Source organism: Strongylocentrotus purpuratus, unplaced genomic scaffold (assembly GCF_000002235.5).
Source record: "Strongylocentrotus purpuratus isolate Spur 01 unplaced genomic scaffold, Spur_5.0 spur5_scaffold_9, whole genome shotgun sequence".
Lineage (NCBI taxonomy): Eukaryota > Metazoa > Echinodermata > Echinoidea > Camarodonta > Strongylocentrotidae > Strongylocentrotus > Strongylocentrotus purpuratus.
This window is the reverse complement of record NW_022145615.1, coordinates 3,791,889-3,863,977: the sequence shown is the minus strand read 5'-3', so window position 1 is coordinate 3,863,977 and position 72,089 is coordinate 3,791,889. Positions and strand designations below refer to the sequence as shown.

The 72,089-nt window shown below is 38.5% G+C and overlaps 3 protein-coding genes across 3 annotated transcripts; 2 read left to right on the top strand and 1 right to left on the bottom strand.

The window, feature by feature from the left end:
• Positions 1–32,544: 32,544 nt before the first annotated feature.
• On the bottom strand, positions 32,545–42,347 carry LOC115920784. The gene is made up of 4 exons (XM_030977428.1): positions 41,846–42,347; positions 35,064–36,002; positions 33,937–34,005; positions 32,545–33,303 (listed from the first exon to the last, which is right to left on the bottom strand). Exons 1-4 carry the CDS (start codon positions 42,114–42,116, stop codon positions 33,083–33,085), a joined length of 1,500 nt encoding a protein of 499 aa, XP_030833288.1. The 5' UTR covers positions 42,117–42,347; the 3' UTR covers positions 32,545–33,082.
• Positions 42,348–42,669: 322 nt separating this feature from the next.
• On the top strand, positions 42,670–48,201 carry LOC100890572. The gene is made up of 4 exons (XM_030977398.1): positions 42,670–43,303; positions 43,754–43,874; positions 45,030–45,100; positions 45,652–48,201. The coding sequence occupies exons 1-4, from the start codon at positions 42,937–42,939 to the stop codon at positions 46,329–46,331; spliced, it is 1,239 nt and encodes a 412-aa protein (XP_030833258.1). The 5' UTR covers positions 42,670–42,936; the 3' UTR covers positions 46,332–48,201.
• Positions 48,202–56,744: 8,543 nt separating this feature from the next.
• LOC100888474 (stress response protein NST1) lies at positions 56,745–63,812 on the top strand. Its single transcript, XM_030976768.1, has 5 exons — positions 56,745–57,029; positions 58,810–59,046; positions 59,502–59,649; positions 60,836–60,906; positions 61,628–63,812. Exons 1-5 carry the CDS (start codon positions 56,891–56,893, stop codon positions 62,188–62,190), a joined length of 1,158 nt encoding a protein of 385 aa, XP_030832628.1. The 5' UTR covers positions 56,745–56,890; the 3' UTR covers positions 62,191–63,812.
• Positions 63,813–72,089: the final 8,277 nt, after the last annotated feature.

Genomic DNA, 72,089 nt, shown 5'->3' with positions numbered 1-72,089 from the left:
GGGGCAAAAAAAAATATTCCACCATTATGACCAACAGTATAAGTTTGTCGGTGTCGGACATATTTACATCATCATCTTTTCATTTTCATTTTCATCATCATCATTACCATCACAAGTTGTTGTTTCTGTTTATCATCATCCCCTCCCCACCCCGGGCAATCACACTACCAAGCAATTGTTTATTGTAGTAGCTCTCTTCTTCTGCATATTTCTTCATGAATAATTCTTGGTATTGTGTTATCAGTTACATTTTGTTTTAATGTCATAATTTATTATTATTATTTATTGTATACATGTCCACAAGACCTGTTATGTTTTGTATATATATGTTGTATGTATTGCTGAAATGTAATATGATTTGTATGTCGCAGAAGAAAAAAGAAAAAGAAAAAAAAGAAGAATATAGACTGGTATGGTGTGTAATATAAAATCATTGGACCTACGCGCTTCGTGAAAATATAATCCCTAGGGACAATATAACTCCCTTGTGGACCAAAAACTGTATACTACACCACAACCGGTTAATATCTGTTATATTACATAATGGTATATATCGACTGCTATGAGAGGCCTGGCTGTTTTATAGGCTCAAGGGCACCCAGGCGCGCCTCGGGGTCATGGGAGGATGCAACGTCCCCGACAGCCAGGCCTCGAATATTAATGCAGTCGATGTGTCTTTTAAATACCGAATTCAAAAACAAAAGAATTATTACCTTGTCCTTTTCTTGGGTAAGAGATTGGTTGAAACATCCCGGAAAATCTGAGACACTGTTAATTTTCCCTGGAAAGATGACTGAATGTTACAATAATTCCTGTTTCTCTCCTTTTCTTTGAGTGGAATATAATTTGTATTTGATTCACTTCATGTTTTTATTATTTTTCATTTTCATTTTGGTTAAAAATACAAACCATTTTACTCCTTTACTGCTGATTTTTTTTTAAATTATTATTATTATTATTATTATTATTTATTTATTAATTTTTTTTATTTTTTTTTTGGGGGGGGGGAGCGACAGCCCCCCTGCTTCCGGCACCTATGGAGGAGAACATAGATGATTGATGATTGAAGAATACAAAATATATAAAAAACGAACAGAATCAGGACTAACCTTACTCACGCTGTGAAACCGACTCTAGACCGATTCCAAACCGATTTTAAACCGACGGATCGGCTCTAAACGTAATTTCTTCTTAGGTCTTGTTTGGTCCCGTCGTTTGTGGTTGGGCTACAACATTTTCACATTCGTCCGTAAATTTGTTTTTCTTCAATATTAGGCCTCTTTGGCCGGACAGGAAGCGGAATTACGTCATTGATCAATTCACTCAAGTCTGCTGCCCATGGCAAACTGCGACGATCACAATGTGAGCAGGCAGCAACCCAGGAGAAGGCTGGAGGGCACACCATGTTCAGAAAGCTAGCTGATATTACCAAGAAGATTTTGGCGGTTGACAACCGAGGTCTTGATGATCCAAATACTGAAAAGGCGCTTACTGAACTAGCCGCACAATTGGGTAAGGACGATTAAGAGATGGAGAGAGAGAGAGAGAGAGAGAGAGAGAGCTGAAGGTATCAAACTGATTCCGATATGTCTTTTATTTTTTGTTCGGTCTTTGGGGTACAACTTCTTAAATCGAATCATTTCATCATCAAACCAAATATTGATTATTATAATGTCTTTATTTTATGTTCGAATCTTCCCAATTTCACTATTCAAAGAGAATCACACACACTGGTTGATGCGGGAGGTGAATGAGGGGGCCGGCCTTATTTTCATAACTTCTGATCTGTTTGATCATATTAATGCTTCCCGTAGCTTTCCCTCTCCTCTCCTCCCCTCCCCTTCCCCTTATTTATGCGATGACAATCTTGTGCTTCCTATACAGATGGAAAACGAGGTTACTCTGATAGTGTCAAGTGGCAGGGAGCTAGCGATGATCTAGAGAATGAAGACCTGGATCTAAACGGACTTGATCTCAACAAGGGATATCCAATTGGCTGTGCTGTCTTTGTTTTTAAGTGAGCAAATACGTGCCAAAAGGGTTAAATATTATGTCCGTTGCGCACGAGGCGTCATTTGCATAGAGACAATACCTGTCAATCTTTTAAAGGGAATTAACCCATAATGTTTGTCATTCCCCAATGTTTACACTATTCGTCCTTCTTACAATAAACAGCTGCATTTACACTGCAACCGAATATCGTCGATTTTCTCAATTTCCCTCGTTGGTAGTTACATCGCATAGCAAGTACATGTACTGGCAAACAACACGAAAAATCGAAATCAAAAAATCAATCTCTGGAGAGTCTTTTCTTTTCATGCCTGCCGAAATTGTACACTTTATTGCAATGTAAATACCCGCTATTGGACAATTCATGCGCACTACTCGCCCTAAAATCGGAATATGCAAACAGCAACGGTTATTTATGTGTTTTTCCAGTAGTTTTTGAATAGTTCAAAGACAAAACAACTAGACACCACATTAGCAAACTAGTACCTCCAGTGGCGTACGCAGGGGGGAGGGGGGGGGGTGGAGGTTGAACCTCCCCCTTCAACTTTTTTATGTGTGTGTTCTGAAGGAAAAAAAAACCTTCAAATTAAAAAAAAAAAAAAAATTGTGGTAATGGGTGGCCCAAAAATGTGCTCTTACCCACCCCCGCTTATTCAGCGGCTGGCTGAGCCGTTGCGAAATTTTCTGCCCGATTTAAAAATGTTAACCCCCCCCCCCCCCCCCTTGAAAAAATCCTGTGTACGCCACTGAGCACCTCAATCAGTCACACCACCAAGCCTACCATATTCACAGAAATCATGATAAAAACGTCTCGTTATAATCGTCTTCAAGGGGCTGCATTGTTTACCGCTAGCAAGGACAAATACAATTGACGTCGTAATTGGCGACGCAACGAGCCAGGCGTGAATCTAGTCGTGAATTTTATCGCCAATTATTCTCGACGAAACTGACGACGTTGTGAATTTTATCGCCAAGTATTCACGACGAAATTGACGGTATCGTGAATTTCGTCGTGAATAATTCGTGATTTCGTATATTGACGACATGCTGTCGTGTCTTTCACGTACAACTCCTTAATGCAACATTAATTTCGACCGGTGTGTTTAGTGGCTCAGTCAGTAGAGCGTCCGCCTCACAACCGGAGGTCGTGGGTTCGAACCCCGGCCGCGTCATACCAAAAGACGTTAAAAGACGGGAGTTGCTGCTACCTTTTTTTGGCGTTCAACAATAAGGGGATAGAGCAACGTCGATCTGGCGCTGCTCAGAGGCTGCCGGGCTCACGATCAATCGAGCAAAAAGAATTTCCATTTTCGGTTAAATAAAATTTGGAGTGGACTAAAAGATTATTATTATTATTATTATCGTGAATTTTATCGCCAATTCGCGATCTGGTCTGTTCGCGATGTCCCTTCAGGGCCACCATATTTAAATTGTACACTTTATTGCAATGTAAATACCCGCTATTGGACAATTCATGCGCACTACTCGCCCTAAAATCGGAATATGCAAACAGCAACGGTTATTTATGTGTTTTTCCAGTAGTTTTTGAATAGTTCAAAGACAAAACAACTAGACACCACATTAGCAAACTAGTACCTCCAGTGGCGTACGCAGGGGGGGGGGGGGGGGGTGGAGGTTGAACCTCCCCCTTCAACTTTTTTATGTGTGTGTTCTGAAGGAAAAAAAAACCTTCAAATTAAAAAAAAAAAAAAAATTGTGGTAATGGGTGGCCCAAAAATGTGCTCTTACCCACCCCCGCTTATTCAGCGGCTGGCTGAGCCGTTGCGAAATTTTCTGCCCGATTTAAAAATGTTAACCCCCCCCCCCCCCCCCCCCTTGAAAAAATCCTGTGTACGCCACTGAGCACCTCAATCAGTCACACCACCAAGCCTACCATATTCACAGAAATCATGATAAAAACGTCTCGTTATAATCGTCTTCAAGGGGCTGCATTGTTTACCGCTAGCAAGGACAAATACAATTGACGTCGTAATTGGCGACGCAACGAGCCAGGCGTGAATCTAGTCGTGAATTTTATCGCCAATTATTCTCGACGAAACTGACGACGTTGTGAATTTTATCGCCAAGTATTCACGACGAAATTGACGGTATCGTGAATTTCGTCGTGAATAATTCGTGATTTCGTATATTGACGACATGCTGTCGTGTCTTTCACGTACAACTCCTTAATGCAACATTAATTTCGACCGGTGTGTTTAGTGGCTCAGTCAGTAGAGCGTCCGCCTCACAACCGGAGGTCGTGGGTTCGAACCCCGGCCGCGTCATACCAAAAGACGTTAAAAGACGGGAGTTGCTGCTACCTTTTTTTGGCGTTCAACAATAAGGGGATAGAGCAACGTCGATCTGGCGCTGCTCAGAGGCTGCCGGGCTCACGATCAATCGAGCAAAAAGAATTTCCATTTTCGGTTAAATAAAATTTGGAGTGGACTAAAAGATTATTATTATTATTATTATCGTGAATTTTATCGCCAATTCGCGATCTGGTCTGTTCGCGATGTCCCTTCAGGGCCACCATATTTAGCACCTCATTGCGCCTAAGCTATACAGTTGGGGATCAAGCAACTTCTTCAGCTTCTTCATTAAAAAGACTTTATTGTTTGTCTTATTTCAGTATGATGTCGGGAATGGCGGTGTAACTGGTGTATAATAAAAGAGACAATGCTAAGATTAGGATTTGATACATAATAGAATGATATAGTATTAGTGCCATATTATATTATGTCGTCGTGTCTTTCTCGTACAACTCCTTAATGCAACATTAATTTCGAAAAAATCATCCGCCCTTCTCCCTATAGCCAGGGTTAAAGTGTGATATTTTTGTATTAAGCGCAATACTTATAGCTGCGCTATATAAATGGATTGTTTTGGAGGTAATGTAACTTTATTGGTCAGTCTATTGTTTGTCTTATTTCAGTATGATGTCGGCAATGGCGGTGTAACTAGGGTAATAAGAGAGACAATGCAAAAATTAGGATTAAATAACAAATAGAATGATATAGTATCAGTGCGCTATTGAATTATGTTGGCGTGTTAAGTCTATCTCTAACAACTCCTTAAAGCAAAATTAATTTCAAAAACACATTATTCGTCCTTCTCCTTTATCCTATTCCTTTACAAATGTCCCTTTTCTCAAAAATACGATGCCGTAATCTTTCTCTCTTGATACCTTCCACAGTGCCGGGCATGACATAGATACTAATACTAATGGACTAGCTGAGGTCATTGACTTCGTACATGGCTATCAGGGTAAGATTTTATCCTCCATATTTGTACTTATTCTTCATTCCATTATCCATTCATTTGCCCAAGGTTTGTTCGAGGCCCTGTCCAAACTGTCATTTTGTGTGGGTGCGTGTGTGTGTGTGTGTGTTTGTCTGAATCTTACCAAATACGGATCGAGAGATAAAAAAGTACATTGCGTCTGCCGTCTGGAGCGGATATACAACCGGTCGAGACGTTCTTCTTAGATAATGTGCTAATTATTAACATGTGCAAATATGAAATCGACATGGCATAATCCTACTATGATCCCTGTCTGTAATGGAATAGGTTATTGAAATCGCCCTTGATTTGATTTCTTGAAAGTCTTTAAGATTTTGTTGACCACTTCATGCAGAGAAGAATTTATATACAAAATTAGGTTTACACCCTACAAGCGTATTTCGTGAAGCCGATGCACGCTCCCTCCCTTAATATTATTGCATGCCCATGAGAATATTGATACAACGTTCAGGACGTTCCCCTCCCTCCGTTCTGGGAAGAATCTGGATAAGACGCTGGTTCCCCTCCACAACCACCTTAATAATGATGATATAGGCTTTGGTTGCAAAGCATTTAATTAACAACAAAATATTGACTGAGTTTTTCTTTTGCCTACCGAGCAAGTTCCAATCGGCCTAGTAGCGGAGTATATGCAGGGGATCAGTGGTTGGAAAACAAAACCGATAGCGGACTGAAGTATCATTTTATATATTACAATATTCATTGATTTTATTCATTTTGTCAAGACATGTGATATTATGTAGGACGTGTTCACATTTTTAGTATTTGTTCTCTGGTGTATTGATCCACTCTCTTTGACAATCTAGGACGCAATCCGTTGGCTATCATAACTCATGTTGATGTCGCAGAGAAGGAGTACGTGGAGGTTCTCAAGACCGTCCTGCGGATCTATGGGGTAAGTGACATTTTCGAAGTGGCAAACCTAACCACTGAGAACGAATTGCTGGAGGAGCCCTACCAGTACAATCTGCTCTCTCTTCTGGAAAGGTGCATGACGGATGGAGATGAGACTCTCATCTTTAAGCATTGCCAGCGCAAGGAGCAACAGCGCAAAAAGGAGATCGAGAATAAACGTAAGCAAGAGGAGGCGCGAATAGCAGAAGAATGTCTAAAAATGGCTGAGAAGGAGCGCATTCAGAAAGATAATCAGATGAGAAGGGAATTGGAGGAGCAAAGACGTGCGATTCAGCGGCAATGGGAACGGGATGAGATGCAGGCGAGAGAAAAGCGGGAGCAAGAGAGGGATCGACGCTATCAAGAAGCCATTGCAAAGGTAGAGAGAGAAAAGCAGGAGGAGATCCGTCGAATCATGGAAGCTAATAAGAAAGAAGAAAGTGGTTGTGAAATAATGTAATGTAAGCTGCTATCATGTAAAGAATAATACATGAATCTAATACCCGTTGTGAGAGAGATGTTATTAGCCTGACGTAGAACTGTGTCAACGACTGGCGCAGTCCATGATACGTCATGACTGTGAGGGAAACATCTTCAAAGTTGATTGCAAATTCGATAAACAGTGCACCCATTGTCGCAATTAATAACAATCGACACGTTACGTTTCAACGTACACACAACCATTGTACAATAATTATCTGACTTGTCCATACTAGTAGGTACTTAATTCTATTTTAAAACAAATATTTAAAAAAAGTTATACAATTATTCTGGTTTTCAAACAGATCAGTCATTTGAATCAATAAAACATATTTTTGATGATAAGGCAATTTGTTGCACACAACTCGAAATGCCTAAAGCATGATGCAGGAATAACCGGTCTTATCTCAATGCAAAAGAGACATGGCCCTAAATCAAGATGGGAACCACCGACATGTTTTCTCCACAGATATGGCACCCAACTAAAACAAGTAAAGGACATTAAGTAGCTTGTTTCCTTTATATCTGACAGCATGATAGTTTTCTAACACACAAGGCATATGATTATGTGCAAAAAATCATCCACCTTTGGTAATCTAACATGCAGCAAGTACTAAGTTATCCTACTTTAGAGCCCGTGTCGAAAACATACTTTTATATATGACGCCGAATACACCAAATGAAACACAATTTTTATCATTGTTTGTACTCGGGGATCAGAACCAGTCTTTACATAGGTTTATGTCAGTTTCATTTACAAGATTTTATTTGATGGAATAGAAATGTAAGATTGCAATATAGAACACATTTTTTCTATCCAGTTTGGTATGAAAGGGGTATTCATTCCATTTTTCAATTACGTAATGGTTTTGGTAACCCCAAAACATTTGAAGACCTCGTAATTGAGTTTGACATTCATATTAGAGACCGAAGAAAATATGACTCCCTCATGAATCATATTTTTTGAATGGTTTGATAATTCTCTTAATGTGGATGAGAATATATTTAATCAAATTTTTAAAGATCTATTAAGTCAAAATAAAATGTCTAAGTATACATACAATATTCTGCTAAAGAAATACAGATGTACTAATGCCAAAAGGGAGAGTAAATGGTAGGAACTCTTTCGCCATCAACCCAAAGAATAATGCTATTGGTTTTAATGCATTTTTGTTCAAGATTGGGAGAAAGGAGTCTGCTCATTGTTATTTTTGTTCAGATTTCCCAGAAACTTTAGATCACTTGTTTTGTGACTGTAGAAAAGTTGTACCACTATGGGAAAAATTGGTGGATAAGATGAACACTGGCACTGATCACAGTTATAATCTGACTCTGTCAAAATTTAATTATTTGTTTGGGATACAGTCAAGGGACAAATACGCCTCTTGTATAAATTTTCTCTGTTTATGTTTAAAATATTACATTTACTCCTGTAGGTTTCAGGGAAAAGAAGTTATTTTTGAAGCATTTGTATCAATGGTAAAGTTCAAACAAAAAAATAGAATATAAATTGCCCAAAAGAAAAATAAGTTACAAGTCCATTTTAAGAAATGGTCTATCAAGTTTAACTGAAATTTAGTAGTAGTCCTGCAAAGCTCTGTTGTCATTAACATCTTCGTTGACTTTTTGTAATGTTAACTTGCCCCCTGGGAAAGTATGTGAGTGTGAGTGTGTGTGTGTGTGTGCGTGTTTATGGGTGCATGAGCGGGCGCCTGTTTTGTAGTTTTAAGATGATATTATATATTATATTGTCGCTTTTACTCTGTTAATCTTTCAGAAATAACAATAAAAACAGAAAGAAAAAAAAAAAAAAAGAAAAAAAAAAGAACCAGTCTTTACATATAGTCTCCAGGCACAGACGCTAGTTGACACTTTACTCCAAATACTAAAGCCTTGGGTAGAGTTCTAGCTAAAAGATAGAGCCTATTGTAGTCTCATAATGCAGACAACGTTATACACAACGACTGACAAGGGTATGTGCCTGCAAACTAGTCTTCACGGGGGAGGTGGGGGGGGGGGGGGGGGGGGGGGGTTGGCGTGTTAATTGCTCCCAGTGTCCAGTCAAAATAAGCTGCGGATAAACGCATTGTTTATAAATAGTTCTTACATAATCATATCTTGATCATACTCCTTACACATGTATTTGATATCAATATTTAACACGATGATTATTCTCCATGGATTTCTCTGTTTTTAGTGTTAATCAATGTTGGTGTTTATATTTTGATTGTCTAGTAGACTCGTTTCATCAAATACTATCTTATAGTGAATGTATCCTTACATGTTTTCAAATGTATTTTGTAAATCACAAATTATCATAATAAGATAAATAATTAAATAAATAGATAAATGAATAAGTATTATATTATCTTTATGTACCGTCAAAGTAAAATATCGAGCTTATTCGCGAGCTTTTTGTGAATTTGTTTTGTATTTATATTTCGCATTACTCATTGGCTATGATAAGAGCCATTAAAAAAAAAAAAGTTTGTACACATATAAACATATATACATAATATTTGTATCACAATGAAATGATAAAATGGTGTATAACTAATGAATATAAATGTTTACTCAGATCTATAAAGAACACTTATTGTTGTTTGTGTATAAAGTTGTAATACCCTGTCTCAGTGCATTATTTAGAAGAAAAAGGAAATGGAACAGTATTGAGAATTAGGTGCTTAGAAGTTTCCATAATGAGCAGGATGAAGATGATGATGATGAAGATGATTAATGATTATGATGATGAGGATTATGATGATGATGATTCTGATGATGATAATAGTGATGATGATTAGGATGATGATAATAATGATAATGATGATGATGATGATGAAATGTTAATGATGATGATGATAATGATGATAATGGTGGCGATGATGATGATGATGGTGATGATAGTAATGATAATAATAATATTAAGAATAATAACAATTATAATGACAATAATTCTAATAACAATATAATGATGATGATGATGATGATGATGATGATGATGATGATAATGATGATGAACATGAAGTTGACAATGATAATAATATAGACTTGCAACGGACACATTACCAGCAGTGCATCTAAACACAGGATTATCAAATAAACTAATGAACTAATAATTGTGGAATACAAAAATATACACATGCACTGATAATATGCCCATTATACAAATATACTTTTCTCTATGTAGATGCTATCTCTGTCTTTCTATTTTCTGTCTGTCTGTATCTCTCTGTCTCGACCTTTCTCTCCATCAACCTATCTCTCTCTCTCTCTCTCTCTCTCTCCCTGTCTCTTTCTCTATCGCTCTCCTTATCTCTCTGTCTCTCTTTCCTAATGATGTCCACTTCTCTATTCTCGCTCATTTTTGCCTAAGTCCAATCTCCAAATACTTTCTTATCTTAAAAACTAAATGATCATTCCCTTGCACGAAAACACAGTGGGTGCATTTTTGAAAGTTATCTTCTAAAATATATTCAGTATGAACTTATCGTAACACATGGTTAATACAGTACTCTTTACACATCTGTAAAAAGGTGCACGCAATATATATATTAAAAAAATATTTACTTGAGGTAAGTTCAGGTATGTTTGTATTACAAACACACCGAATATGCCTTTAACTTGAGGTATTTTGAATGAAGTCATAGTATACAGTATCCATAATATCCATTCAAATCCTGCCAGCCAAAAACCCTTCATACGAATAGTAATTTCATATTTTTGCAGAGTTATCACAACTTCGTAGACTAACATAAAACAAATCTCTCCTTTATGTAAAAAGGTATTTCCAATAACCCTCTCCACCCATAACATCATAGATTTGATCTGGAACTATAATAAGTACGTGAAAAGGTAATCTACATAACTGCGATAAAACCATATTCTACTCTGCTCATAAACACAGAAAAAAACCTTGTTACATTTAAAGCAACGGTCCTCTTCTCTTTTTATCATTCGTAGCCAACACGAAGTTTATAAGTTATCAAAAGATAATTCATTGAAAACAAGGACGTAAACTGTGACAGTCTTGCTGCATGCTGATGAGAAGTTGTAGTTTCCCCTTGGAATATTCCTCGAAAATTTCTCAAAATATATTGTTGACATGTTGTCAGATATGTGTCTGGAGGGGGTACCATGGTGAACGGGGATGGGGGAGGAGTCCACTGGCCGTGAGAATCGGTGCATAGGGCTGTTGTTTGGTGGTCTGGGGTTGGTTCTGTAAGGCATGGGTTCGAACAGAAGAAGATAATCGTTACAGTTGTTATCACAGTGAGATCTGTGAGGGATGCTACATGTGGCATGTAAATAGGAAAGCCAGGAAATTCCATTATCACATCTTCAAACCAAGATTAACTGATAATGCAAGACTTAATATTTCTACAAAGGCCAATATAACGAAAATATTTTAGTTCATAATGAAAACTGAGGGACATTGAACAATGAATCGTTATGTTTTGGTTACTGTACTACAAATAAATCATATTTCGAAAGAGTGACATGAGTGACCTATTCCTCACCTTTTCAACATTTTGGTTGCTCCAATGTTAAGCCTTTCACCAACTTGAAGGTTTGCAAACAGTGTGATAGGTAAATCAAACCCACCCGTCATCAAAATTTCATCTCAATTTCTTCTACAGTGCTCTGTAACTTGTGGCGATGGTATCCAACAACGAATACTGGAGTGTGTTGATAGAATCACCGGCCATAGGCTAGTCCAGAATATGCACGGTCCTTTATAATTCCCCTACACACTTGATTCAAGCCGTCGAAGATGGCGTTATCAAACTCATAATTATGCTCACCAGCCGGGCGTCCTAAGTAGTGTCCCTTTATAAAGGAACACTAGTCCTAATTTAATGATCACGCCATCATCGGCTAGTAGCAAGTAAGTAAGGAGAGGTAGCGTTGGTTTGGTGGAGATCAAAATTAAATAGACCAGATTCTGGACTAGCCATAGGCCATCAGGATGCTCCCAAGAAAATCAACCCGTTTCATTGCAGTATTGTAACTTAGGCATCTTTCCTAGAGGTATGAATGATAATAATTATGACTGATATAATCATATAATTACTCTAATCATTGATAACCAAATTGTAAGCAAAATGTTTGTTTTTCTGTTGACAGTTTGCAGGAAGACTCTCAGCACCACCATGTGTTTGATGATTGTCCAATCAGGAAGCTGCTCTCAAACACACTTTCGTGAAAGATGCTGTAGAACCTGCGCCGAAGTCAGATAGCGTTTCCTTTTGCTCATGTAATCTGTAGAAATTTGGACAGTAGTGAATGTTATATGTCTCCATCCGCTCATAGTTAGATAAAAGCGTAAATATAAAAATGGCGGCTCAAGAATTTGATGGAGTGTGTTTATGAGTAACAGATCCAAGACCTTTTGCGAAACATTATTTTCAGATTTGTAATTTTTTTGTATGTTTAATCGTTATCCGTTCAAAATTTTGATTTGTTTATATATACTGTTCTTGAGAATTGTTGTTATATATTATCCTGTTACAATGCCGGTGTACTGATTTCTTGTGTGTAATTACAAGGTTACCGCGAGATACCCCCGCCCCCACACAAATCACATACACGCACAGACATACACTTTTTTTTTTTTAACAATTTTGTTTTATTTCTCCAGATGTGTAACACAAACCATGACATACAATTGAATAAAATAAACGTGTTCAATATTGATGCTTTTACATAAACATAATTAAACACAAACTTATTTGCAGTATAATATAACTTAACAACAAAGTAAACGTATAAGTACCTAAACATAATATGTCAATTGTAAATGTTATTTACTTATATATTACAAAAAAAAACAAATCTGGAGATAATTTTACTGAAACAATCCTGCCCCCTCCCTGCCCCCTACATCACACAGACATACTCACCCTCTATCACACAAACATACTCACCCACTCACACACATACTCACCCACCCACCCACCCCCCCCCCCCACACACACACACACAGTACTCACTCAGTGGATGTCTGCTAACATTCTCAACTTAAGAAAAATATACTAAATAAGTTATCCAGGCCGCAAAATCGAGTTACGCTTTTAACAAGCTCACGGTGGAGAAGAAAGCAAATCTTAATTAATCTTAAGCTGCTCCCACTTTAAAAAATGTGATCCTAGCTTTCCCATTTTAATTGCTATTTTCTTTTCCTCATCCCTATACTTAAAAATGCTTTTTTTCATCTTTTCTAAAGTTAGTACTCGCCCCCCCCGATCTTGACATAAATGTAACATACTTCACCATGAAAATGATAGTATTACACATTTTTATTCTATATGAACTACCTACCAACCCAACAAATATATCTCGCCATTCTAAATCTTTAATTTCATCTAACTCAAAAAGTTGTATTAAAGCCTGCCATAACCTTTGAACGCTCCCACAAGATAAAAATAAATGTTTGTATGTTTCTATTTCCTGCTTACAAAACGAACATAAATTATCACCAACAAAACCAAATCTATGAAGATGCTCATTAGTGTATATGGCTCCATGCAATAATTTAAATTGAAATTCACGTTGTTTTCTAATGAGTATAGTAATTCTTGGTCTCACAAATATTTCTTTTAATTCTTTATCTATAAAATCATAGTCATTTTGCCCATCCCTTACCTGCAAATCATACGTTCGCTGCAGTGCTTTGATGAAATAATCATAGATTGTTCTTGAACCCACATCCACAAACTGTATTTTTTTACTAGAAATATGGAAATAAGTATTAAAGCTTATCAAATCAACCTCGAGGAATTCTATTAACCCTGAATCATCCTTCCATAACCTGGGTATCGCATCATAAATATCAATAATCATAAGCAAATTATTACCTTTCATACCGAGGTTCATAAAATATTTAACAGGCTTAACATGACCTTTCTCAACCAAATGATTCAGTTGAACAATCCCTCTTTCAAACAAGTATCTATCAAATATACTTTTTCCATTTATACATATATTCTGATTATTAAAAATAATTGGATTAATATAACCCTCCAAATATCTTAAATTACTTGTCTCTTGCCATGCTTGCAACATTTCCATATAGTATGGTGGAATATCTAAAACGAGTTTAATCTTGTTTAAATCATAATCACATAAAAAAATAAATCTACCACCCACAAACTGTAAGCAATGATCAAAAAACAATTTCCATCCCAAACTTTTCTCTCCATATAAAAGACGTTTTATCCACATTATGCGCTGTATTTTAACGGACATTTCAAAATTAATCATTCTTAATCCTCCAAAGTCATAATCCTGATACATTATTGCCCGTTTAATTCTATCTTTCCCCCTCCATATGAATTCAAATGAAATTTTTGCAACTTCTTTATATACCCAATGAGGGACAATAACGAGAGATGAAATATAATTTAATTTTGAAAGCGCATAAGTTTTTAGCAAATGTATTTTACCCATAATAGTTAAATCTCTTTGTTTCCACCATACAAGCAATTTTTTTATTTTACTTAGAATTTCTTTATAATTCAAATCATCTTTTAAACTTCGATCTAATGAATAACTAACCCCTAAAATATGTATTTCCTTAACCAAATTTCCAAATAAAGGCCCATCAGGTTTGTTCTCATCCTCACCCATCCACATAAAATGTGTCTTTGTTTTATTCACTTTAAGACCACTAATTTTTTCAAATGATTCAAAAATATATTGCAACCTTCTAACCGAATCAATATCCTTCAAAAATATTGTCATATCATCTGCATATAACACTTGCCTAATTTCAGATTTTCCAAATGTAATCCCTTTAATACCGTTGTCCCTCCTTACTGCATGCGCCAAAATTTCGATGGCAACCAAAAACAAATATGGCGATAATGGATCCCCTTGCCTTACTCCCCTTTCTATTTCAAAATACCCCGTGGAGTGACCACCGTTCATAACACAACTACTTATCCCTTTATACAATAATTTTACCCAAGAGCAAAATGAATCTCCAAAACCGAACAATTTCAATATTTGAAATAAATATCTATGAGATACAGAGTCGAAAGCTTTCTCAAAATCCACTGCACACAAAAACCCTTTCCCTTGTTCCCCATAATGCATAGAATAAAATAACATGTCATCTATCAATCGTACAGCTTCCCCAATATTTCTATCTTTTATATATCCAACTTGATCATGATGAATTATTTCATTTAAAACCTCTTTCATTCTTTTTGCTAGAACTTTAGATACAATTTTATAATCTACATTCAAAAGCGTGATGGGTCGATAATTTTTTATATGGAGAGTATCTTTCGCTTCCTTCTCAATTAAGGTAATTACCCCTTGTTTTTGAGATGCCGTTAATTCCCCCCTTTCGTATGTTTCATTCAATACTTCTACTAACAAATCACCCAAAGCTGGCCAAAAAGTATAATAAAATTCAACTGTTAACCCATCATTTCCCGGGGTTTTATTCAATTTCATTTCTTTTAAAACTTTCAAGCATTCATCTTTAGTTAATTTACCTTCACAGATTTCCTTATTGTCTTCATTTAACTTTGAAATATCATTGAAAAAGAAAGGGTCGTTTTGATTTATATCAGCCCTTAAAGAATATAAATCTTTATAAAATAGTTTAATTTCCTTTAAAATTTCCTCCTTATCTCTAGTAGTTTCCCCATTTTCTTTGTACACCTCCCTAATTACACTTTTCCTTTTATTCGATTTTAACAACTGTTCAAAATATTGCGTATTGTTTTCTCCATCTTCAAACCAAGGTGCTCTTGATCTTATTTTAATGCCCTGTCGAGAAAAATCATACAATTTATTTAGTTTATCCCTTTTCTCCTCAATACAATCAACAATATATTTAGTGGGTCCCACTACCAGTTCGCCTTCTAAATCCTTGATTTGTTTCTCTAACAGTTCTATTTCAACCCTCCTTGCTTTTGCCTTTTTCCGCGAGTATGTTATAATAAATTCTCTCATTTTCATCTTTAAAAAATCCCAAAATACTAATTTATTCAAAATCTGTAATGACCATTCAGCTTTTAATTCCTGTATTTCCTTATTCATCTCTTCAACAAAATCTTTATCCATACATAAACTACTGTTAAATTTCCAATATGATTTCCCAAAAACAAACTTATCAACAAGATCATTAAATTCTAGCCTAACGCCAGAATGATCTGGCGTAATAGATGTCAAAATCTCACACGTACCCACCAATTTTTCAACACTACAAGGTATAAACCAATAATCTAAACGGCTTTGCACCACCGGCCAATTTTGTCGAAAAGTAAATTGCTTTACATTCGGATTTTTTTTCCTCCATATATCTTCTAAATCGTATTTATTTAAAAATTCCTTAATCAAATCAATAACCCGAGATTTCACCGGTGTTTTTGACCCCACATAATCTAATTTTCCATCCAATATACTATTGAAATCACCTCCTAATAAAACTAAATAGTCCCGATCACACTGATCAAAAATACTTTCATCTAACTTCTTCAAAAATTCAATTTGTAAAGTTTCTTTATCTCTCGTTGGAAAATAAACATTAACCAATAGCATTTTAACCCTTTGTATTTCACCTTTAAAAATAATGTATCTCCCCTCTTCATCTACTTTAATTTTTTTTTCTTCAAAATCTAAATGATTAGAAAATAAAATAAGAACCCCTCTACTATGGTTTGACCCATGACTAAAAAACATTGGCCCTCCCCAATCTTGTTTCCACCGCTCTTCTATCTCTACTGTACTATATGTTTCTTGTAAGAAAATTATACTATTCTTTTTAGTTTTGCACCATTCAAAAATATTCACTCTTTTTAACCTATCTCTTATTCCTCTAACATTTAATGTCATGAAAGATAATTTCACTGCCATGTTATTTTATGTGTAATTGTATCCAAAACCTTACATCGATAAACTCCAAAGAAACTTCCACACAATCTATTTCCACCGTGAGCAAATGTATAGAAAAAACTATCTGCAGCCAAACATATATGCATACTTATCGTCGAATAATATAAAAAATGCAAGCAGAATCCACCCCGTACCACACAACCCAACGCATTCATACACACAAGCATATTCACTACACACACAACACCCCCACACAAAACAACCAAAATCTGCTCTTCGGTGTACGTAAACATCCGAGAGCAAGAGCCTCCCCCTTTCCCTGTCAATTTAACTAGACCAATGACAGAATAAACCAATGAACATTTCTTCTTGCACAAGTCGATGAGAAATACGTTGTATTGTTATATAACCGTAATCTAATTAAACAAAACAAAAAAAAATACAAAGAGCTTTTATCCCTTAACAAATGCCTTGAATTGTATTACGGAACCCGCTCGTCATAACTAAGTTAAATGATTTTCCTAAAATGCATTACAGTGAATTGACCGGCCCGCGTACCTAATTACAATACGCACCTTCTAATTAAAAATAAAAACACGATCCCAATAAACCAAATTCCCCCAAACGACACCAGTTCGGCAACCTAATAAACTGTTCGTGCAAACCGAACCCATCATGCTATCATTTACCAAGTTCTATAATTTGCATAATAAGCCTCACCCATGAATGAATAGGCTCACACACCTGATCGTTTTGTATGCACTCCGTAAAAAAAACTCCTAAAGGGCGTTCCCGACAACTCGAAAGAACACCAAACGTCAGCCCGACATAATGATAGGCAAGCATGCATACCAGATCCCAACACGTTCCTCCCTCTCAAAACATCACACCACCACCTGGCTTTAAAACAAAATAGTTTTGGCTGGGTGAACAGATCGGACCATTATCCAGATACTCGAATTGTTTTCACTTTACAGAAAAAGTTTTAAATATGTATCAGTCATTTACTAAGATATGTGAATTTACATAGAATGCGTTATCGAAATAAAGCTCATTGTAATATTAAAAAAAGCCGTCGTTACCCAGATACTATGGCATTGTATAAAGGCGTTGCAATATACATCATGAAAGAAAGCGGACGTTCAAAAGAGTTTATGGAAAGTACCTTGCAATAAAGCTCATTGTAATACCAAGAGCCGTGTTACCCAGATATTATGTTTTGCATAAATAGGCGTTACCACAAAGTACTTGAATATCGTGAAAGAGAACAAATCCCCAACAGACCAGCAAGGTTTATGGAAAGTACCTTGCAATAAAGCTCATTATAATACCAAGAGCCGTGTTACCCAAATATTACGTTTTGCATATATAGGCGTTACAACAAAGTACTTAAATATTGTGAAAGAGAACAGATCCCCAACAGACCAGCAAGGTTTATGGAAAGTACCTTGCAATAAAGCTCATTGTAATACCAAGAGCCGTGTTACCCAGATATTATGTTTTGCATAAATAGGCGTTACAACAAAGTACTTAAAAATCGTGAAAGAGAACAGATCCCCAACAGACCATCAATACATTTACCCCTCTATCTGAATTTACATAGATTTGCGTTATAAAATAATGAAATAGTCAATATACTGTTTAAGCATGTTTTGAGGGAAATGTTTCTTCTCACTTCACGCATGCATGCTTAGGGTTGTAATACAAATCCTGCTACAATTCTTTTTGTTTTCTTTTTTTTAAATACCAAGTTATATAATTTGCATATCATGCGTCACAAAATGATAAACAAATGATGAAACACTACTGCCAATTCGAAATAGCACCAGGGAATGTATCCGGACCGGTCCCCAAGCATTTTAGCCCCCTTAATAAACAACACCACCTGGCACCATTGAAATATTTTGGAAACCTCACTCCTACACATACTTAACCCCTTTATTCCACAAGTGGCAAAGCTTAGAAAAGGGAACTGAAACCAACAGCCCTTGGCGCGACAATCTTATTAAAATATTGTTATTGCTTTGGTTAGAACAATTAATGAACAACCTCTAGCAAAAAAAAAAAAAAAAATTGCCTGAAAAATCCCCCTTTTTTCTCAATGTTGTCACTTCATCTCCGATATTCAACATTTAAGGCATTATGGAGACGAAGTTGCACACAAATCAAACCTCGCCTTCCACATACCCAACAACGATGAGAAACCCGAGGCTTCGCTTTATATTTCATATACACTGAAGAAAGAAAGAAAAAAAAAAAAAAAAATGTGTGTGATATTAACTCTTGGTAAACGTACGATAATCTTCTCAAGTTTTGTATCATTTTTTTAAAACTAAAGAAACGAACAGAATATGTATATATGTATATACATCCTTTTCTTCCTCTTTTTGAACAATAATTAAAAAAAAAAAAAAAAAAAAAAAAAAAAAAAAAAAAAAAAAACACCATTGTCATATACGTGACAGGCTAGTTTAGCCCAAAAATTTCACATTGGCTAATGTGTAGTAAACATAAACAATACTTTATAACTTATAACTGGTACTTTCCTTAATTATTTCCTCGCTTATTCCTTCTCTTTCCCTCCCTTCTCCTCTCCTTTCCCCCTCTTCCTTCTTTTCCCCTTTCTCCCTCTTATCATTTCTCTTCTATTTTTCCTTTCCAAACTTCCACATTAAACCTGTCGTTTTCAATAGTATCCCCAAGTTGAAAGCACGTGAAATCTCCTCCATGCAGCCTTCATTAATGGGGAGGTAGATGGGGATGAACATAAATTCATCTCTTCCATACCAATAGATCGCTGACAGAGCAATAATAAACAAGCCCTGCCAAACAAACCATCAGCCTGAAGAATCTTTTATTTTAAAAAAGAAACTCAAAGTTGTCACTTCATCTCCGATATTCAACATGTAAGGCATTATGGAGACGAAGTTGAACACACACACGCGCACACACACACACACACACACACACCCCGCAGCCGCCCACACACACGCAAACACACGCTCCCCCACACACAGACAAATCTGTTTGGATGATAATAATCATAATCATAATCCATACATATTTACTGTATGATTTTTTTATGGTCGCATGTTGTTCGTATTGTTTTAGGAGGCAATTGATTGGAATTTATAGACCTTTAGATTTTGCCTTTTCTGTGATTCTTGAGTATAATGTACACGTAAAGATAAGTTATATATGATTGAATTAAAAAGTATGTACTGTTTCAAAAACCTTAAACTTTGTATTTGTTATATTGTGTAAACAAAATAAATTGTCTACGCCATTCTTATTGAATAAAAAAAGTAGATTAACATGTTAACCAAACCATTAGGAACGTCATGATCATAACACAGAATTCATTTTGACACCCACACTCACACTCACATCCACAATCTTACATGTACATAAACAAATTAAAGGTAATGATGTATCTTGCATAAGTTCATTCTTTAGCCTTAATTTCCAACTTTTTAACCGCTGGTGTAAATAACGCATGTTTAGAATACATCATGTTAGACTTAAAGGACAACCCAACATTTATATGAAATAAGAAAAATAAGAGAAACAAAAGAGCGAAAGTTTGAAGTAATTCGGACCAATAATAAGAAAGTTATTAATGTTTTAAATATGAGATTACTAAATTTTAGCGAAATTGGTCAGTGGGTCTGTCATCGCCATGAATAACTCCCCAGTTTGTAATGTACAAAAATATTATTCATTTTGTTTTCTCATTGTGCCCTCTCTTGGGGCACTACTCAAAATATATTCACGTGAATTTCTCGCAGATATTTTGACTAAAACTATCACTAACGCCTCACGTGTTTCTGTGTCGCGATTCTAAAACGTCTAAAGAATGTGATAATTTCGTTTATGAAGATGTAATTTCATAACCAAACAAAAACGGGAGTATTAGGTTTACAAACCATGGTCTCCAAGGTAGGGATAATCACGTTATTATAATGGTGATATTCCAGTGACAATTGCGTGATTTAGTGTACGTGTTTTATAAGTGTCCTAGTGCAAGAAACGTGTTAACACAATCACGTAAATGTCAAGTGTTTGAAGAACGTAAATCTGTTCAAGTCGATACCTTGATATTGACGTGATTTTTACCTGAATTTGTTTATTGGGAAGCAACTGAAATGTTTTCCACAAAAAAGTCTTCTTTCAGCGAGTGGGAATTCCTGGCAGCAATGAGACCCAATTCAAAATGCTTCTGATTTAGTGAGATATATATTGCATCCTGAATGTAAGCTACATTTTGGCAACTATTTCTAAAAGTTTTCCGTCTAATCAAAAGAGCCATTGTCTCATTGACAAATAAAAACAGGTATTGGGAAATGGGACAACCTTGCAATATTCTTCTTTGCGCAAAATATTGTGTTTGTGGATTACAGCCTGATACTTTAAACAAACTTCCAATGAACTACAGTCAAACGTTTAAAACTGTTTAAACACTACCTTCTAATTAGACTAATCTGTTTCAGATATCAAAAACTATTATAGAGATTTCATGAATTCCAGATTACATGTTGACTATTTGATTCCATCTTTGATCAATTCATACTAATACACTTTATCACTTTCATATTATTTTCTTCTTGATTGCAGAAGCGTATAAATGGCAGGCGCGGATCCAGGGTTTCTTAGGGGGGGGGGGCAAAATTTGAATTTATGCGAGCCAAATATTGGTACGTATAGGTGACAACGGCAGTAGCGAAATGAGCATAAACGTTTGGGGATCAGGGAAAGGGGGGGGGGGTGGGTGTAGACAAAAAAATAAATCCGCACAACCCACTCTTACATGCAGGCCCCGCTGAACGTTTATCCAAGTACGTGGGGGGGGGGGGTAGAGCGTTGCGTAAATTGGCGTGGGGTCTAGGGGCGAAGCCCCTGCGGGGGCCAAGGGTTGGATCCCCAGAAGCTCAGGGTATAGGCATTTAATTAGGTCAGATGAGCATAATTATTTTGATACCTTATTTGTGAAATTGGCAGGACACAAATTGGAGTGGGGTCTAGGGGGCGGAGCCCCCAGAAACTCAGGGGTTTTGGGCAATAAATTACGGTCAGATGAGCATATTTTAATACCTTATTTATGACACTGGCAGGTCACTAATTGGCGTGGGGTCCAGGGGGCAGAGCCCCCGGAAGCTCAGGGGTTTTGGGCAATAAGTACGGTACGTTTAGCATATTTTTATACCTTGTTTGTGACACTGGCAGGACAAAAATTGGTGTTGGGTCCAGGGGTTGGAGCCCCCCAGAAGCTCAGGGGTTTCATACATTAAATTACCGTCAGATGAGCATATTTTTTATAACTTATTTGTGACACTCACAGGTCATGAACTGGCGTGGGGTCCAGGGGCGGAGCCCCCTGAGGCTCAAGGGTTTAAGGCGATAGATTGTGGTCAGATGAGCATCCAGGGGCCCGCCTTAGGGCAATTGGTTGGGTTCAGGGGGCAGAGCCCCTGAAGCTCAGGGGTTTAGGCATTTAATTACGGTCAGATGAGCATAATTATATCTTATTTGTGACACTGGCAGGTCACTAATTAGCGTTGGGACCACGGGGCGGAGCTCCCAGAAGCTCAGGGGTTTTAGGCATTTAATAACGGTCAGATAAGCATGCAGGGGCCGCCTTAGGGCCCCTGGTTGGGTCGAGGGTTTTAGGCGATAGATTATGGACAGATGAGCATCCAGGGGCCCGCCTTAGGGCCATTGGTTGGGTTCAGGGGGCAGAGCCCCTGAAGCTCAGGGGTTTAGGCATTTAATTACGGTCAGATGAGCATAATTATACCTTATTTGTGACACTGGCAGGTCACTAATTAGCGTTGGGACCGCGGGGCGGAGCTCCCAGAAGCTCAGGGGTTCTAGGCATTTTATTACGGTCAGATGAACATATTGTAACGATCAATTCCGCGGTCGTAACGTAACAAAGAGGCCTAACTTAAATGAGGCATCGATTGTAGTTCAAGCGCGTCATTTACCGACGCACAATGCAGTGTCGATCTTCACGTTACTAATTTGCATACGAGCGCTTGGCATTGGATCTTTTATTGCCGATGCTTTAAGATGTTAAATTTTAATTGTTTATAAGTATATCACATGATTACGGATGGAACGATGTTTAAGCAATGTATCTTGTTAATATTCATTGCAACTGATATTTCATTCCGAGTGTCGTATATAATTCATGGTAAAATAAGAGATTTACTCAGATATTTTGCTCTTAACTGGTAAACCTCCGTCATATATTTGGACGAAACGAACATAAATAAGTAACTGTAGCTTCCCCCATCTCTTTAAAAAAAAAAGATAAGACCTAATTCCTTTGACCGCTCGGACATAATAAGATGTCGGCTGACGAATATCCTGACAGATATAGTGAAGAATCAAATTCCCCAGCTGGGAATGGGAACAATCCTGACGCAGAGGTTGAGATCGAAAGCGGGGGCGGCCGCTACAATATTTTTATACCTTATTTGCGACACTGGCAGGACACTAATTGGCGTGAGGTCCGGGGGGCGGACACCCCAGAAGCTCAGGGGTTTTAAGCATTAAATTACCCTCAGATTAGCATCCAGTGGTCCGCCTTAGGACCCTAGGTGGGTCCAGGGGAAAAAGCCACCTGAAGTCAAGGGGTTTTAGGCATTTTATTACGGGCAGATGAGCATATTTTGATATCTTATTTGTGACACTGGCAGGTCACTAATTGGCGTGGGGACCACGGGAAGGAGCCCCCAGAAGCTCACGGGTTTTAGGCATTAAATTACCGTCAGATGAGTATCCAGGTGCCCGCCTTAGGGCCCTAGGTGGAATCCAAGGGGCAGAGCCCCCGGAAGCTCAGGGGTTTTTAGGCATTTAATCACGGTCAGATGAGCAAATTTTGACACCTTATTATTGTGTGACAAAGGCAGGTCACTATTCGTTCTTTCATTTTCATGAATTTACTTTAAAAAACGCTTAAAAAAGTAGAATTTACCAAACATTGAGGAAAAATCTGGGAAAATATGTCATTTCAGCAACATTTGTAAATCACCGTTATCGTATTAAAAATAAACCACGTTTGAATCATATTTGAGGGGCATCTGTCACCCCAAGCCCCCCCCCCCCCCCCCCTCTATCAGTAAGCCAGTGGGCCCCCTTCCATCTACACCTTGTTGGCGGGAAAAATCATAACTGATCTCCCATACCTTGCTTCTTTCTCTTTTTTTCCCCCTTTCCCTCCTCTTTTCCTTTCCTTACCCTTCATTTCTCTCTGTTTTAGGTTTGCTGGGGCAGGCAAGGGCCTTTCGCCCCCCCCCCCCCCAAATCAACAAGTTGTTGGCGGGATTAATCGCAACTTTTCACTCCTTCTTTCCATCCTTTTCTTTTCTTCTTCCTCTTTTTTGTTCCCTTTTAGCTCTTCTCTTTCCCTTTCCCTCCCCCCTTTTTTTTGGGGGGGGGGGGGGAGGGGGGGGGGGAGGGGGGGGGGGGGAGGCAAGGGTATTTTGCCCCCCCCCCCAACTTCAACTTGTAGGCGGAAAAATTGCAACTGATATCCCCCTTCTTTTCTTTTCTTCTTCCCTTTTTCCTTCCCTTTATCTCCTCTTTTCCTTTTTTCTTTCCCTCCCTTCCTTATCTCTTATTTTTTGATTGAGAGGGGGCGGGGGGGGGGTGGGGAGGAGGTAACAGCTGGGAGGAAAGGCCCTTTCGGCCCCCGATCTACTTCTTTATTTCCCTTTTCTTTTCTTCTTCCTCTTCTTTCTTTCCCTTTCTCTCCTCTTTCCCTTCTTTTCCTTCTCTCTCTCTCTCTTTTTTTTGCGGGGGGGGGGCAGAGGGGAAGGATGCACCCTCAATAATTCAAAATCAATTTTGCCATCAAAGGGCCCTCTCACAAGAAAAAAAAGGAGAGTATTGCATGTAATGATTTTGCATTACAACAATGTATAATGAGCATTCTAGTGCACTAAAATGCAAACTTTCAGCACTTCAAAATAACTTTAAAAAAATTCGCTCGGTCGCTACGCTCCCTCACAACCTAATGAATACAGTGTTTCTTTTAAAAAGAGAGGGCAATTAGTGTTTCCATCCTCCTAGCAAAACAAAGAATGATTTGCCATCATTCATTTTGCAGTACAATCATTGAAGAGATTTATAGTACTCTAAAATACATTACTGGGTTTCAACATTCATATCTCTAAATATGCTCACTCGGTAATTAAGCATGGTTTGCATGATGCTCAGCTTGAGAACTACTTTTGAAAGTTTATATAAGCGTCATATAAAAAAGATATGGCATAATCATTCTGTGATGCAAAACTAGATTATTTTCGTAATGTTAGCCTATGTAGAAAAGTTAAGTCGTACGCTATTAATAGTTAATCTTGGTTTTAGGATGTGATAACGGCAATTACCTGGCTTTCAGGTTTACATGCCACAGGTAGAATCCTTCACGGATCTCACTGTGATAACAACTTCAGCGGTTCTCTTCTTCTGATCAAACCCATGCCCTACAGAACCAACCACAGACTACCAACCAACAGCCCTATGCACCGATTCACACCACGGTCTGTGGACTCCTCCTCCACCCCCTTTTACCACGGTATCCACTCCAGACACATATCTGACAACATGTCAACAATATATTTTGAAATTTTTTAGAGGGATATTCCAAGGGAGAACTACAACTCCTCGTCAGCAACAAGATTGTGATAGTTACACGACCTTGTTTTCAATTAATTATCTTTTGATAACTTAAACTTCGTGACGTGTTTAGGTTAATAAAAGAGAAGAGAAACATTGCTTTAAATGTAACTGCGTTTTCCTGTGTTTATGAGCAGAGTAGAATACGATTTTATCGCACTTATGTAGAACACTTTTACACATACTTATAGTTTAATATAGGATTTCTCGGTCACTTTCGTAAGCTTTTCATTCGTTTTGATACAAGCTTCATTCAAATTCGCGAAATAAAGCTGCCGGCGTGTAACTTTCATTCAAAATAACTCTTCTTTCATTTGATTTACTTATTCGGTCAATGGATTTAGCACTTGTTTCATTCAATTTAACGACCGCTTACAAATGCGCAATTTGCATTCATTTTCGTCAACAATGGCAAATCGGACGTCCGTACCATTCAATTTCACTTTGGGTCATTCTAAATAACAAAGTTTTCATTCAAATTCGCCTATCTTTACAAACCTATGGTATACATGGTATATGCACATGTTTCTCATCTAAATTAAACAAATGAGTTATATAACATGCCTAGATGTCTTGCCCATCAACATGTAGAGGGTTAAACAACTCTAGATAAAAGATTGGACATCATCTTACTGATGTTCTCATCACTGGCTTTATCGTACCCGGTCGTCTTTTGGAAGTGATATGATGTAGACGAACATGATGATGTCATGCATGATGTAATTATGTTCATTGAAATATATATAACCAAAACAAGATTTCAGATTGTATGTAAGTATTCTTTAGTTTATGTCCACATGGCATTAGCTATTGAGATGTGCGCGCAGTGAGAAAACAATGTATCAAACTCATTGATGATTGTGTAGCGTGATCGTGATTGTAATTGAGATGGTGATTACGATTGTGATTGTGATTCAGTGTGACGGTGATTCAGATTTTAATGTGATTATGATTGTGATTGAACTGATACTCATAGATTGTTCTTAACATGTTCAATACAGACGAAATATAATTTACACAAATATAAATGGCTTCAAAGAGGTTACGAACATCGAATAAATTATCAAAAACATAACCAAACTAAACATTAAAAATAAACCAATGTATAGAGTATTGAAACCACCCCCCCCCCCCACCATTATGGTACGCCACTCCAATAAATACAACCGTAGTCTGTAAACACACACTTTGCATGTACTTATATCATTGCATATTCATAAAAAAGACACTCTTGCTTAGTTCCATGCTAATTCTATATTGATATGGCTAGGTTTTATCTACTTAAAGGTAATACAAAGTTTTGGTATGGGGTCATGAATTTGGTTCAAATGAACATATTGGAAGCATATGCGATCCTACAATATTCAGTGATCGTTGTCGCGGTTGAAATCGAGTCTAAAGTAGTGAAATTGTAAATAATAAACTCTTTATGATGTATAGCTCCCTCTCAAGGTCAAAAAATTAAGTAAGCTACAAAACAATGTTTTTGACTAAAATCTACTGATTAGCTGTTCCTGTTTGGGAATTATATATCACAACTACATATTCTGAGAGTTTCATGGTCGCAGCTACTATTGTACAGCCGTAGGCGCTATTTGAAATTTATCAACATTTACCGGGAGCACCGGTAAATTTTTATATTCAATGTTTCTCAAAAGCAGAAGTGTTTTAGGGGCTAAATTTTCTAGTGCTTATAATACATCCACAGGGGCATCCAAATATATCAAAATTGTAAGAATCACGATCCACCCAATTTTCAAAATTTCCCAAAACTTTGTATTACCTTTAACACATGATCGTTCAGTTGCTAAGTAGTGATGATTTAGTGGGTATACATTTACACCCATAGTGAGGACAAATAACATGTTTGTTGCTTACCAACCCATACAATTTGAAATGGATTTAACATGGAACTAAGCTTGCGGGGGTTCTATATATGATCATACTGGGTAAGATGTACATGTTTAATTTGTCTGCAAAACGTGTGAAACTGTATGCAAAGAAACGAATTTGAATTCACGGAAGACGCTATTACGTAATCGCGAATCGTCTCGCTTTAAATTGAATGACAATTTTACGAAAAAGAAACACGTTTTAATTTGAATGAAAATGAAATGTTTTTGAATGATCGTTTTAGGAATTTGAATGCTAAAAAACGAATTTGAACGAAAAAATAACAGCTGCGGTGACAGAATCGGCGAAATTGAATGAACATAAAATGAATTTGTGTGGCCAGCTTACGAAAGTGACCGAGAAATCCTATAGATCAAATCTATCATGTTATGGTCGAAGAGGGTTATTGGAAATGCCCTTTTAAGGAGACATTTGTTTTATATTAGTCTTATTTAAGAAGTTTTTTTAACTCTGCAAAAATGTGAAGTTACTTTCGTATGAAGGGTTTTGGGCTAGCAGGATTTGTATGGATATTTGCTTGATTTTCATTTTACCACAATACCGTCTACTACGAGTTCATTCAAAATACCTCAAGTTAAAGGCATATTAGTTGTGTTTGTAATACAAAGATACCTGCACTTAATTAAAATAAATATGTTTTTATGTATACGACGTGCATCTTTTTACAGATGTGTATAGAGTACTGTATTAACCATGTGTTACGATACGTTTACATTAAATACATTTTAGATAACTTTCAAGATACACCCAGTATGTTTTTCTTGCAAGAGAATGATCAGTTTTTGAAGATAAGAAAGTATTCGGAGAAGGGACGTAGGCAGTGAACATTTGGGCTCTTGATTTGTATACGTGGATGGAGCGAAAATTTGGAAAGCTAAGTGAAAGAGACTGTATAGAGAAGTGGACAGCGTTAGGAAAGAGAGAAAGGAGAGAGATAGAGAGAGAGACAGGGAGACAGAGAAAGAGAGAGATAGAGAGAGAGAGAGAAGGAGAGTGAGGTCGAGACAGAGCCTGGAAACAGATATATGTATATACAGACAGACAGACAGAGACTAGAGAGACACAGAGATAACATATAGAAAAGTCTACTTGTATATGATGCGCATTGTATATATTTTTTGTATTCCTCTATTTTATTTTATTTTTTACTGTTTTTTAGGAAAAAATGTATTAAAGCATTAAAAACTGAGAAATATCAGCCCAAAGAGGGAATACAAAATATTTTTTAAAAAATATTTTAAAAAAAAGAAGATTTCCGACCGACCCATGTTTTGGCACCTAAAGGGCAATACAACATCTTTTTTTTTAAGGCCTTAGTTTATTAATTCATTTGACAATCCTCTATATAGATGCACTGCTGGTAATGTGCCCGTTACAAGTCTACATTATTATCATTGTCAACTTCATGATCATCATTATATTATTGATAAAATTATTGTCATTATAATTTTTATTATTGTTAGTATCATTATTATTATTATCGTCATCACCATCGTCGTCATCATCATCATCAGCAGGATCATATTCACCCTGCTCATTATGGAAACACCCAACTCTCAACACTCTCCATCGCCCTTTTCTTCCAAATAATGTACACAGGGTATTAGAACTTATTACACAAACAACAAATAATGTTGTTTATAGATCTGAGTAAACATTTATATTTATTTTATATGGCCGGATAGAACTCGTCTTCACTAAAGGGATGGGAACTGGAAGGATCCAAGTTTAGATGATGCTGAGAAAATCTGTCTGACTGCCCTCAACCGATGGCGAATTGAAAGCGGGCTCAGCATAATTTGCGACATCCCATAATAAAGGAAAGCGTGAAGTGTTCTAAACTAACTGTAGCCCAAAGGCGGGGTTGATCTTCATAGTCCAACCCCCTAGTCACGTGACTGAAGTGGGATTCACAGGTTCATCTGAAACCATATTTTTTCTACGTAGTATCATCAGGGAGAGTGTCATTAAGTCATTAATTGACACTCTCCCTGATAACATCATCCTCCCCTGATCAGGGCACGTGCCCCCCCCCCCCCCCCGTGGCTACGTGCCTGCCCCTGATCATTCAAATTAATGTTGGATAATTGTTAAGGCATAGTCAGTCATGTGACTGAAGTGGGAATTCCCAGGTTCATCTGCAGTCATATTTTGTTTAACGAGGTATCATCATTCTCCCCTCAAAATTCATACGTTGGAGAACTTTTAAGGCATATAGTCAGGGCTCCTTTGAGTATGAAGGTGAAGGTGGTCATTATCCCATTCTGCTGCACATGTGCTATTTTTGACCACTGACCATGGATATGTAACTGAGAGTTTCTTCAATTGTTGTTAGTAGACAATTGGCCAAGATGTGCATCAAACATAAGAATGTATTAAGCCATGAAAATGTTTAAATTAATTTCCCGTCCTTTATCTTCAATCTCACATGTTTCTCTCTTTCTTTCTCGCTCACACACACGCACTCTCTCTCTCTCTCTCTCTCTCTCTCTCTCTCTCTGTCTGGCTCTCTCTTTCTCTCTCTCTCTCTCTCTCTCTCTTTCTCTCTCTTTCTTTCCTTTTCCCTTCTCCCCCTCTCTTTTACTCGTTCTTCCTCTCTATCCTTTTCCAATACTCAATACTATTTTTTACGTGTAAAGGGAGGGGATTAATGAAAGTATTGTATACCTTTCCATCATTTTACTACTCTAATTTTCAATATTGATAATTCAGATTTTAAGTTTGCTTGACCATAACTTTTTTTATCATGTAACCGGGTGCATACATCTGATGGGTTTTGTATGCATGCTCCCCCCCGTTCTCAGTTTAAAAATTTCCTTCCTGACTAAAATCATAATACAGTAAAGGGCACTGTTATTATTACCGTGAAACCCAGACAACTTATTTTGATTTCTAAACCTAAAGATAAACTTGAGTTCTGGTAAAAAATTAAAAAAATGAATTCTCACAGAATCAAACTTGACAAAACTTACACTAAATGTTCAAGATTACAAATAAATGTCATTTGCCAAACAATTTTGGTAGAAAGTGTATACTGGCTGAGTAATGAGAAAGATAAGGAAATCAAGGTGGGTATTGCCCCCGACACCATTTGTGTAGTCCCATATGCGTCTTTCTGTGTACAGTGCTTGTTACTTTACCAAGACTGGGCCAAATTTATTATGATTTTGATGACTCCAGAATCTTGCATTTCACACCAATACTTACATGCTACATCATCATCTTTTTCTGATCCATTCCAAATCTTTTCTTTCACAATGCTATCGCATGACCGGGGCAAAACTTACCATTAATGGTAACTTTGCCATCAATGGTAACTACCATGGAAACCTTGATTTTGATTGGCTGTTGAGCCCTGTTACCATGGTAGTTGCCATTGATGGCAAAGTTACCATCAATGGTAAGGTTTATGCAACGGGACCCAGAACTCAAATTTATCTTTAATAAGTAATAATGATACTGAATAATGCCTGAGGCTACTTTTGTACATGTGTGATATTTTCTAATATTTCTTTCCTTCTCCTGACCAAATTACAATATAACAAGGTAAATATATGTAGCCTGAAATTATGATAAGAAATATGCAAAGATAAGTATGTAACTAAGTATAAAAATAAGTGGCTCTTGATCAAATTTAAAAGTATCACATCCATGTTTTTTTTTCTTTCTTTCTTTTAATGAAATTCATGTATTATGTTTGTTCTTACTGTTCAAAACAAACGCAAATGCTCCTTCAAAAAAAATTGTGTTATGAAATATGTTGTTTAGAAATAAAATGTGATGTTATTTTTAAATTGATTGTAAATTGTCATTTAATTCAGCTGAGGCTGCGAAATGATAATAATAAAACAAAACTGAACATATACATAATAAATTATTACGGGACAACCAATACTCAAGTTTAGAACATATTTCGTTTGTATGAATACAGTAACAAAATATATGTATAATCGTTTATACACTGTTATTACAGAATGTACATAAGTTATCTGTAACTAATTTAAATCTTAACAAAGCATCTTTCATATAAAGAATTCTATTCCGTAACTTGAACTGAAACCACCTCATTTTAACATCGACAACTGAATTAAAGGGAAGAAGATAATACGAACTCCATACAATATTTTCAAGGTCAAACTCCTGTTTCCACTTAGTAAGACTTTTCCGTTATTTTATGCTTCAATAAAGAACGGTATATATGTGCACAACCTTTTTTCACTTTTATTATTAATAACAATGCTTCCGGGATGATACATGTAGGTTCAATGATCTTTGATATGACATTTTTATTAAAACCAAATCGAATAGCATGACAAAAGCCATAATATTGAAGAAAGTTTACATGTACATTGTATTTACGTTGAAAATCAAAATATGAGATGAAAATTTAGTGATTACACTGGCATTTGATGGAGCAGCCTTCGGTAGGAAGGGGTGGTTGGATGTCCCATTTGAGTAAGAGGTTAGGAGAGAGAGAGAGAGAGAGAGCATGCAAAAAGGGGGGGGGGGTGGGAGGGGGGTGGGTGTCATTCTCATGGATACAGGAGTAATGAATTTCAGAGATGAAAGAAGAGTAGGGGTAATTTGTTTAAGAACAGAATAGATGACTCAAATGTGGGTGGCTAAACCGTAGGTCAAGACTTTCCGGAGTTTCGCAATTCATGTAGAGTTACCGTTAACAAGAAATACTTCTACTATAGCCATAGGCGCCGGAAGTGGGGGGGGGGGGGCAGTTTCCCCCAACCCAAAAAGGTGGAGGGGGGGGGGGCAAAACGCATTTTTGCCCCCCAAAAACGCTCCCCCTCCCCTCCAAAAAAAAAAGCAGTAAAGGAGTAAGGATGGTTTGTATTTTTAACCCAAAAGAACATAACAATAATAAAAACCTGAATTAAATCACATATAAAACTCCATTCAAAGAAAAGGAAAGTTAACAGGAATTAAATTTCCTAAATATTGCGCATGCCACCTATATTTATCAATGGAGGTTTTTGTAATAGCGATACGCGCATATCGTGAGAGAATGGGAAAGCGTGTCTGTTTTTTTGTTATAGGGGTGAGAAGACATGAGCCCCTAAACGCCTGTGTACTGATGGGGGGATATTTCTTATTCGATACTAGCGATTTACAAATGTTGCTGAAATGACATGATTTTCCGGTATTTTTTCTCAATTTATTTGTAAGTCATACCTTTTATGCGTTTGTTGGAAAATTAGAAATTCCCAAATTTACAGTCGGGCGAAAAATATGCTTATTTAGAAGCCTTTATGTCATGCTCAGCAACACGGCCGGGCTCGGGGGCTCGAGCCCCCCTTATTTTTAAAAAAAGTATGTTACAGAGAAAAAGAAAGAGAGAGAGAGAGGCGAAAAAATAAGTGACATGCCAATGTCACAAATGAGGTATCAAAATATGCTCCTCTGATCGTAATTAAATGCCTAAAACCCCACATCTTACGGGGGCTATTTTTTTACTCTCGGATCAAATCAGTTTGCTCTTTACCTGAAGAAGGAAGGGGAAGACTCCCGAAAATGTGTGTTCATTCAGAAAAAGTTGGTAATTAGCATAAAATCGCGAGAAATCTCATTGTTATTGTATACATTTTCCAACACATATAATCTATTTACATCATATATATATATATAATTATGTACATACTTGCTTCTGCTTTGCCACATATGTTGTAGATATCAATACAATATTTACCAACAATCTTAGTGGTATTTAATGAAACTAAAATCATGCATGTATTGAATCCATAACTATTGCAGATAGTCATGTATTTTATACGTTGCTGCCTGCTTAAACATAATGAATTTTTCCTCAGGTCCACAACTGCCATCAACGTGATCAAGGCTCCATGCTCACGTCATTCTCTCGCTAGTCTTCTATTGCCAAATAATGACTCTTCAAAGGTAAAGGCAAGGCCTATCCCCCAATTTTTCAAGCTTAGCTGCATTAGGACCAAGAGGGCCAAGATGGCGTCATGAAATCTTTAACCTTCTTCAAGAAGCCAGATCCCTTCTTATTGGCAGCTGTGTGGTATCTGATACAGCTATCGAGAAGCCAGGAAAACAGGCGATTTTTCGTGATATCGTCAAAGAGAGGTGGTCTGCAGGATTCACTGCTGTACTGGAAAACAGGGACTTCGTTCATCTTTGGAAACTGTCTTATGGTATCTGTAAACAATAAAACAGGAACAAATTTGAAGAAACCTTGCATGTGCTATATTGGGCAAGGATAATTGGATATATATATTTTTTTCTTCAGATTTCCATTACAGATAGAAAACATCTACATGGAAAACTTAGACTGGACGAAGATATAATTTGTATAATCCAGCTTGGTAGTGCGGTAGGAATGATCTATATAATAATGAATGCGATTTGCAAGCTTTCTTCCGGACATCTCCAGTTCATATTTGATAACATTAGGCGCACAGCAGTGTACAAGACTCTATTGTCAGACCACTCGCGAAGACCACTCCAGAATAGTACTCACTACTCAAGATGATTTATTCTAGCTTATACGTTTAGGTTTGAATAAACACAGTTTAATTGGAGAAGAGGTGTTCAACTCCATTTCTGTGAGAGCAGTAGATACCTTGAAGACAGTCAGACATCCTTTTTTTTAATCGTGTTCACAACAACAAGTGGACAGGCAGCACTAAAAAGCAAACTTTAAACTCATGTTTGTGTGAAGGGTTTATCTACAAATATTCACCTATAACGTAAATATAAAAAATGAGTATAACAGAAGCTCTAGTTGTTTCAAAAACTACCTAGACAAATTGAACAATATAGTTAACTCACCTGCATGCTTATGGTCTGCAGGAGCATTCGTCGGAGCGCGCATCAACAGGGCCATATTCTGGGGTACCACTGAAAGAGTATTTAGATTGAGATAAGTGATAATTAGACCCCTTGCTACAAGTTTATCCAATGAATAAAATTGTAATACCCTAACGGAATTCATTTTATTTTTAGAAGATCCTTCGAATATCCATTACAAATCTCAACAAACATGTGAAAGTTTTAGAATTTGTTTATCAACAAATAAGAACTCTTTTTGAAATGCGGATGTTACAAACAAGTTTTTCACTACATGCATTTTATGTTAATCTCAATTAACAAAGAGGTGCGATCATCATGTCATCAATTACAGATTGAGAGCCCACTACACTTACATTTCCACTTATTATAATAAAGGAAAGCTTAACTGCGATGGTTTTAAATAAATCGGACAAATACTAAGTTATGAACGATTGAAAGTGAATTTATCAAATCTATGTGAATGGCAAACTATCAAATTGGTCAATGGATCAATGGTCAATGTGGATTGTGATGTAATCTTCCGTGTTGTAAAATATAATTTGTTTCGGTTTCTTCTTCTTCTAATAATAATTATAGGTATTATAGCGCCGTCTATCTAGAAATTATATTCGAAGGCGCATTATTATTACCCCGGCTTTACCTCACCTGCCATCTTCCTTGGGGCATTACTAAAAATAAATACTTTTGCCTGTAAAATGCGTGAATTGATTGTGACAATATGGATTAATCTTGATATATAACGTTTTGTATTTTCTGGGAACGTTCTTGATCTATCTTGATGACCCTTCAGATTGATTAGTAAAATTCTGAGAAGATAAACTTAATCTATCAAGAATATACTTTATTGTCGCCGCCATTTCATGAAAAGAGGTAAGAATAACTTTTCAAATTTCATGGGCAACATTGTATTATGAAAACCACATCGTTTGGTCCTCTCAAAACAAGATCCTTCCAAAGGTTGTAGGATTTAAATTTTTAATATCATTTTGTTTGTCAACTTAGAAGACTTTCGTTAGGCATTACATCACAGTGACTTTACCGATTCTGACATTTTAAAATTCCCATATGTAGTGAGATTAACCTACAACTAAAACTGTAACACCTACACATCTCTTTCTTGCATTTCTGGTAAAAATCCAAGGCGCACTTGTTGAATTCATACGAGCTGTGAGATGCAGCTTGCTGTAATGATCCCAAGTCTACAAGAATGGTTTCAAACAAGTGCCAGTTGCTTGCCAGGTCACGTATGTCTTTAATCGACATGATTGTCTTTCCGGGAAGTTGTCGTTGTAGCCCATCCAACAAATGTACAGGTTGATTTGATGTAGAAAGACTGAACAAGGCTATGGGATAGGTTGTGTCGATCACTTTGTCTGGGGTGGCATATTTATCAGGTGAGGTGTCGACTTTCGACGAGGCCTGTAACATTTGTGCGGTGTCGGAAGAAGATGCGCCAACTTGTGATGTAACAGAAGCTATGTTCTGAATGTTATCATCTTCCATACCGGTGGATGGTGTCACGCTTGTCATTAAAGTTTGGTTGTTAGTAGGTTGCGTCGGAGCAACTTCTGAACAGGGACCAACCCCTAAAGGGTCAACAGAAGAACCACTATCAATCGAGATTGCTGAGGCATTTGTCGAGCGGCCAACCTCTGTCTGAGATATGGAACTAGTGTCAGTAGAACTCAGAGCAGAAGAAGTCATACTTTCGTCTCCTTTGGTAACACTACCAGAAACAGGTGTGTTTTGTGGCTTACCACCAGTCCCGATTCTATTTATTTTATCCGCAGAGGGCGTTGTGATCAGGGTTGAATGTGCCTCTTTGTCAGCGATGGGTAGAGGATGATCACGTACCTTCCCGAGGAATTCAGTGAGTCGTGAGAGGTCTTCAGCTCGCATTTCAGCTAGATTGTTGCATTGGATGACGCATTTAGAGCACTGGAAGGTGGTTGGCTGGGACTTCTTGAAGACCATCATCAGTGCCATCTTGGTGTTAGAATTGAAGCTCGTCATGGAGTGAACAACAACTGCAACACGGTCAGGTCCTGTCAAAATATATATAAATTCTATGAATAATTCTAAACCCATATTCTAGCCATAGATACATTATTACATGCATTTACAAATGACGTCATGATCCACGGATGGATCACAGAAAGTAGAGATGGTCAAAATGTTTGGTGACTTTAACACAATGGTTAACATAAAGCATATATACCTGACATATAGATATTCCTCGACTGTTCAATTCATCAAATAAACTTTAACAAAAAAAGAAAAGAAATAGCGAGTTGAAAACGCAGGAGTATGGAATTACTATTAAAATACCCCGCAAAATCAATAGAGATCCTTGTCAATGGATGAAGAGCACCCTCTTTTCCATAAAGGGGAAAACCTCAGATGATGCTGTGCACGTACGTACGAGATCATGGATAATGCCAAAGTCCTATTCTTCTTCTTTTGCAATACTTTTGACATGATTCTCTTCAATTTCACTTTTTCAAAGAGTAATAGACATATGAACCGTTTATGAAATTGTAAAGCTTTAGTATGATTAAAGTTTATATTTGTAGCAACTTTAGAAGTAGTAAAATGTTTCCATCTCTCTCTCTCTCTCGAGATCCTTTTATTCCTGTTTAATCCTTTCTGCGTTTAAAACATAGTAACCCTTTAAAAACCTTCAAGCTACGCGCACTGGAGAAAAAGGTAAATCGCAGCAGACTTTGCATGCACTTAGATATATTGAGATAAATCTTTTCCTGTTGACATTTTTCATTTGGAAGTATATTTCATTTTCAAGATAAGACCATGGCTATATTTTTAATTGAATCCTTCTCTAGAATCAGTTTCATTGTCAAGCCTCCGCAATAGCCATTCTCACGTACTGATGCTCAAAGCCTCGAGTGCGAACATGTGATAAGCGCTGCCATAAAATTGAATCGCTCTTGCTTCTCAGTAAACTTTCTCAAGCACTCCGTTCTACGCAAAATCTTTCATTTGTAAAACATTGTTTTCATTGCATATTCTAAAAGGACTGTATCAAAAGATACCACACACACACACATAAACACACTAAAATCGCATAATAATATTAGCTCCAGGCGCGTACGCAGGATTTTTTCAAGGGGGGGGGGGGGGGGGTTTTAACATTTATAAATCGGGCCGAAAATTTCGCAACGACTCAGCCAGCCGCTGAATAAGCGGGGAGGAGGGGGGGGGGGGGGGGGGAGGGGGGGGGTAAGAGGTCACTTTTTTTTTTTTTTTTTTTTTGGTCTAAAAAAAAATCGCAACGACTCAGCCGACCGCTGAATAAGCGGGGGGGGGGGGGGGGGGGGTAGTGTCTCGAAATTTGAAAATTTGACATTTTGCTCCGTTGGGGGGGGGGGTAAGGTCAGCTTTTTTAGGTCAACCATGGGATTTTTTTTTTTTTTAAAAAAAAAAAAAAAAAAAAAATCCAAAAGGGGGGGGATTTAGAGAAATATAGGGGGGGGGGGTTTACACACAAAAAATTACCAAAGGGGCGGGGGTTTAACCCCCCAAACACCCCCCCCCCCCCCTGTGTACGCGCCTGATTAGCTCACATTTATTATGCGACTAATACTTTGTTTTCTAGGCGCAGCACATAATCACCCCGGTCATCGGATTCAGGCTTTGATACCCGCAACACAATGTATGCACATTTTCCACTCCCTGGGGAGCATTCCAGCCAGTCACCATTTTACAAGCGCCACTTATATATCCAACCACATTAACTTTCTCATCCTACCGGGTACCCATTAACACCTGTGTGGAGAGTGGCAAATGTAGATCAATGTCTTGCCAAAGGATATCAGTGCCGCGGCGGGACTTGAACCGCGGACCTTTTGATGCACATTCCGGTGACATATCCACTCGGGTTTTAGGACACCTACCCCCTGGACATCAACCCCCGATTAACCACCCCCAGTCAACTACCCTAAGACAACTACCCCCAGGACAACTACCCCGGACAACTACCACCCGGACAACTACCCCAGACAACTACCCACTACGACATCTACCCCCGGTACATAACTATCCAGGGGGTAGTTATCCTAGGGGGGGGGTAGTTGTCCGGGGGTTAGTTGTCCTAGGGGGTAGTTGACTGGGGGTGGTTATCCGGGGGTGGATGTCCAGGGGATAGGTGTCCGGATACGATCCACTCGACCATATTACTTGACCACAGTACTGTTACATACGCTCGTGTGTCCAATGATGGAGCAAGTACAGGTGTAGTGGTCTTTACTCTGCTTCTGGCGCCTCGGGTTCGAACCCAGTTACGTTTAGCTGATAATCCTATAGATTTAAGATCGTCCAGGATCTTGATAAGACAGTGTAAGCCCAGATGACTATCCCTTATGGAGCTCTCACACTCTGCCGTTTAGGCCTACCGTCCACCTGCCGGGCTATTAAAAAAACAACAGAGTCCAGAACGTTGGGTTTTGAGCGAACTTGTCCCCGGCCGCAAAAAAAAATTCATACAATTAATCTTTTTACCGTTTCGTTGCCATCTTCTGACCGTTCTCACCGGGCGCATACCGGGTGTTGAACGTGCTTCTACCGTCTTCACCGCCCAGATTGACTTTTGTTGAACATTTTGGCCGTGCCCATACCGGGTCTCGAACGTGTGCACCGGGTTTGTAGCAGCCACCTACCAGTCACTTAGCGTCCCCTCACCGCTCAGAGCGTCCTGTGAGCGAGTCCCCGGACTGCTGACGTTCATGACACGTTCACAACCCGCTTACAACCCGTTGCAGACGGTGGATTTTTTTTTGCCCGTTCATCACCGTTCTGTAACGGGTTATGAGCGTGTTGTGAATGTGTTCATACAGTGTGACCGTTCGCCAACGCCCTATTAACGTGTTGCCCGCTTTGATAACGAACCACCGTGTGCCCTCGCCGTTCTCCACCGTCCGCAGACATTTTCGCGCACGGTGGCACACGGTAGGCCTACACGGCAGAGTGTGAGAGTCACTTTAAACAACCTCACCTCTCTCACCCAAAGTCCCCTGCCGAACGAATGCCTTAATACACAGACACACACGCACGCACACGCCTACTGTGGTTGATAATAATGGTGGTCTGGCTAGGGGTGCGTTAATCATGTTTTGCCTCTAAGAATCAGCGTTTCTTTAACTTATGTACATATCGAGCCGCACTGTACAAACGTGATTTGCGGGATGTCACATTAATTTATCAAGTCGTCACGATTCGAAATAAAGGCATTGTCTCTGCGCAGCTGCTTTGCGCCGTTTGACCCGGGAAGCAGAGTTGCTCGGAGGTCAACTAGGGCGCGCACTATTTCTTCTTAGAGTAGCACGTTAGCATCATAGAGCGAGATCTATAGTTAGCATGTGAACGCGATGGAAAAAAAAAAACAGTTAACTGAGCACGTAATCGCATAATACGTAAACAATGAACAATACAATAAACAATGGACAACAACCTGACACAGCACATGGCGCGCGCTATTTCTCCGAACCGGAAATTTTGAAGGCAGAATGAGCGATTTGAAACGCTCGTCGTAAACGCAGTTCCATTGTGTACTGTTTATGCTCCCTTCTCCAAGCCAATTCGGGCTCTGTATCTGGATTCGTATGCTACGTTGACACCGAGAGGGCAGGTCAAGTTTTGGCGCGCTCTTACGAATATTCTTTGTAGGCACTGTATTGACATGAGCACTGTTTAATCAAGGAGATATACAGCATACGACAGGATGCAACGGGTTAGGCCTTTCCCGTGTTAGGCAAATATAGCTAAATGATATGCTTTGTAGGCACTGCACCGGCAGAAACATGCATTTATGCACAGGCGCGGATCCAGGATTTCTTAGGGGGTGGGGCCCAAATTTGAAATTATGCAGTGGCAAAAACGTTTGGGGGGGGGGGTAGACAAAAAAATCCCCATCACCCCCACTCTTACATGCATGCCCGGCTGAATATTTCTCGGCGGGGGTCAAGGGGTGGAGCCCCCAGAAGCTCAGGGGGTATAGGCATTTAATTACTGTCAGATGAGCATATGTTGATATTTTTTTGTGATACTGGCAGGACACAAATTGGTGTGGGGTCCAGGGGGCGGAGCCCCCAGTAGCTCAGGGGTTTTATACATTAAATTACCGTCAGATGAGCATATTTTGATACCTTATTTGTGACACTGGCAGGTCACGAATTGACGTGGGGCCCATGGGGCGAAGCCCCCGGAAGCTCAGGGGCTTTGGGCAATACATTACGGTCAGATGAGCATATTTTGATACCTTATTTGTGACACTGGCAGGTCACGAATTGGCGTGGGTTTCCAGGGGACGAACCCCGGAAGCTTAGGGGTTTCGGGCAATAAATTACGGTCAGATGAGCATATTTTGATACGATATTTGTGACACTGGCAGGACACAAATGGGTGTGAAATCCAGGGGGCAGAGCCCCGGAAACTCAGGGGTTTTCATGCATTTATTGACGGTCAGATGAGCAAATTTTGACGCCTCACTTTTTTGTGAGAAAGGCAGATTGCTATTTTTTCTTTCTTTCTTTAGGAATTTGCAATTTTCCAACAAACGCATAAAAAAGGATAATTTACTGAAGATTGAGGAAAAATTTCGGAAACATATGTCATTTCAGCAACATTTGTAAATCACCGGTATCGAATTAGAAATAAACCACGTTTGAATTATATTTGGGTGCATCTGTCTCCCCCAAGCCCCCTCCCCCATCACTACGCCAGTAACCCCCCCCCCCCCCCCCCCCGGACCTACACCTTGTTGGCGGGAAAAATCGCAACCGATCCCCCCCCACCTTTCTTTTTTTCTTTCCCTTTTTCTCCTCTTTCTTCTCTCTGTTTTAAGTTTGATGGGGAGGGGGGGGGGGGCAAGGGCCTTTCGTCACCCCCTTCGATCCACACGTTTTTGGCGGGATTAATCGCAACTGTTCCCCCTTCTTTTCTTCTTCCTGTTTTTGTTCCCTTTTACCTCTCCTCTTTCCCTTTCCCTTCCTTCCCCTTTTTGGGGGGCGGATGGGGGGGGGGGGGGCAATGGCAACTTGTTGGCGGGAAAATTACAACTGATATTCCCCTTCCTTTCATTTCTTCTTCTTCCTCTTTTTCCTCCCTTTATATCCTCTTTGCCTTTTTACTTTCCCTTTCCTCCCTTCTCTCTTATTTGTTGACGATGGGGGGGGGGGGTAAGTAACAGCTGGGAGGCAAGGCCCTTTCGGTCCCCCCTATCTCCTTCTCCCCCCTTTTTTTTCTTCCTCTTCTTTCTTTCCCTTTCTCTCCTCTTTCCCTTTCCCTCCTCTATTTCTCTCTCTCTCTCTCTTTTTGTTTGCGGGGGGGGGGCAGGGCCCACTGCCCCCCCCCCCCTGGATCCGCGCCTGTTTATGCAGGCCAGGCGGCCACTGCGTACAGTGTATGCGCCGATATTCGTTAAAATAAAAAGAAGTAAAAGTTATTTATTAACATACCCCCCCCCCCCCCCACCCACGGGTCCTGCTAGTCATAGATTTTCACGTGAACCGGAAACACGTTTATGAAGACGTCATTTAAACGCGTGGTTTACAATTGATTGTGCGTTTATGCTTCCCCAGAAACCGTCTTTTTGGAGAAACGCCGATCCAAAACGCACCTTTTTGTGAGTTTACGATCGACGATTACGATCGCTGTTTATCGGTTATTCTACGAAAATGAGAAAGGACGCAACCGTGTTTTGAACTAAACGCGCAACAAAAGCCTCATTTTGGCCTGAAAAGTTGAGCATAAACACACCCTATGTGTGCGTTTATCATCTCTCAGAAACGTGATTCTGGTTCTAATACATTAACATCCCATGTAAAGTCATACGACACAACATATATCTGAAGTATAATCACTCAGAATGACTCACCATAAGTCCTCTTGAGTGTGGGCAGGAGCTTACTGTACTTGGCGTCTGCTACGTCAGTGATGGAGTTACGACCTTGTGAAATTGAATGCAACAGAACGACGGCATCGTACTTCTCTCCAGGCTGGAACGACTGTAAGTCTTGCTGGGTGAGTTTTACAAAGACGCAACTGAAATCATCATGCTCGCGCTTGATTTGTTCAATTAACTGATCTGTAGAGTTTTCCGTCGAAACGGAGAGTAAAGCGATGACAATTTTGTTCCCGCTCGCCATGATGAACTTCTGCCCGTCGTTGGTTGCAAAGTCAGTGCGGATAGCTTGCCAGCTAAAGCATCCTTTGCGTCGCAATAAAGATCAACGTCGGAGCGTTGATCGAGGGTAACAAGCAAGTTTGTAATACGATGTGGGAACTGGAAAAACCCACTGCCTTGTCATTGTGTACAAATATGGTCACGTCCGTATGGGCGGTGCTAAGCTAAAGTATTGAGCATGCGCAGTAATTTGTCTGCAAAGGCCAGCAGTTCAGGAATAGCTTAGCACAAATACTTGTTTGTTACATGGGGCATTTCTTGCGTGGTGTCAAAATCTATTTGGAAATTAAGTTATTTTCTAGTTATGATTGCACAATGTAGTTGGAAAAACCCACTTTTTATTTATGTGTGGAAAAACCCACTTGATTATCATTGTTTCGCCATGCTCTTATTTGTCTGGGAGGACCTTTAGCTCACGCATGCGCAGTGATAACCAGCATAAGCCACACCTCCATAAATCAGGATTCTCCTTAAATAACGCATCACACATTTTGTGAACATGTGTATCTGCGCTTTCGAAAGTGAGTCCACTCTAATTATTGGCTATTCTACATCTGAATCTCACGGCTAAGCAAATACCTTTCAAATAAAAAGGCAAACAACAAGAACAACAGGTAATTTACAAGTTCATCATCTGAAATACTTTGTTTATTTTTTGCGAAATCAGGAATAACTTGACAAAGCTAGGCTGCAGATAACATTTAGGATAAACTACAATTCACATATTTCTGCTTTTAATTTCTTACAAACTCCTGTAGAGATATACAATTATTAATAGGAAAATGGCGACAATCTCCCAAAGTGACCTGCTTGAGGAAATAAGAGAGATTCGCGATATCGTCCAAGATTACAAACCAGGTAAAAACGTCACCCTTCCCGACAAGATTTCCTTTCCCGAAAACCTCTTCGTTGGATTGTTTGGAAGAACTGGGTGCGGAAAAAGTTCTCTGATAAATTCCCTAAAGTTTGCAGCTCAGGGACGTTTGAGAAAGTCGCAATGGATTGAAGTAGCAAGTCAGGAGAAAGCAGGGGGTCATACCATGTTCAGAAAGATCGCTAATTTGACCCAATGCATCTACGTCATTGATAACCGAGGACTAGACAACCCGAGTGCAGAAGAAGTTCATGCTGAAATAGCAGCACAACTTGGTGAGTATTTCGTCGGGTTTCTATTTCTTCTTGCGACATAAAACTAACGACTTCCGATCACAATAGATTTGTAGTTTACCAAGTATTTATAATAGCACAACGCCACTAATACACATTTCTTTAAAAAAAACGTTTGACAACCCGTATTGCATTCAACTGACTAACGTTTGACAACCAGTAGGCCTATTTTTATTTTTGTAAGCCTTTATATTATATGATTTTATCATCTCTACTGGCGTTGCCAATTGTAACGGCCGACACGGGCGTCCTGCGCGTCGGCTATTTTCGGCAGCTAAATTTCCTTTCAAATATTATTTATTTCTGAGATATAAACTTGATTATATAGCTATAAGCACGTGGTTTCATGATAAAGGTAGCCACAGTATATTCTTTTCCTAATACAGTCCATCAAATCATCTTGACGGGTTTCTGTCTTCACTTTTATTTTAGACGGAGACCGAGGCTACAGTGAACAGGTCCAATGGTTAGGTGAAGAAGTACAACGGTTCGATATCCCGGCAGTTGATCGGAAGAAAGGACACCCAATAACATGTGCTGTTTTCGTGTTCAGGTAGGCCTGTCAACAATTGCAGTGAATGTTTTTATTTATGTTGATTCAGATACACAGAATGTTCATTTATAATTTAAAGGCAGATATTGCCAGCAGGTGTTATATAGTTCTGACTTCGATACTGCAAGCGTGTGATAATTCATGGCCTATGTGAGAACCTACCTAAATCAGTGGATGGCGTTCATCAGTGGGATTCTGGCAGTGTTGCTCCCCTCTCTGTGGCACTAAACCTAAGCATATACATAATACCATTCAGTTTGCTAATTTGCATAAAAAAGTTGTTCCTAAAGGACAATAAACTCGGCAAACCCCTAATTTCAATACTTTAATTTAACACTGAGTTAATTCGGTGTATACTGTGACGTTTTGACTCAATCGTGATGAAAAGCACATGCACTGCAGCCGGAAATTGATACTACAGTATATAGAAGTACATGCACCCGTGGCATAGTTGTGTGGTCCAAACATTTGAGCTATTTCTGGTAATACTTTAAGTGTTCTGAGAGAATTTGAAGAGCATCCTTTCAAAGAAAATTGCTATCATGATGATCTTCTAAACTAACATTAAACGATTAGGACTTTACAATTCAATTATTTCTCACCTTTCTCAGAAATCCAATCTTGATAGCAAAGTACTATCAGAAAAGTAGACTGTGAAAGTTTAAGTAAAATCGGACAAAAAATTAGAAAGTTATTAAGTTTTGAAAGTTGTAATCACTGCAATGCAGGTATATGGGCATTTTTAAAATGGCCGAATCGGTAATGTCTCTTTGAAGTTGAGCCGGACAACTTTCCCATTGGTTCCGACACACAAAATATTACGTCGCAATTTTACAGAAATGTATGACTCAGGGGATCTTTTCTCTATAGAGGACCTATAATAATTTATTATTCATAATATCTTTTGCGTTTTGAGATTTGTATGGCCTTAGTGATCTCTTATTTATTTCAAACATTCATAACTTTCTTATTATTCATTTGATTTATTTCAAACTTTCATTCAGTTGGACTTATTACAAGACTTGTATTAAGAACAGTCAAGTAATTCCCGGTACATAGTTAATTTTTGTTAAATAATAAGTTCGAACTAATAATCAAGTTACTGAGTAAGAATTTTAAAGCTGACCCTTTTTTCTATTCTCTTCTTTCTAATAGCGCTATTCATGACATCAAATCAGATTTTGCTGGGCTCAATCACTTGGTTGATTTTCTGCACCGTCGCCAAGGTAAAATTCAAATAAATATCTTTTTCTTTTTAAATCCCATGTAATATCAACATTTTCTTTTAGACAAATTACAATTAAAACAAATACCTTTTCCACAATGGTCAAATTGTTATCTCATGAAATGAGAATTAAATTTAAAAGTTTAATTTTCTATGTGGATAGTGGTTTACACATTTAAAAAAAAAATATGCATGAAGGCGGTTGAGTAAAGTAACTTAATGAAACGAAAAAAGCCTAACCAAATCAAAATAAATATTATATGTGATTATTATTTTTTCATCACCAAAACTATCCATGTTTCGTATCATATTTCTTTGTAAACTTTGTCTGAGCATTTATTTTACACGTGAGCGAAACAAATATCCATGTCGAACGATATCATACTTTCCATATTGTTCGAAATATGACGTAGGGCTCCATTAAGTGAAAATATATTAGGTGCAAAATGGACAAAAACTTAAATAATGTTCAACGCCTCTGGGCGTACTCAAAACAAAGAAGTTAATAGATTTGTTCGTCTTTTCTTCTCGTCTTATCATCATGTATTACAGGGTGTTACCCCGTTGCCGTCATCACCCACGTTGACGTAGCCGAGCGAAACGACATCGACATCCTGCTCGCTGTTCTCCGTGTCTCAGGGATCGGCGATATCTACGAGGTGGCCAACATCACCAACGATAAGACCAAACTAGATGCGCAGTACCAACTGAATCTTCTGAACCTGATCGAGAGATGCATAACCATTGGAAATGATACAGCTGTCTTCAAGCACTATCAACGTGTGGAGCTGGAGCAGAAGGCGGAGAAGGCGAAGCTGGGTCCGACAGAGAAACCAGTGCCAACAGCAAAGGTATCACATCAAGGGGCTCAAAGCGTCAAGAGGACGGAGAAGAGTCAGGAGTGGGAAATGGTGGAGTGGGAAAGAAGAGAGGTCGAACAACTCAAGAAAGACCTTGAGAAGAGAAGTATGGAGCTGGAATTCCTGGAGCGGGATCATAAGATGAAGATGGAGTTTGAGAAGCAGCAGCATGAGCTTCAGATGGAGCGACAGAAGCTGGAGTCCCGCGAGATGCAACTCCAGGAAGAAGAGCGGGAACGTCGGTTCCAAGAACAGTTGCGGAAAATAGAGGCTGACAAACGTGAAGAGCTCATGCGCATCATGGAGGCCAACAGATCTAAGGGTCATGGATTCCTACCAGTTATCAATCTCCCTGGCTGCCCAATACAGTGATCAACAATGTTTTTAATTATTATAACTATTTGGCATACTGCGCCATATTTGTGGCACAAATTGGTTGGAATAGCACCTAACTAGTATAAATATTGTTCTTAATTTCTCTTGACCGTTAGCAAAACAAAAACAAAATACTTTGTCGATAGGTCCTTCTATGCTCTGCTCCACGTTAGTGGAATTCTCTTCCAGCTTCCCTTCGTTGCATCTCTGATATTACCTTGTTTAGATCAAAATTAAAAACCAACCTAATGGAAAAGGCATATTCAACCATGAACCTACTTAAACCTAGTTCTTAAATAGTGACCTTAACTTGCTATCTTACGTTTGATAATTTCTCATTTGTTCTCTTTTCATTTCTCTGTTAAATTTTACTTCCATCAATTTATATACATTTATACGACGTTATATATCTCGTTAAGTGAATTATATCTACTCTGAATGGGCCATGAAATAAAAATGAAGTAATTGATGAATCCAGTGATAGATGGGCTATGTAGCACTACTTTGTTACTTTGTTACGAGATGTAGTACATTGGTGAACTAAAGTATTAAGACACACGGATCTTCTCCGTGTAGGAATTAGTGAATAATAATTTCAATGTTTCTTGTGTTAATTTGCTCAGTCTGTGACAAATGTTAAAAAAATTAATTGAGAAAAAAGGGTCACAAAGTTTTTGCGAAAAGCCAAGCAAGTCTTTTGAAATTTCAATTTTCCGGCTGCATATTTTGAATAGGGTGGTCATATGATAATTGAATGTGGAGTACAACAAGGGTTAAATTTAGGACCATTATTATTTGTTATCTTTATTAACTACTTACCGAACTGTCCTTAAAATTGTGCTATTTCATTATATGCCGAGGATATCTGCCTTTATTATGCTAGTAATATTCTACAAGATATTGAAAATCATTTGAATGAAGACTTAGGGAATATTTCTGCTTGTCTTTCATGTAATCAGTTGGCATTAATGTGAAAAAGTGCTAATCGGAACTTAAAAACAGAATTCGTGGGAAAAATCTAGATCTTGTTATTGATAACATAAAACTGAATCAGTTTACTGTGTGTAAATACCTTGGGAAATACATTGATAACTCGTTAGATTGGGATAAACATGTGAAACATTTGTGTAAAAGTACTGTGAAGAATTTGTATTTGTTAAAAAAAATAAGACATTGCATCTCGCAAAAACCCGCATTACATTTTTATAAGTCAATTGCTCAAAGTAAGTTGGATTATTGTGATGTTTTTTGGGAAATACGAAGAAACAAAATATTCAAAAAAGCCCGGATTATCTTTTAGGTAAATTTAATTTTAAATACAATGCTCCTCGTATATTTACTTTACCAAGAATTAAAACGTGCTTCAAAAAGAAAAGTTTAAGTTAGTAGGGTGCAAAACTATGTAATGAATTGCTGGTAGAAACTAAATATAAACCAACTTACTATACTTTCAAAAGGAGTTAATAATATTCATAATATCATGCTTGACTTTTAAAAGCAAACAAAAACAACTGATTTGTTTTTTAAATATTTTTTCTTTTTGTTTTGTTTTATTTTTCTAAATTAGGGCTTGTTTGAATTTCGCGCCTTCTAACCTATTTGTATATATATATATATATATATATATATATATATATATATATACGTGTATGTTTTATTTAACTTTGTATGTTAACCATGTTAATCTATAATTTATTTTGCTTTGTAGAATTGTGATTGCGTTTTATATGCACGGCCTTACTGAAGATCAGCCATTGGCTGAAGTATACCACCGTGCTAAAATAAAATAAACCCCATTCAATTTGTATTGATTTCAGCATAAATTGAATTGTCATACATTAAATAATATTACAATTTGAAGGAAAAAGGACTGAAAAACTCTATGCAGAGTCATTGACCAGTTGACGAAATGACTTAAGTCATCTTACACGTCCAATATAGTTGAAAGGAGAATGGTATATGAAAAGGAGCAAGTAAGAAAGTGAAGATAGGGAGGGGACACAGAGAGGCAAGAGAAGGAGAGAGAGAGAGAGAGAGAGAGAGAGAGAAAAGAAGAGAGAGAGATTTTCTTTGAATTCATTGATTTGCCCTGTTGGTGGTAGTGTAGTCTGCAGGCACATACCCTAATTTGACATTTGCCCACAATTCCTAAAATTTTGAGCACAGCCTAGATCTATCGGGCTAAAGTAGCTGGATTACAGGCTAGGCGTTGTGGCGTAGCCTGTTATCCAGTTTACAATGGAAATTACAAACTGATTCAGCCGAGGACGCAGGTTCGAAACTGAGTCACGTCTTTCGGATGGTGACGTTTAAAGGCATCGTTTACCAATGTTAAATCTGAGATGCATGGCCCTACGTGTTATCAGTGTCTGTGATATCATGGACCCTACCACAGATGGACTAATAATAAGAGTCTTTCTTTGATCACATCATGATAACATAGCAGCTATACATGCGCTTTGTTTCCATCGACACCGGGGGGCGGGGGGCGGGGGGGGGGGGGTGTGATTGTACGTCCTTCCCCCCTAACCTATATTTCTGGGGTGTATTACCCCCATCTCCCTGCTATATATACGCCCTTGATTGCAATGAAGAAGAAAATAATATGGAAGTGATACAAAATGAGTGTTAGTGTTAGAATCAAATAATCAACATTTCTTTGAATAAGAAATACTTGACCATAAATCAACTTTAGAATTTATGAAATCTCTATTATAGTGTTTGATATCTGAAACAAATTGGTCTAATTAGAAGTTAGTGTTTTCAAATTTGACTGTAGTTTATTTGGAAGGCTGTAATCCATAAACACAATGTTTCACTAAAAGAAGAATATTGCAAGGTTGCCCCATTTCCCAATACTTGTTTTTATTTGTCATTAAGACAGTGGTTTTTTATAAGACGGAAAGAAAATGTTAAGCGCATTTCAGTAAATAATCAAGAAGCATTTAAACAACTCTCTATTTAATAATTTTTTTTTTTTTTAAATTGCAAAAAAATGTGCTTTACATTCAGGATGTAAAAAAAATTATCTCACTCAATCTGAAGCAATTTGAATTAGGTCTAAATGTGGTTGCCATGAATTTCCACTCACTGAAAAAAGGCTTTCAAGTAAAACATTTCAGTTCCTTAGGTTTAATTGAATAAAACATAGAAACAAATATGAACACATACCGCAATTCAATGAAAGGAAATCGAGAATCTAAATCACCGACGCCGACGATCAACTTACATTTCTACTCGCGTCTGGACTACATCGCAAAAACGAAAGTGGGTTTTCCCCATACGTGTATATGATTCCGCGTAAGCAGATGTGTCGCGGAGGCGGGGGGGGGGGGGGGGGGTTAATGAAGGCTGTTGTGATTTTTGGTGATGTGGGTGGTGGTAGGGTAGTCTGCAGGCATAGGCTCTAATTTGACACTTTTCAACAATTTCTAAAGCCTTCGGCACAGCCTAGCTCTTACAGGCTAAAACACAGATTCTTTACTGTAGTCATGAAGTTCAAACATTGCTAAGCACATCGACTGGCAAGGGTTTGTACCTGCAAACTAGTGGTGTTGGGGTTTGGGGGAGTGGGGAGGGGGCAGCTAAAATGTATTCATCATCACCCCCAAAATGACCCTACAGCCTATTTTATTAGAATTGGATTGATATCGTCAGTCGTACAGAGCGGGGAAGTTTGTTGATAGAGCGTCATGCTAAATGAAAACCCATCGGGAAAACCAAAAATATAAAAGAAAATAGACAGGAACACCATATTAGGTAAAGTGTGATCATTCCACGGACGTAATACAATGATTTAAATAAATTATCGATGAAAGTTCACTGCTTAAATTACTATTGTAGAGTAAATAAAATTAAAAAAAATAACCTCTTGGCAGCCACTGAAGCAGTGGAGTAGACAGGTCCCAAATTATATGTGAGTGGGGGTGGCCTTAAAGAAAAGGTTGAGTTCTGGGAAGAGGTGAAAAATAATTTGTTAGCGTTATCATTGTTATTATGCAAGTGTGGAAGAACATCAGATAAAACATGTTCCCTGAAAAGCATTGCTCTTCAAAGATGTCATATTCTAAATATGTCATGTAACATCGTAAAAATTGGGACGGATTTTTACGCCACATTTTCTTGTAGTCCCATATACATCTTTCTGTGAACAGTGTTTGTAACTTTACCAAGACTTGGCCAAATTTCTTATCATTTTGATGATTCCAGAACCTTGCAATAGACGCGAATACTTATATGCTAGATGATCAACCTTCTCTGGTCGATTCCACACCGTTTCTTTCACAATGCAATGTCATGACCAGAACTCAACTTCATCTTTAATGAAAATACAGTAAATTTAATGCATGCCTAGACACAGACAGAAACCTAGAAAAACATACCCACTCATATGAAACACAAATGCGAGTGTGTTTGTGTGCACGGGAAGTTTGTATAGTAATGAACAAGTTTGTTTAATCAATCATTGGTGAAAGTTCAATGCTTCATTTTTTATTTTAGAGTAAATTAAATGAAGAAATAACATCTTGACAGCCGCTGAAGCAGTGGCGTAGAGAGGTTCCAAATATTATTGTATGTAAATGGGGGTGGGTGATTAATGAAATTACAGTAAATTGTATGCATTCCCACACACAAACAGAGACGCCCACTCACACACCCACTCATATCAAACACGAGTGCGTGCGTGTTTGTGTACACGGGAAGTTTGTATAGTCATGAAAAATTAACATGCAAGCGTTTTATATGATAGGCCTAATTATATACGTAGAAAATCTGGGAGCCCCAAACTCGAAAATATTGTTAACAAATTTACCCTGAATTGTAGCTACAACAAGCGTTCATCCCTCGCCACATAGACCAAGCATATTTTTCCTTACCATTTTATATACAACTCTCTCTCCCTCTCTCTCTGGTGCTCTGCTGTTTATCAGGTTTTAAGCATGAAATACACTTAATTCTTTTCTCTCTTCAGCTACTTCATTCATCTTTTTGTATGTATCATTTGCCTTGAAGCCATCCAACATCAATAGTTATACACATATTTCTTTACATTTATTGACATTCGTGAAAATGAAAATTGTAATAAAGAGTACCTTTAGACCAAAGGCCAATACAAGCCACTCCTTCTAGCATAAAGATAGAGAGCTTTGTCTATAATTATGGTGAAAGTGAGTGGCGAAATCCACTAAATTCGTGAGAAGCATCTCCAGCCCTCACACGCTTCGGACTTGTTGGAACCTTGTCTTTAAAGTGAGTTGCTTCCTTCCCTTTATAGAAGAAAGCCCCTACCTCTGAATTCCAGGGACTTTGGGTAGACTGGCTTTCTACAGTACAGTCTTACAAGATAACGATTTGTTTTGATATACGAGGGAGCTTATATTAGCGGCTGAGTGTGAATATTTAGAGATATGAATGTTGAAACCCTGTACAGTATTCTAGAGCACTTTAAATCTCTTCAATGGTTGTTTTGCATAAGTATTGATGGCCCATCATTCTTTGTTTTGCTTTAAGGACGGAAAACCAATTGCCCTATCTTTTTGAAAGAAACACTGTATTCATTAGTTTGAGAGGGAGCGTAGCGACCGAGCGATTTGTTTATAGTTATTTTGAATTGCTGAAAGTTTGCATTTTAGTGCACTAGAATGCTCATTATGCGTTGATGTAATACAAAATAATTACATGCAATACTTTCCTTTTTTATTGTGAGGAGGCCCTTCGGGGGAGGGAGTGGGGAGGGGAGCATCCTTTCCTACTGCAACACCCCCTCCATAACTACCTTCGGTGACTACGTAAGTATTGGATTATGATCTCCTACACGTGCATGCGGGTGCTTTAAGATGGAGACATATTTTCCATCAGGGATTGCAGCGACACAAAGTGTGTACACATGTTTCCATAATTCATATGAACGTACCTGTTAACACGCAACAAACGGTATTGTGATGAATTCCTCAATACTTCATCTTGTTCATCACAGCCTAGATATACCAGGCTAAAGTACAGAGCCAACTATAGTCTTGTAGTTCAAACTTCATTAAACACACTAGTGGTGGTGGTGTTCGGGTAGGGCCGGGGAGGGGGGGGGGGGGGCATCTAAAAAAATATTCATTCCTCATCACCAGGCGCGTACGCAGTGGGGGGGGGGGGGGGGAGGTTGGGGGATGAACCCCCCCCCCCCCCCCTTTAACTTTTTTATGTGTATGTTTTGGACGGAACACCCCTTTTGTTTTGTTTTTTGATACCAAAAAAAATATAGGCCTATTGTGGTAATGGGTGACCCCCTAAAGCTGACCCCCCCCCCCCCCCCCCCCCCCAACGAAACGAAACATCGATCGGCCAAATTTGCGATTTTGGAGACACACACACACAAAAATTATGTCCTCTTACCACCCCCCCCCCCCCCCCCCCCCCCCCCACCCCCACTTATTCATCGGCCGGCTGAGTCGTTGCGAACTTTTCGGCGTGATTTTCAAATCTTAACCCCCCTCGAAAAAATCCTGCGTACGCGCCTGCTCATAACCCTGTCTCTCCAAAAATTACCCCGCTGCCGATTTCATGAGAATTTGATTGATGTCATCGGTCGTACATAGCGGGGAAGTTTGTCAGTAGAGCGTCATGCTAATACCTATCGGGGAAAACCAAAATATAATAACAGAGTAGACAGGAACGCCTTATAAGGTAAAGTGAGATTGTTTCACGAACGCAACAATGATTTTAATCAATTGTTGATGAAAGTTCAATGCTTCATTTTGTATTTTAGAGTAAATTAAATAAAGAAATAACCCCTTGACAATCACTGTAGCAGTGGCGTAGACAGGTCCCAATTATATGTGTGTGGGATGGATAATAAATGAAGAAAAAAAGAGCAGATTTTATGCATGCCCAGATTCAGACACAAACACAAACTCACATACCCACTCAAATCAAGCACAGGCGCGTGTTTATGTGCACGGGAAGTTTGTTTAGTCGTGAAATATTATCATGCAAGCGTGCCCCCTCACCCCTCCCACCACATAACCCAAGCATATGTTCCCCTAACCATTTCATATACACCTAAATCCACTAAATTCGTGAGAAGCATCTCCACCCCTCACACGCTTCGGACGAGTTTGAACATTGTCTTTAAAGTGAGTTGCTTCCTTCCCTTTATAGAGGAAAGTCCCTACCTCTGAATTCCAGGGCCTTTGGGTAGACTGGCTTTCTACAGTATAGTCTTACAGGATAATGATTTGTTTTGATATACGAGGCAGGGAGCTTAGCGGCAGAGTGAGGATATTTAGAGATATAAATGTTGAAGCCCTGTATGGTATTCTCGTGCACTTTAAATATCTTCAATGATTATTCTGCATAAGCATTGATGGCACATCATTTTTTGTTTTGCTTTAAGGACGGAAAACTAATTGCCCTCTCTTTTAAAAGAAACACTGTATTCATTAGTTTGTGAGGGAGCGTAGCGACCGAGTGAATTTGTTTGTTATTTTGAAGTGCTGAACGTTTGCATATTAGTGCACTAGGATGCTCATTATACATTGTTGTAATACAAAATAATTAATACAATACTTTCCTTTTTTTATTTAAGGGGGGGGGGGGCCTTTCGGGGGCAAAATTGATTTTGCCACCAATTGAATTATTGAGGGAGGGGGGGGGGCATCCTTTTCCACTCCAATCCCCCCAACCGCCTTCGTTGACTATATGTTAGTATTGGATTATGATTTTTTTTTCTCCTACAAGTGCATGCGGGTGACTTAAGATGGAGACATATCTCCCATAAGGGATTGCAGCGACACCAAGTGTGTACACATGTTTCCATAATTCATATGAACGTACCTGTAAACACGCAACAAACGGTATTGTGATAAATTCTTTAATACTTTATCTTGATCATCACAGCCTAGATGTCTCAGGCTAAAGTACAGAGCCTGTAGTCTTGTAGCTCAAACATCATTAAGCACACTAGTGGTGGTGGTGTTTGGGAGGGCCGTTGGGGGAGGGGGGGGGGGTCTAAACTGTATTCATGCATCATCCTCACCCTGTCTCCCCCAAAACTACCCCACTGCCGATTTCCTGAGAATATTATTGATGCCATCAGTCGTACATAGCGGGGAAGTTTGTCAGTAGAGCGTCATGCTAATACCTATCGGGGAAAACCAAAATATAATAACAGATTAGACAGGGACGCCATATTAGGTAGAGTGAGATTGTTTCACGAACGCAATAATTAGTGGAAAAGTTCAATGCTTCATTTTCTATTTAAGAGTAAATTAAATAAAGAAATAACCTCTTGATAGCCACTGTAGCAGTGGCGTAGACAGGTCGCAATTGTTTTGCACGCTTTGGACGAGTTTGAACCTTGATATTAACACTTGTCTATATACTGAGTTGCCTCCTTCCCTTTTTAGAGGAAAACCCCTACCTCTTAATCCCAGTGCCTTGGCGTATGCTGGCTTTATACTGTAAAGTTTTACAAAATAATGATTTGTTAAACATACGAGTGAGCTTAGCGGCCGAGTGAGAATATTTAGACATATGAATGTTGAAACCCTGTTCATTATTCTAGAGCACTTTAAATATCTTCAATGAGTGTTCTGCAAAAGGATTGATGGCACATCATTCTTTGTTTTGCTTTAAGGACGGAAAACCAATTGCCCTCTCTTTTTAAAGAAACACTGTATTCATTAGTTTGTGAAACAGCGTAGCGACCGAGCGATAATTTATTTTTATTTTGAAGTGCAATTTAGTGCACTAGAATGCTCATTATACATTGTTGTAATGCAAAATAATAACATGCAATACTCTCTTTTTTTTCTTCATGTGGGGGTGGGGGCCCTTCGGGGGCCCTTCGGGGGCAAAAAATGATTTTGCCCTTACTTAAAGACATGAGAGACTGCAGATGCAATCCATGTTGCTCTTCAAAATAGTATCATCCCTTTAGCTTTACAGAGGCGTATATCGCGAACCCAGACACTGGCAACTTGGGCGGGGCAGGCCTACTCAGTAGATGTAATGCAAGTGATTATACTACGGGAGGGGTCATATCACTTTCTTTTCTAGTTATTTTCCCTTTATTTCATCTGTATGTCTGTCTGTCTGTCTCTCTGTCTCTCTCTCTCTTTGTCTCTCTCTGTCTCTGTCTCTCTCTGTCTCTCCCTCCCACACATTTTCCTCCTTTAATGGACCATATTCGATTGAGAGGGTCACATGCCCCCCCCCCCGCCATAGTAAGCCACTGCCTCTAAAGTGGGGACAATTTGTTGTTAAACTTCTTGTTAAACTTACTTTTTGTTAACGATTGCCAAGAGTTTCGCAGAAACTAACGAAAGCAATGATATTTGAATGAGTTACATTTTGATTTATTGAACTTCTTATTTTTCCGTTTAAAAATAATCGTGTTAACAGAAGATGTAGATTCCATAAGCAACAAAGTACAAAGTAATCCAAAAAATTAATTTATACATTGAGAACGGGGGGGGGGGATGCAGAAAAGCTCTAATGAGATGCATGCATCCGAGACGTTACGGTCAAACAAAATTAAAATCAGATTGATCAATAATGCAAATAAGAGTAGTAAAATGATGTGACCCCTCCCGTAGTATAATCACTTGCATTACATCTACTGAGTAGGCCTGCCCCGCCCAAGTTGCCAGTGTCTGGGTTCGCGCTATACGCCTATATAAAATAGTTATATAATTGTAACACGGTATTTCTAAGAACCATAATATTGGAATCAATTATAAGCAATGGCTTGAGTATGGGAAAAAGATAGAGTGGAAGAGAGAGTAAACGAGAGGGGAAAGGGGGAAAATAGAGAGAAATAGAGAAAGAGAGAGAGAGAGAGAGAGAGAGAGAGGGAGGAAGGGCGGGAGGGAGAGAGAGAAAAAAAAAACATGAGAAATGGAAGATGAAAGACGGGAAATTAATTGAAACATTTTCATGGCTTTACACATCCTCTTACTTGATGCACATAGTATTGGCCATTTATTAATATATTAACAAAAAATGTAGAAAACTGACATATCCGTGGTCTTGTCAATAATGGCACATGGGTTTTGTAAAATGTGCAAGCAGAATGGAATAACGACCACCTTCATCTTTATACTGACTATGTCTCAAAACTTCTCCAACATTTGAATTTTCAGGGGAAGATGATGATACCTCGTTAAACCACAAAAAAAAACTGTCTTCAGATGAACCTTGGAATTCCCACTTCAGTCACATGAGTGACTATGCCTAGCAAATTATCCAACATTTGAATGATCAGGGGAGGACTGATGATACTTCGTAGAAAAAATATGGCTTCAGGTGAAACTGGGAATCCCATCTCGGTCACGTGACTAGGGGGTTGGACTATGCAGATCAACCCCGCCTCTGTGCTGCAGTTTGTTTAGTGCATTGCACGCTTTCCTTCTTGGATGTCGCAAATTTCATCTAATGCTTAGCCCTCAATATGAAATCATGACATTTGCTTTCAATTCGCCATCGGTTGAGGGCAATCAAACAGACTTTCTCAGCATCAACTAAACTTGGATCCTTCCAGTTTCTATCCGTAGCTAATTAAAATGTCCGCAGAACCTATCCTTAGCGGCAGCGATCTGACAGAGGAGATAACTGAGCTACGGGAAGAAGTGCTGGCGTACAAACCAGGCAATGTATCAACATGTGCAGATAAAATAGATTTTCCGGAACAACTGCATATAGGTAACAATCAAACAAATTTAATCTCGAAATTTTATTTGAAGTTGAAGTTGAACTAGTGGCATACAGATCTACCATAGCAAATCAGGAGCGTATCTATGTCGAGGTGGGAGGGGGAGGGGGGGGTGGTGCTGATTGATTAGAGATTATAAAAGAGGTTCAAGAATGTAGCCAATGAGTGCATTTTGATGATTACAACCGTCAATTTCTCGACTTTATACTCGTTATTCTAGACCCACTTTTCAAAACATACCTGTTTAGCCCGTGCATTAGTGATATGCACTGCACTTGGTTAAGTCACAATGAGAACGACAAGGAACTCGACAAGTCTCGTTCATTATCCTACTGTGACTTAAAGATAAAGTTGAGTTCTGGTCATGCGATTGCATTGTGAAAGAAAAGGTGTGGAATGGATCAGAAAAAGTTGATCATGTAGCCTGTAAGTATTGGTGTGTACTGCAAGGTTCTGGAGTAATCAAAATCATAATAAATTTGGCCCAGTCTTGGTAAAGTAACAAGCACTGTACACAGAAAGATGTATATGGGACTACACAAATGTCGTCGGGCCTACTTACCTTTATTGCAATGACGAATATCGTCATTGCCTTGTTTTCGTTCACATTCTGCCCCACTGATATTCCTTTTCTCCGTTTTTCCGTGTTTTCCGTGTTTTCGTCAGGTAATCGCATTCGTTTTGCACGTAGTGCCTGTTATCACTAGTTATGCCCTTTCCTCATGTCCCTTTCCTTTCAAATTTCATAGGCATAGTCTCTAACATCTCATCAAGGTCACTACATTCTTTGATTTTCGAAATCACTCATGCATAACCGTCCAGGCGCCATTTTTTCCGGTCAATTTTTCTGGCCAATTTTACGGCCTTTCTGTCTTCCTTCCTCTCTCCACTATCCTAGATCCTACAGAGTTCTAACAAATTCCTCTAAATAGTCCAAGATATGATCTTTTATTTGCGACCTGTAACCTGACCTTCAAAATGCCATCTTTGCACTGCAAATTCAAATCCTAAACAGACATTTGAAAAAGGGACCCCTAAGAATCTAAAAATGCAATAACTTTCTCATACCTTTTCCGTTTCGTTTCTTGTAGTATCTTTATCTCATAATTGCAAAAAGCCATGCTGAATTTAACGCTCCATTGAATATGCAAACAATAAATAGCGCCCTCGAAAGTTCTGGGAATCCGCTTTCTTTCTGTGGCAATATCTTCATCGTTTCTGGCCAAACCCGTACCCCTTTTTGTGATTTAGATACTTGAAGATATGCCGTTTACAGCCAAATAAAATTGTTTATACCCTAACTCTGACAAAATTTGAGAAAATTGCCCTCCAAATTCGAGCGTATTTCGGGCGGCGAGTGAAAAGTGAGCAGGCGCCGCCGAATTTTAACTCCGCGACAAAACTTCAGCGGCGACCGAGCGATGCCCTAAAAAAAAGCAGTGCCCGGGCGGCCGCCGCTCGATGCCCGTGCCAAATTGGCTAAAAACTCGCCACCCGGCCGCCGAGCAGGCTACTTTTTGGGGTTGTGACCATAGCTTAACTGACTGCAATGAATTGCTCTTTCGAATATATAAAAAACGAACTAATCTTACTCTGCCGAACCGAGTCCAAATCTACTCCAAACCGATTTCAGACCGGCCGATCGACTCTCGGTCGTAAAAGGTAATCTACATGTAATTTTTCTTTCGTTGAGTCTCGTTTAGTATCGTTGTTTGTGGCTGGGCTGTAAAACATTCACATTCGTCCGTACACTTTCTTTCCTAATATTAGGGCTCTTTGGCCGGACAGGATGCGGAAAGACGTCACTGATCAATTCACTCAAGTTTGCTGCCCATGGCAAACTGCGACGATCACAATGGCAGCAGGCTGCGGGCCAGGAGAAGGCTGGAGGACACACCATGTTCAGAAAGCTAGCTGATATTACCAAGAAGATTTTTGTGATTGACAACCGAGGTCTTGATGAACCAAATACAGAAAAAGCGATTACTGAACTAGCCTTACAATTGGGTGAGGACGACTCTCTCTCTGCATCGACTCTAGCCTCGTGTCTATGGCCCTGGCGCTGTTCGAGTCCGTAAATTCTGGTGGGGGAAGCGAGCCTGGGCCAGGGCCATCGACATGATGCTACATCGACTCCAAATCAACCGGTTCTTGACCATTCAGGGTTGTATCATTTATTTATTTTTTCGGTCTGTGAGGTAAAACTTCCTCAAACCAAACCTTCATTAATAACTATGATGTCTTCATGTTATGTTCGTATATTCATGTGCATCGATCGAATCTTCCCAGTTTCACTTTTCAAAGAGAATCACGGCGGGGCAGGTGAATGAGGCACCGGCCCTTTTTGGGGGGTAACTTCTGATCATTGATTGCTTCCCTTAGCTTTCCATCCCCTCCCCTCTCCTCCCCTCCCTTTCCCTTCATTAATTATGCGATGACAATCTTGTGCTTTCTCTACTCAGATGGAAACCGAGGTTACTCAGAGAGTGTCGAGTGGCAGGGAGCTAGTGATGGGAATGATACCGATGATACAGAGGATGAAGACCTGGATCTAAGCGGACTTGATCTCAACATGGGACATCCAATTGGCTGCGCTATCTTTGTTTTTAGGTGAGCAAACACGCGCCAAAAGGTTCAATCTTAAGCCTGTTGCGCACGAAGACTCATTAGGGTGCTTTAGCAACGCGACGGAAGGCAAAGGGGACGGGAGAATTCACTCAACCGAGATCAAATAATGTATGCAGTTCGGATTCTGCCTATTGAAAAAATATTATTCTTATCAGGTGAATGAAATAATATGTATTGTCGAGGCACTTCACAAAGACTTATGCATTCAATTTGGTTACATTACGAACGATACAACTCTTCCGTCGAGTTTAGAACCCGTCGAACCCTTGAAGGGACTTTTAGATTTGCACGATGAGAACGTGGACTGCTCTTGTGACACCCTTTTAAAGCAATGTGACTTAAAAGGACGTCACATTGCCTTAAATGGATGTCACACGTCGCAGTCCACGTTCTCATCGTGCAAATCTAAAGTTCCTATTATGGTCATAGACAGCGCCAGTTGCTGACGCAGTCCTATGTCACACAATTAATGGTGCATCGTGTGCATGCAGCTATGATGTGGGTAATGGCGATGTAACTGTAGCCGTATCCGGACACCTACCCCCCTGGACATCCACCCCGGATACCCCCCCCCCCCCCAGTCAACTACCCCCTAGGCAGGGCCGTAGCCAGAGTTTGATGTTTGGGGGGCACATACATGTAATTGATCGACGTCCTGGGGAGGGGTCTAAAAAAGTTCAACCGATCTTGGAAATTTTTGGGGGGCACGTGCCCCCCGTGGCTACGGGCCTGCCCCTAGGACAACTACCCCCTAGGGCAAACACCCTCTAGGACGACTACCCCTCAAGACAAATACCCCCGGACAACTACCCCTAGGACAACTACCCCCCGGACAACTATCCCCTAGGAAAACTACCCCTAGGACAACTTTCCCCCGGACAACTACCCCCTAGGATAGTTGTCTGAAGGTTAGGTGCCATATTATATTATGTTAGGTGTCATGTCTATCTCTAAAAACTCCTTAATGAAACATTAATTTAAAAAACACACCACTATTCGTCCTTATAATAATAATATGTCTTGTTTTCCCAGCGTATCCTCATCAGTATTTATACTGTTCTCCCTGAGGGCCCTGCAGTCCTTCTTCTTTATCCTACCCTTTACCATTTTTTTTCCTACTTCTCAAAAATAAAATGTCGTAATCTTTCTCTCTTGATACCTTCCACAGCGCACGGCATGACTTGGATAGTAATACTAATGGACTAGCTGAGGTCATTGACTTTCTACATAGCCATCAGGGTAAGATTTTATCCTCCATATTTGTACTTATTCTTCATTCCATTGCGTGTGTGTGTATGCGTGTGCGTGAGTGTGTGTGTGTGTGTGTGTGAATGTTACGAAATATGGAGAGAAAAAGAAGTACGTTACGTCTGGAGCAGATGGTGAACGACCAAAAAGTTCCTTATAGGAATAATCTTGTGTGCTACCTACCAAACATGACATCGTCATGACATAATCCTACTATGATCCCTGTCTGTAATGCAATAGGTTATTGAAATCGCCCTTGATTTGATTTCTTGAAAGTTATCATGATTGTGTTGACCATTGTAGAGATGAATTTGAATTAATAATTTGGTTTAAACCTTACAAGCGTTTAATGAAGCCGATGTACGCTCCCTCCTTCTGTTCTGCGAAGAATCTGGATAAGCCGCTGGTTCCCCCCTTCCCAACCACCTTAAAATTATGAATTAGGCTTTGGTTGCAAAGCATTTATACAAAAACTTTAATATTGACAAAAAAAATCTTTTGCATACCGATTAAGTTCCAATAATAGCGGAGTATAAGCAAGGGATCAGTGAATGAATAATAAAACTGATACCGGATCGAAGTAACATTTTCATGAGGCCATATTCATTGATTGATTTAATGCATCTTGTCAAGTTTATGATATTATCTAGGACGTATTCACATTTTAGTATTTGTTCTCTGGTGTATTGATCCACTCTCTTTGGCAATCTAGGACGCTACCCGGTGGCTATCATAACTCATGTTGATGTCGCTGAGAGAAACCACGTGGAGGATCTCAAGACCGTCCTGCGGGTCTCTGGAGTAAGCGACATTTTCGAAGTGGCAAACCTAACCACTGAGAAGAAATTACTGGAGGAGCCCTACCAGCACAGTCTGCTCTCTCTCCTGGAGCGGTGTATGACGGATGGAGATGAGACTCTCATCTTCAAGCATTACCAGCGCAAGGAGCAACAGCGCAAGAAGGAGATTGAGAGGAGGCGGGAAGAGAAGAGACGTAAGCAAGAGGAGGAGCGAATAGCAGAAGAATGTCGACAAATGGCTGAGAAGGAGCGCATCGAGAGGGAGAATCAGATGAGAAGGGAGTTGGAGGACCAAAGGCTTGCGATTAAGAGGGAACGGGAAGGGGCTGAGAAGCAGGCGAGAGAAATACAGGAGCGAGAGAGGGATCGACGCTATCAAGAAGCCATTGCAAGGGTAGAGGCGGAAAAGCAGGTGGAGATCCGCCGAATCATGGAAGCTAATAAGAAAAAAAAAGGAATTTGTGAAATAATGTAATGCAAGCTGCTGTCATGTAGAGATTAATACATGAATATAATGCCCGTTGTGAGAGAGATAATAGGGACTTTTAGATTTGCGTGCACTGATACGTGGTACTTCCATTCACGGCAGTGCTTTAAAAGGACGTCGATCGTAGCATAGACCTATTGTCTTTGTGCAAATCTAAAAGTCCCTATTATTAGCCTGACGTAGACTGACTGTGTCAACGACTGGCGCAGTCCATGATACGCCATACATGACTGTGAGGGAAACATCGTAAAAGATGATTGCAAAATCGATAAACAGTGCACCCACTGTCGTAATTAGTAACTGGCTTCACATTCTTAACTAGGGGAAAGCAATAACGCGATCAAACGATGCGACGTCTCGTGTACAGTCGACATATTACGTTTCAACGTATACACAACCTTTCTCCAGGTAAAAATAAATATATAAACAAAGTTTCAAACAAATCAGTCATTTGAATCATTTAAACATATTGTAGTTACTTTTATGATGAGGCAATTTGTTGCATCCATACCGAAATGCCTAGAGCATGCTGCAGGAATACCCGGTCTTATCTCAATGCAAAAGAGACATGGCCCTAAATCAAGATGGGAACCACTGACAGGATTTCGTCACAGATGGCACCCAACTTGAATCAAGTTAAAGACTTCTAAGTATCTTGTTTACCTTTGTAGCTGTTAGCATGACGGAATTTCTAACACGCAAGGCATAAGATTACGTGCCAAAAAACTCACAATCTAATATGCAGCAAGTACTGAGTTATCCTTCTTTTAGAGCCCGTGTCGAAAACATACTTCTCTATAATGGGGCCAAATCGACCAAATGAATCACAACGTGTTTATAGAATATCAGTGGTTGTACTCAGGGACCAGAACCAGTCTTTACGTGGTCTCCAGACACAGACTTTAAGTTGACACTTTATCCAAAATCCTAAAGCCTTGGGCAGAGCCTAGCTATGTCAATTTCCGGCTAAGAGACAGACCCTATTGTAGTTTCATAATGCAGACAACGTTATGCACAACGACTGACAAGTGTTTCTGCGTGCAAACTATATAGTCTTTACGGGGGAGGTGGGGGAAAGTGCGACCAGGTTGACTCCAATTGCTCCAAGTGTCCAGTAAAAATGGGCTGCACATAAAACCATTGTTTATAATTATATCTTGATTATACTTCTTACACATGTATTTGATATCAATATTTGACACGATGATTATCCTCCATGGATTTCTCTATGTGTATATTATGTTGATTGTCTATTAGAATCGGTGTTTCATATAATCATATCTTATAGTGAATGTATCCTTACCAGTTTTCAGATGTATTAGACATTGGCTGCCTTTCACAAACTCTCATAATAAATCAAATAATTAAATAAATAGATAAATGAATAAGTATTATATTATCTGTATGTACCGTCAAAGAAAAAATGTCGAGCTTCTTCACGAACTTTTTTGTAAATTTGTTTGTTTTGTATATACATTTCGCATTACTCATTTGCTACGATGAGAGCCATTAACAAAAAAGTTTGCACACCTGAATACATAATATCGTAATGAAATGATAAAATGGTGTAAAAATAATAAATATAAATGCTCACTCAGATCTATAAAGAACAATATTTGTTGTTTGTGTATTATGTTGTAATACCCTGACTGACAGTGTCTGCATTATTTGGAAGAAGAAGGAAATGGAACAGTATTGATAATAAGCTGCTCAGAAGTTTCCATAATGAGCAGGATGAAGAAGATGATGATGATTATGATAATGATTATGATGATGATGATGATGATGATAATAATGAAGATGATTAGGAGGATGATAATAATGATAATGATAATGATGATGATGATAATGATGATAATGGTGGTGATGATGATGATGATGATGAATATAATGAAAATAGAAATAATAATAATAACAAATGTAATGACAATAATTTTAATGATAATAATATAATGATGATGATGTTAGTGATGATGATAATGAAGTTGACAATGATAAAAATGTACACTTGTAACGGGCACATTACCAGCAGTACATCTAATCACAGGATTATGAAATAAACTAATGAACTAATAAAGGAATACAAAAAATATATACATGCGCTGATAATATGCCCAATACACGAGTAGACCTTTCTTTATGTACTTGTTACCTCTGTCTCTCTACTTTCTGTCTGTTTGTATCTCTTTGTCTGGAACTTTCTCTCCCTCCCTACCTATCTTTCTTTCTCTCTATCTCCCTGTCTCTTTCTCGATCTCTCTCCTTATCTCTATGTCTCTCTTTCATAATGCTGTCTACTTCTCTATTCTCGCTCAGTCCCTTCTCCAAATACTTTCCTATCTTTAAAACTAAATGATCATTCCTTTGCAAGAATAAAGCACAGTGGGTGTATCTTGAAACTTATTTTCCAAAATGTATTCAATGTGAACTTATCGTAACACATGGTAAACACATCACTCCATACACATCTGTAAAAAGATGCACGCCGTATACATTAAGTGCAGGTATCTTTGTATTACAAACACAACTAATATGCCTTTAACTTGAGGTATTTTGAATAAACTCGTACTAGACGGTATAGATGGTAAAATGAAATCAAGCAAATATTTATACAAATCCTGCCAGCCAAAAACCCTTCATACGAATAGTAACTTCACATTTTTGCAGAGTTATCACAACTTCTTAAACTTCTAAAACAAATGTCTCCTTAAAAGGGCATTTCCAATAACCCTCTCCAACCATAACATGATAGATTGATCTATAACTATAAGTATGTGTAAAAGTATTCTACATATATGCGATAAAAGTATATTCTACTCTGATCATAAACACAGGAAAACGCAGTTAAATTTAAAGCAATGTTTCTCTTCTCTTTTATTAACCTAAACACATCACAAGGTTTAAGTTCAAAGATGATTCATCGGAAATAAGTTCGTGTAACTGTCACAATATTGTTGACATGTTGTCAGATATGTGTCTGGAGTGGATACCGTGGTGAAAGGGGGTGGAGGAGGAGTCCACTGGCCGTGTGAATCGGTGCATAGGGCTGTCGGTTGGTAGTCTGGGGTTGGTTCTGTAGGGCATGGGTTCGATCAGAAGAAGAGAACCGTTACAGGTAATACAAAGTTTTGGGAAATTTTGAAAATTGGGTGGATAGTGATTCTTTACAATTTTGATATATTTGGATGCCCCTGTGGATGTATTATAAGCACTAGAAAATTTAGCTCCTAAAACACTCCTACTTTTGAGAAAAATTGAATATAAAAATTTACCGGTGCTCCCGGTAAATTTTGATAAATTTAAAAAAGCACCTACGGCTGTTCAATAGTAGCTACGATATGTAGTTGTGATATATAATTTTCAAACGGAAATAGCTATAGGGTCGATTTTAGTCAATAAACATTGTTTTACAGCTTAATTAATATCTTGACCTTGAGAGGGAGCAATACAACATAAAGAGTTTATTATTTACAATTTCATAACTTATGACTCGATTTCAACTGCGACAACGATCACTGAATATCGTAGGATCGCATAAGCTTCCAATATGTTCATTTGAAACAAATTCATGACCTCATACCAAAACTTTGTAATACCTTTAAAGTTGTTATCACAGTGAGATCCTTGAAAGATGCTACATGTGGCAAATAAACAGGAAAGCCAGGAAATTGCCGTTTTCACATCTTCGGCGCCTGTGTTGGTATTGTGTAATGATTGTATTTCTCCTACGAGCGGATGCGGGTCACTAACATGGAGACATATCACCCATAAGGGAGTGCAGCGAGACAAAGTGTTTCAACATATATTTTTATAATTCATATGAACGTACCTGTAAACACGCAATAACAGTATTGTGATGAAACTTTGAATAACGATCCTTGAAATTATTTGTTTATGTCTGTACCTTTCCTATTGCACTTTTGTATATATATATCATGTATTTCATCTTTTGCACAAACTGCGCCTTGAGCATTAATTTGATTGTCAAGTGGATTCGACGCCTCACAAATCTTATGTATTATTATTATTATTATTATTATTATTATTATTATTATTATTATTATTATTATTATTATTATTATTATTATTATTATTATTATTAACTTTTCTACATAGGCCTACATCAGGAACATAATTTAGTGTGGCATCACAGAATGATTATACCACAACTCCTTCATATGAAGCATATATAAACTTTCAAAAGTCGTTCTCAAGCTGAGCATCATGCAAACCATGCCTAACGACCGAGAGAGAATATTTAGAGATATGACTGTTGAAACCCAGTAATGTATTTTAGAGCACTATAAATCTCTTCCATGATTGTACTGCAAAACGATTGATGGCACAATTTTGCTAGGAGGATGGAAACACTTAAATGCCCTCTCTTTTTAAAAGAAACACTGTAAACATTATTTCGAAGTGCTGAAAGTTTGCATTTTAGTGCGCTAGAATGCTCATTATACATTGTTGTAATGCAAGATAATTACATGCAATACTCTCCTTTTTTTCTTGTGAGGGGGATCATGGGGGGGGGGGTCAAAATTGATTTTGCCCCCACTTGAATTATTGAGGAGGGGACATCCTTCCTGCAACCCCGGCACCCACCTTCGATGACTTTGTTTTTATTGTGTTATGATTGTATTTCTCCAACAAGCGGATGCGGGTCATTAACATTGAGACATGATATTTCCTATAAGAAAGTTCAGCGACACAAAGTGTTTCAACATATTTATATAATTCATATGAGCGTAGGCCTACCTGTAAACACGCAATAACAGTATTGTGATGAAACTTTGAATAACGATCCTTGAAAAAAAAAAAAAATTATTTGTGAGTTTCTAAATATTGTAACTAAATGAATGATTAGTAAACTTCCATACTTTTTCATTATTGTTATTGTTGTTCTTATAATTATTACCTCTACTACTATTATTGCTCTTATGACTAGCTTGTAACTAGCATCGTATATAATAGCTAAACTTTCGCTCTGTTTCCATGGGCACCTGGGGGGGGGGGTGTTACAACCACAAATGTAATAACGCCCACAAATGTAATAACGCCCACAAATGTAATAACACTTTACCCACAAATGTAATAAGACCCACAAATGTAATAACACTTTACCCACAAATGTAATAATTTCACCCACAAATGTAATAACCACTTTACCCACAAATGTAATAATTTTGAATCACCCACAAATGTAATAATGACTTTACCCACAAATGTAATAAATTTGAAGTGATATCTTGTCGAATTTGTTCAAAACTAAAACCCTGTAATAAAGCATGGGTATAGCTAACTACCACCTAGCAAACTACCCCTGGACATCTACCCCCTGTCAACTACCCCCTCCCCGGACATCTACCGCCGGACATCTAACCCCATCCAACTACCCCCCCCCCCCTGGACAACTAACTCCCCCTCCAACTACCCCAGGACATCTACCCCCAAGCAAATTAAGGTAGTTGGGGGTAGTTGGATGGGGGTAGATGTCCGGGGGTAGTTTACAGGGTGGGGGTAGTTGGCTGGGGGTAGTTGGAAGGGGATAGTTGGATTGGGGGGCGGGGGGTAGATGTCCAGGGGGTAGTTGGCTGGGGGTAGATGTCCGGGGGTATTTGACGGGGGTAGATGTCTGGGGGTAGTTGCCCGGGGATAGATGTCCGGGGGGTACTTGACTTGGGGTAGATGTCCGGGGGGGGGGTATTGTCCGGGGTAGATGTCCAGGGGTATTTAGCTGGGGGGGGTATCATTCTAGGGGGTAGTTATCTGGGGGTAGTTGTCCTAGATAACATCGCAATCCAACGTTTCAATGTCACTAATAGCGTACATATATATATATGTTACATATCGTGAACATATTTCATAATCACATGCATAAAACAATCATCGTCAATATTTAAATACATTTTAAGGGGAAGTCCACCCTGAAATTAAGTTAGTTTTAATAGGAGTAGAAAAATGAGAGAAACAAGTCAGTGAAAGTTTGAGCAAATTCCGATTAAAAATAAGGAAGTTAGGATCTTTGAAGTTGTGATCAATCAAACACAAATTGGCAACTCTATGACGTATCATGCGAGCTCAACTTCCATTTGCTCAGTACTAAAAAAATCTAAAATTTTCATTTTCCCTCAAGAAAAATTTCAACCATACATGCACCCTAAATATAATAATTGCAAATATGTTTCTATACTCCCCCTGCAAGGAACAAATATATATTCCGTCATCAATAACGAAGAAAACATGATTTATGGAATATTATGCACAAAGCAAATGAAGGAGAGCTCGTATAATAAGACACAGAGTTGCCAATTTGTATTTGATTGATCACAACTTCAATAATTCATAACTTTCTTATTTTCATTCAGAATTTGCTCAAACTTTCACTCACCTGATTTTCTTATTATTCTGCCTCTATCGAAACAAACTTATTTTGGGGGTGGACTTTCCCTTTAATACTTTTATATGCCGAAAAAAAGAGTCAACTTATGACACCACCTTGGCCTTTATCTAGTTTATCTGCACGGTTTTTTTGTTATGAGTGTTTCTTTGAGAGTAGACTAAAAAATAAAAAATAAAAAAACTTTTGTCGAAGATGGGATTCGATCTCTTGCGCACCAACGATGATGTGACAAAAATCACCGCCTTAAACCGCTCGGCCATCCCGCACTGATACGAATTATAGTAGTTTTCTTTAACCTATACATTAAAATGAATTGAAAACGGCTTCATGTGCTGGAAACTTCGCGGCAGCTCCATTAAACGGGCCCTTCTTTTACTTTTCCAATGCATTGGCACGAACTTAGATCAAGATCTATCGGCAGATGTTGTTTTTGGAAGTTTATTTTCGTCTTCATGTCAACAATGCAAGATAAAATTGTCGGTAAGATCGATCGAGAATCAATTGTATTGAAATTACCGACCAATTCATCGCACACGTACGGTATCCTCGATCGCTCAGACCATTTTTTAACATGTCAACCTATGGGTATTTCACCTAGACTGAACTATTTTCCCGGTAACTATGGTTACTGGGATTTTAGAACTATTTTTTATAACTATTACATGGGTTAGGAATTTTACCGGGAATTTTACAGGAATAGTTAAAGTTTATGAATGCAATTCGACCAATCAGATGGCTGTATTTCTTAAGTAAGATATATAAAGGGTTTTAGTTTTGAACAAATTCGACAAAATATCCCTTCAAAATTATTACATTTGTGGGTAAAGTCATTATTACATTTGTGGGTGAAATTATTACATTTGTGGGTAAAGTGTTATTACATTTGTGGGTGTTATAACATTTGTGGGTAAAGTGTTATTACATTTGTGGGTGTAACAGGGGGGGGGGTGGTGGTTGTACACCCTTTCCCCAAACCCAAATTGCTCGAGTGCATACCCCCACCCCCATCTCCCCGTCATTTATACGCTCCAGCGATGAAGAAGAAAAAATATGGAAGTGATAAAGTGTATCAGTATGTATTGATCAAAGATGGAATGAAATAGTCAACATGTAGAGCTTGAAAATTGTCGCAAGAAATACTGGCCCATAAATCAAATCTGGAATTCATGAAATCTCTATAATAGTTTTTGATATCTGAAACAGATTAGTCAAATTAGAAGGTAGTGTTTAAACAGTTTTAAAAGTTTGACTGCAGTTTATTGGAAGTTTGTTTAAGTATCAGGCTGTAATCCACAAACACAATATTTCGCGCAAAGAAGAATATTGCAAGGTTGTCCCATTTCCCAATACCTGTTTTTATTTGTCATTGAGACAATGGCTCTTTTTATTAGACGGAAAACTACTAGAAATACTTGCCAAAATGTGGCTTACATTCAGGATGCAGAATTAATCTCACTAAATCAGAAGCAATTTGAATTGGGCCTCATTGCTGCCAGGAATTCCCACTCGCTGAAAGAAGACTTTTTTTGTGGAAAACATTTCAGTTGCTTATGTTTAATTCATTAAAACATAGACAAAATATTAACACATACCGCAATTCAATAACAGGAAATTGAGGAACTAAGTCACCACCGCCGGATATCTCGTATTAACAGACAAACGAAAGTGGGTTTTTCCATGATCCCGCGTAAGTAGTCTACATGGAGGGTAATGAAGGGAGTGGGAATTTTATGGAAGGGGTTTGAGTTGGATATGTTTGGGTGATGAGGTACTGCAAGAAGGATGCATGATGTCGCTTTTCAAAATAAATCACCCCCTTGCAGAAATAAAGCGTGAACCCAGACACTGGCATTTTTTTTTTTTTTTTTTTTAATTTTTTTTTTTGGGGGGGGGGGGGCAGGCCTACTCAGTAGATGTAACGCAACTGTCTATATAGTTTCTAATTTTTTTTCTCACTTTCTTCAATCTGTCTGTCTGTGTGTGTGTCTCTCTCTCTCTCATTCCTCATTTTTCTCGATTGAGAGGATCATATGCCCCCATAGTAAGCCACTGCCTCTAAATATATATAACTATATATTACTGTTAAGTCTGGACAAATTCTTCAAATGTTGCAGAAACTGGAAGATTGTCTACATGCCATTCGCTCCTGGTTGACTGAAAACTTTCTTCTCTTGAACGACAACAAGATGGAAGTGCTCCACCTGTTTTCTCACCGAAGAAGAAATACAATAGAACTCCCTCCGATTCAAATAACAAATGGTTCTGTAAATCCCTCCAAAACAGTTGTTAACTTAGGTGTCACATTTGATCAAAACCTTTCAATGCGCCCCCATGTAAATAGTATCTGTCGTAAAGCATCCTTCGCCCTGAGAAAAATTGGTAAAATTCGTAAATTCCTTTCCAAGTCATCCACTGAAATCCTCGTCCACGCATTTATCAGTTCACTCCTTGACAGTTGTAATAGCTTGCTCCATGGAATTCCGGAAAAAGATATAGCCAAGCTACAAAGAATCCAGAACTCTGCAGCACGTCTAGTGTCTCTCACCAAAAAACATGACCATATTACACCAACCCTTAAACAATTGCATTGGCTCCCCATTCAATTTCGCGTCCAGTTCAAAGTTCTTCTTTTAACCTTCAAGTCTCTTCATGGTCATGCCCCAAATTATCTTTCTGAACTGATTCAATTATACACACCCAATAGGTCCCTTCGTTCTGCAAATCAAACTCTCTTGACCGTTAAAAAAGCAAAAACAAAATACTTTGGTGATAGGTCCTTTTCATGCTCTGCTCCACGTCTGTGGAATTCTCTCCCAGCCTCCATTCGTTCCATCTCTGATATTACTTTGTTTCGATTAAAATTAAAAACCTACCTAATGGAAAATGCATATTCTACCTAGCTCTTAAATTGTTACCTAGTTCTTAAATTGTTACCTAGTTCTTATATTGTTACCTTACCTTGTTATCTTATGTTTCATAATTTCACTTTCATTCATTTGTTTTCTTGTCATTACTCTGTTAAGTTTTAATTGTATCAATATTGTAAAGCGCTTTGATATAAATGTTTTATGAAAAGCGCTATATAAGTAAAAGTTATTATTATTATTATATTAAAGTAGGGAAAAGTTGTTAAAGTAGGGAAAACTTCTCTTTAAACTTACATTAAAAAGAAAACGCGAAGAGTTACGCAGAGAGTAACGAAAGCAATGATATTCGAATGAATTACATTTTGATTCTTTTGACTTTTTTCCGTTTCAAAATAGACGTGTTAACAGTATAATTATTTCATAATGAACAAAGTACAATGTAATCAATTAGAAACAATCAACGTAACAAATTATAAAAAACACATAAGTGACGTATCAAAATGACCTAGAATTTATATACTGAAAACGGGGGGGGGGGGGGGGAGTATGCATACAAAACCCATCAGATGCATGCAACCGAGACTTGGTTACATGATAAGAAAGTTATGGTCAAGCAA

Bases quoted from the DNA above. Each gene is read 5' to 3' on its own strand.
- LOC115920784 (XM_030977428.1), bottom strand. From the start codon at position 42,116: ATGGCGAGCGGGAACAAAATTGTCATCGCTTTACTCTCCGTTTCGACG. The intron at 36,003-41,845 runs GTGAGTCATTCT...ATATTTTGACAG, and splicing joins CACACTCAAGAGGACTTATG to GACCTGACCGTGTTGCAGTT. The intron at 33,304-33,936 runs GTGAGTTAACTA...TATTGTTTACAG, and splicing joins TGCAGACCATAAGCATGCAG to ATACCATAAGACAGTTTCCA.
- LOC100890572 (XM_030977398.1), top strand. From the start codon at position 42,937: ATGGCGACAATCTCCCAAAGTGACCTGCTTGAGGAAATAAGAGAGATT. The intron at 43,304-43,753 runs GTGAGTATTTCG...CTTTTATTTTAG, and splicing joins TGAAATAGCAGCACAACTTG to ACGGAGACCGAGGCTACAGT. The intron at 45,101-45,651 runs GTAAAATTCAAA...CATGTATTACAG, and splicing joins TTTTCTGCACCGTCGCCAAG to GGTGTTACCCCGTTGCCGTC.
- LOC100888474 (XM_030976768.1), top strand. From the start codon at position 56,891: ATGTCCGCAGAACCTATCCTTAGCGGCAGCGATCTGACAGAGGAGATA. The intron at 59,650-60,835 runs GTGAGCAAACAC...TACCTTCCACAG, and splicing joins TGCGCTATCTTTGTTTTTAG to CGCACGGCATGACTTGGATA. The intron at 60,907-61,627 runs GTAAGATTTTAT...TTGGCAATCTAG, and splicing joins CTTTCTACATAGCCATCAGG to GACGCTACCCGGTGGCTATC.